The sequence below is a fragment of the Microtus oregoni genome, unplaced genomic scaffold (assembly GCF_018167655.1).
Source record: "Microtus oregoni isolate MIOR12 unplaced genomic scaffold, Mior012 000005F_ref0000423, whole genome shotgun sequence".
Classification (NCBI taxonomy): Eukaryota; Metazoa; Chordata; class Mammalia; order Rodentia; family Cricetidae; genus Microtus; species Microtus oregoni.
In genome coordinates this window covers 23,041,357-23,112,313 of record NW_024543064.1, presented here as the reverse complement: position 1 = coordinate 23,112,313, position 70,957 = coordinate 23,041,357, and the positions used below count along the sequence as shown (strand labels likewise).

The 70,957-nt window shown below is 43.3% G+C and overlaps 2 protein-coding genes and 1 long non-coding RNA gene across 5 annotated transcripts; 1 reads left to right on the top strand and 2 right to left on the bottom strand.

Annotated features, from left to right (window-relative positions):
- Positions 1 to 7,634: 7,634 nt before the first annotated feature.
- LOC121448760 (60S ribosomal protein L22-like) lies at positions 7,635 to 8,003 on the bottom strand. Its single transcript, XM_041652970.1, has one exon. The coding sequence runs from the start codon at positions 8,001 to 8,003 to the stop codon at positions 7,635 to 7,637; it is 369 nt and encodes a 122-aa protein (XP_041508904.1).
- A 10,220-nt stretch (positions 8,004 to 18,223) lies between these two features.
- Positions 18,224 to 51,519, top strand: Ptp4a2 (protein tyrosine phosphatase 4A2). 3 transcript variants are annotated; one of them, XM_041651671.1, is made up of 7 exons: positions 18,224 to 18,586; positions 31,332 to 31,421; positions 35,400 to 36,096; positions 38,535 to 38,627; positions 45,640 to 45,770; positions 47,030 to 47,104; positions 49,217 to 51,519. In XM_041651671.1, exons 3-7 carry the CDS (start codon positions 36,001 to 36,003, stop codon positions 49,323 to 49,325), a joined length of 504 nt encoding a protein of 167 aa, XP_041507605.1. In that variant the 5' UTR covers positions 18,224 to 18,586; positions 31,332 to 31,421; positions 35,400 to 36,000; the 3' UTR covers positions 49,326 to 51,519. The 3 variants fall into 3 exon arrangements, with proteins under 3 accessions (XP_041507605.1, XP_041507604.1, XP_041507606.1); XM_041651670.1 differs by lacking the exon at positions 31,332 to 31,421; XM_041651672.1 differs by lacking the exons at positions 18,224 to 18,586; positions 31,332 to 31,421 and adding an exon at positions 18,703 to 18,775.
- Positions 51,520 to 56,936: 5,417 nt separating this feature from the next.
- Positions 56,937 to 60,802, bottom strand: LOC121447956. Its single transcript, XR_005974321.1, has 3 exons — positions 60,754 to 60,802; positions 60,101 to 60,165; positions 56,937 to 56,973 (listed from the first exon to the last, which is right to left on the bottom strand). It is a non-coding gene; the product is annotated as an uncharacterized LOC121447956 (long non-coding RNA).
- Positions 60,803 to 70,957: the final 10,155 nt, after the last annotated feature.

Sequence of the window (70,957 nt, the reverse complement as noted above, 5' to 3'; positions counted from 1 at the left end):
ACTGATATGATTAGGACCGTCCTTTTACAAGTAAAGACACTGAAGGGGTTGGAGAGATGGCTCATTGGTTCAGAGCACTACCTCTTCTTCTAAAGGTCCAGAGTTCAATTCACAGCAACCACATGGTGGCTCACAAACCGTCTGTAAGGAGATCTGGTGCCCTCTTCTGGCCCGCAGGCATGAAAGCAAGCAGAACACTGTATACATAATAAATCAATAAAAAATAAAAAAGACACTGAAGGACTAAAGTTCAGCGATATCCAAGGTTACTAAATTGAGCTTTGGATAGTCTGGGTCTGTGTGCTGGATGTGAGTGTTTTGTGTGATTGATTTTGTCTTTTGTTTTTGGGGGTTTTTGATTTGTTTTGTTTTGGTTTTGGTTTTTGAGACAGGGTTTCTGTGTAACAGTCTTGACTGTCCTGGAACTCCCTTTGTAGACCAGTCTGGCCTTGAACTCACAGAGATAGGCCCGTCTCTTCCTTGAATGCTAGAATAAAAGGCGTGTGCCACCACTACCCAGCTGGTTGTTTCTCAAGGCAGGGCCTTGCTAAGAATTCCAGGCTGGCTTCAAACTCACGACCCTCCTGCCTCGTCTCCCAGTCTCAAGATTATAAGCATGCCTAGCTCTTCCTCTCACCCTTAGTTTTGGTGAGTCCACACATCTAACTCGTAAGTGCTTGGCTTTTCTTGAGTCTCTCCAGTTAAGTTTGGGTTTCACATCTTTCTGTTTTCCTAGGAAGTGATAGAGACAGCATTAAGAGAGGCCTGTTGGCAGGCTGAGGTAGGTAGGACTGCTAGTTCAAAGCAAACCTGGGCTATGCAGTGAGACACCATCTCAAAATGAAAAGGGGGGGTGCAGGGGGATAGCTCAGCTTAGTAATAGAGGGCTTGCCAGCATCTTCCGGCCTCACGTTCAATCCGAGAGAGAGAGAGAGAGAGAGAGAGAGAGAGAGAGAGAGAGAGGGAGAAACCAACACCTGCTTTGGTGCTTTTTACTCTGGCTCATGCCATCTGCGCTCTCGACTTTCCCTAGGGACAGCCAGCAGTCTGTCACTGACCAACTATCCCCTCAGATCTGCCAGTACTTGGCCCAGGGCAGGTTTGAATGAAGACATATGGATTCCTGGAGGAATTGCAATTTTTTTAATTCTATTTTTTTGTTTTTTCGGATTTCTCTGTGTAGCTTTGGAGCCTGTCCTGGAACTTGCTCCGTAGATGGGGCTGGCCTCGAACTCACAGAGATCCACCTGCCTCTGCCTCCCGAGTGCTGGGATTAAAGCCATGTACCATCACTGCCCAGCCAAACATTTTTTAAATTTATTTATTTTTATTTAACGTACATTGGTATTTTGTGGGTGTCAGGTCCCCTGGAACTAGACTTATAGACAGCTGTGAGCTGCCAGGTAGGTGCAATGAATTGAATCTGGGTCCTCTGAAAGAGCAATGGGTGCTCTTAACCCGAGCCATCTCTCCTGCCCTCAGGAGTTGCGAATTTGAACCTAGGCCTACTGGGGTCCATCAGAGCTCCTTCCATCCTCTGCCTCCCTCCTAGGTCCTTGGCTGTGAGGTCTAGAAAGGAAACTGAGAAACACACTGAGCCAAGGAAGCAGGCAAAGGAGATCCGAAACCTTTCCCCTTCTCTCTCGTTCCATTTTCCAGAAGCCGGGAGGGAGAAATATGAAGACTGAACTGTGCCCTGCACCAGCCTCCGCCCCCAAGCTAAGGAATGCAAAAGGTGAGGGTAATGCAAAAAATGTCACCATGGTAACAGCAGTGCCAGGTGTGTTGGTGAATACTTAGTTTCTGGAGCGGAGGGGAGGGGAGGGCCTGCCCAGTGCCCGGCTGAGGAGCTGCAAGAAGCAGCATTTCATTTGTCCCCCCGTAATGGGACATTAGGGGAGATTTTTGCTTTTCATTGCCTCCATTTTCTTCTAAGTGGAAGGTGAGGAGAAAAACCATTTTCTTTCCTCTCCCACCTACTCAGAGAATCGCCAGGAGCCGCGAGCATTCCCCTCAGAGCCACCGCCGGTCATGAAACCCCATCATCGCTTCAATTGCTCTATTTTAAAGGTTTGCGAGAACCGCACCAAATCGATGTCGTGCCCCCCCCCCCCCCCCAATCTCTCTCTCTGTGATTTCTGTGGTCTCTCTTCTTTAGAACTACACTTCCTCAGATCAGGACAGCAAGTGTAGATGGATACCTGAGGTATTCTGTGGTGTAGGAGGGTTTTTGAGGGTACCAAGTTCCTGTCCCCTCCTGCCTTACCAATCACTTCCGTCTTTATTTTACCCAGGATCTGTTGGAGAGGATTTGGCTGGAAGATTCTAAACTCTCTTTAGCTCCCCGCCTTCATCACTGCTGAGCTGAGAATTTATAATTACAAAGATGAGAAGAATCTTAGAAGTCATCTGGCTCAGAGATTCTCCATTGTTTAGACTTTATCAAAACTGGAAGTTTGAAAACTGGAGAGGGAGAGGGAGATGTCTGAGAGCTTTTCGTCTGGAAAACCACAAATATCAAATGCACACACTATCTTGTGCGGCAACCATCGTTTTACATTCGTAGACCAAAAGACGGAGGATTGTTTCCTTCTCTCAGTGAGGTGGCCTTAAACAGAAGACATGTAGCACACAAATGGACACACTTTACACGGGGACATGGTGGCACACGCCTGTAGTCCCAGCACTTGGAAGGTGGAGGCAGGGGGATCAGGCACTCACAGTCATCCTCTGTGACACAGCAAGTTCAAGGCCAGCTTGGCTTCATTCTCGCTTTTCTCCTTGTTCCACGCGCTAGCTCCAGACAGAGAGCAGGCATTCGAAATCCACTGCTCTGCTTCGCTGCTTTTGTTTGTCTTTGAGACTGGGTTCTCTGTGTAGCCCTGGCTGTCCTGGAACTCACTCTGTAGACCAGGCTGCCCTCAAATTCACAGAGATCCGCCTGCGTCTGCCTCCAGAGTGCTGGGATTAAAGGCGTGTAACATCAATGCTGGTGGTTTGCTGCTCTCTCTCTTTCTCTATATATAGTAGCGCAACGCCTGCATTATGCACTACGGTACGATTCGCAAGTAGGGCTGGAGACTGAAACACACAGACAGACACGGATAATGCCAAGATTGCCTCTTTATTGTTTTCTAGGGCAGCTTATATGGGATCTCCTTCCATGCCCTAACGCTCAGCTGCAAGCTCACCAGAAACCAGTCCCCTGCCATCAGGAACTCCTGAGGGTCTCGTGCTCAGAGCAGCTGCAAAACAAGTTGTTTGCTCAGAGCAGCTGCAAGCATAGGAAAGTAAGTTGTGTACTCTGGCAGGCAGGGGGTCACAGTCCCTATCTATCTATCTATCTATCTATCTATCTTGGACCCCAAATCACATGGGGGGGTGCCTTTGATGAACGAAGCTGTGACCACTCCTTACCGTTCTTTTATGCCCTCTCACTTCCAGGCAGACTGCATGTCCCTTCCTTATTCTTCCGCAGTTACCATTCTTTTTTCCTCATTGTAGAGTGTTGCCATCACCCTGGTACAGCAATGTTAATTTCTTTTTTTTCTTCTTAAATTCATCCTTCTGCTGCATACAAGAAGCACACCTTAACCTTAAAGACAGACATTATATTTATTACGTATACAGTATTCTGCCCGCATATATCCCTATAGGTCAGAATAAGGCACCATAATTCATGATAGATGGTTGTGAGCCACTATGTGGTTGCTGGGAATTGAACTCAGGACCTCTGGAAGAACAGCCAGTGAGTTCTCTTTACCTCTGAGCCTGTAGTCCCAGCACTTGGAAAGCGGAGGCAGGGGGATCAGGCACTCACAGTCTCCAGCCCCGTTAATTTCTTTTTAAACATTTTAAAATTACACTTATTTATTCTCTCTCTCTCTCTCTCTCTCTCTCTCTCTCGTGTGTGTGTGTGTACATTTGTGTCATGGCATGTGTCTAGAGACCAGAGGACAGTTTACAGGGATTGGTTCTTTCTTCCCACCATATGGTCCTGGAAACTGAATTCCGGTTGTCAGGCTGAGCCCAATGTCACTTGGGCCTTCACTTCTTGACGACAGAACGCGTGTCTTTTCACTACTGTATGCTCAGAGCCATCGTGAACTTCATCTGCCGGATTAACAACATCATGAAACCATGGAACCATGGACCCTGAAAACAATGAACATTCTGGGTGTGGTGGTGCTTGTCTATAATCCCAGCATGTGAAGACTGAGGCAGGGGGATCCAAAGTTCAGGCTAGGACTGGAGAAGGAAACACAGTAGTTTAGAGCACTGGAGGCTCTTGCAGAGGGCCTGGATTTCAGTTCCCAGCACCCACATGACAACTCACAACTGTCTGTAACTCCAGTTCCAGAGGATCCAGGGCCTTCTTCTCACCTCTGAGGGGACCAGGCATGCATATGGTACATGTACCATACATGCAAGCAAAACATTCATATTCATAAAAATAAATAAATCTTAAAAAAAAGTTCAGGTCAGTCTGGTTACATGGGGTCCTGTCTCAAACAAAAAGCAACAAAGAAAGAAAATAATGAACATTTGTTAAATATGTAATATATCCCCTCAGCTTCTGAAAAACATATATTTTAATTGTATGTGTTTATGGGGGAGGTGTATGCATGAGAATGTGGGTGCCTGAGTAGGCCGATGTCAAATCCCCTCAGAGCTGGAGTCTCAGGCAGTTGTGAGCCATCTGACATGGTGCTAGAAAGTGCACTTGGTTCACAGTAGGAACTCATAAGCGCTGAGCCATCTCCCCTGCCCCTGCTTCTTTTTATTTTGACTTCATTTGTATGTGTGCAGGTGTTTTGCCAGATGTTATGGAATAATCTTTTGTATACTGTGAAGATGTGTCTTTGCCAAGGTGCCTTCTGATTGGTTTAATAAAAAAGCTGACTGGCCAATAACTAGGCAGTAAGAGGTTAGATGGGAGAGCCAAACTAAGAGGATGCTGGGAAGTAGAAAGGCAGAGTGACAGAGTTGCCAGCCAGCTGCAAAGGAAGCAGGAGAAGAACATGCCAAGCTGAAAAAAGGTACCACCACGTGGTAAAGCACAGATAAGAAATATGTGTTAATTTAAGTTGGAAGAGCTGGTTAGTAATAAACCTAAGTTATCGACTGAGCATTTATAATTAATTTTACGTCTCTGTCCATTTATTGTGGACCCAGAAGTCCTAATGAAAAACTTCACCTACAGCCAGCACATATGTGTGTATATGCATGCATGACCTGCGTGGGACGAGAAGAGAGCATCAAATCCCCTTGAATTTGAACTACAGACGGTTGTGAGCCACCATGTGGGTGCTGGGAATGGAACTGGGTCTTCTGGAAGAGTGGTGCTCTTCATTGCTGAGTCATCTCTTCAATTCCAGCCCAAGGTTCTTAATCTGTGGGTGATGAACTTATGGGGGCCTCATGACTGACTGTGGGAAGCCATGCAGAGATTGGCAACCGTAAAATGTTTCTGAATGTCCACTGACCAAAAATTAATTCGCCACCCCATGAACCCAAAGGTATCTTTGGATTCATCATATTCGTCTGTGTTGCATTGTCAATGTTCACTATATATATAAACAATGTTTGCTTGGTTCTGAACATACAGCATCTATGCAGTGTGCATACAATCAAGCCACGCAACACCAACATTTGCCTGAAACATTTTGGCTTAGATCTGAGATCAGTGTTATGAACTGCAGTGTTTTACTGTACATGCAAAGCTTTTGTTCTTACAAAAGCGTAATGGTTTAATTACAAAAAGCAAAGACTCAATATTTTCTCACTGTTTTTCCTCAGCTGTAAGTTAAGTATCAAATTAATACATCTTTGGATTGTACTGTGTTAGAATGTCTGGCATAGAAATTTGCTGACTTGAGTTTCATTTAAAAAAACAATCGTAGCCGGGCGGTGGTGGCGCCGGGAGGCAGAGGCAGGCGGATCTCTGTGAGTTCGAGGCCAGCCTGGTCTACAAGAGCTAGTTCCAGGACAGGAACCAAAAGCTAGGGAGAAACCCTGTCTCGAAAATCAAAACAACAACAACAACAAAAAACAATCGTTAGCTGGGAGGTGGTGGCACATACCTTTCATCCCAGCACTCGGGAGGCCGAGGCAGGCGGATCTCTGTGAGTTTGAGGCCAGCCTGGTCTTCAAGAGCTAGTTCCAGGAACAGCTTCAAAGCAACACAGAGAAACCCTGTCTCAAACAAACAAACAAATCATTAAGTGAGGCCTGGTGTGGTGGCACACAGGTATAGGCGGAGTCAGGAGTTCAAGGCCATCCTCAGCTGCCTGTACTAAGTGAGACTCTGATTTAATAATTTCCTTCTTCCAAAAAATAATGCATTTTATTACCATTTTTCTTTATTTTTATTTGGTGTGTATGGACCGTGCTGTCTGCTGTTCACGCATGGCCTGGCTCATATGTAGAGGTCAGAAGACAACCTGTGAGAGCCTTTCATTATGTGGTCCTCGGGGATTAAACTCGGGCCGTCAGGCTTAGTGGCAAGACCCTTATGCTGTGGAACAAACTTTCTGTACACCGTGGATATTCGTTACTCTCATGGGTTTAGTAAGGGCTGAATGGCCAATAGACAGAGGTTAGGCAGGACTTACGGACAAAAAGCGAGCATGGGGAAGAAGAAGAGGGCAAAGTTACTAGGAGAAGCAGAAAGAAGCAGTGCTGAAAAAAGGTACCACCACGTGGTAAGCCCAGATGAGAAATATGGGCTAATCTAAGTTGTAAGAGCTAGTTGGTAACAAGCTTAAGCTATTGGCTGAGCATTTATAATTAATATTAAGTCTCTGTGTGGTTATTTGGGAGTAGGATGTCCTGATGAAAAACTCTGCCTACGCCTTAATCTACTGAGCTACCTTGCCAGCCCTATGTGAACTTTTGGATTGGTACTAGGACAGGAAGTTCTAACAATTTTTGAAATGGCTCTAAACATGCTTCTGCCTTTCTTTTTCTTTTTTTCAAGACAGGGTTTCTCTATGGAACAGTCCTGGCTGTCCTGGAACTCACTTTGTAGACCAGGTTGTCTTTGAACTCACAGAGATCCACCTTCCCAAGTGCTGGGATTAAAGGCATGCGCCACCATGATCTGGCCAGGCTTCTGTCATTTTGCACTACATATTTTTTTTAATATTTATTTATTATGTATACAATATTCTATCTGTAGGTCAGAAGAGGGCACTAGACCTCATTCCAGATGGTTGCGAGCCACCATCTGGTTGCCGGGAATTGAACTCACTACGTATTTATCAAAGTGTCATTCTCACCATTGACAATTATAGATTCAAAATGTACCAGGAAAACATTGAAAATGGGGCTGGAGAGATGGCTCAGAGGTTAAGAGCATTGCCTGCTCTTCCAAAGGTCCTGAGTTCAATTCCCAGCAACCACATGGTGGCTCACAACCATCTGTAACGGGGTCTGGTGCCCTCTTCTGGCCTGCAGGCATACAACAGACAGAATATTGAATACATAATAAATAAATAAATAAATCTTAAAAAAAAAACATTGAAGATGACCTGTGTTTTGTCGTATCAAATATTAAGCTAAGATTTAGTTCTTTTTTTTTGTTCCTAAATTTTATTTATGAATTAATACAAAACATTCCAGACCAATGCGTCTTAATCCTCCTCCTCCTCCTCCTCCTCCTCTTCATCCTGGTTAATCTGGAAGTAACGCAGCTCATAGCTCTCTTTGCTGTTGGCGACAACACGCAACCAGTCTCGGAGATTGCTCTTCTTCAAATACGTTTTGGAGAAAGGCCCCTCGGAAGTGACAGTGATCTTTCTCTTGCTCCGTTCGATGGTCACAACCCCTCCGCCGAGATTCCCAGCTTTGCCATTCACCTTGATTCTCTCCCGGAGGAACTGCTCGAAATTAGCAGCGTCCATGATCCCATCTTCTACAGGGTGGGTGCAATCAAGGGTGAACTTCAAAACCTGCTTCTTTTTTTTGCCCCCCTTCGCCACAAGCTTTTTCATGGGCACCATGGCGGCAGAGGAGGCAGAAAGGCTAAGATTTAGTTCTTTATGTGAAAATAAGCAAGCTCCTCTGTCTCATAGGTATACAAATTTGCTCTAATCTTGAATAAATAGTAGAATTATATGTATACCAAATAATTTAAAAATAATATATATGCATATTTTTGGAGCTGAGGACCCAACCAGGGCCTTCTGCTTGCTAGGCAAGTGCTCTACCACTGAGTTAAGTCCTCAACCCTTAAAAATATTTTGCTTTTGAGTCAGTTGGTGGTGGTGCACACTTTTTATCTCGGCACTCGGGATGTTGGATCTCCGAGTTCGAGGCCAGCCTGGTCTACAAGAGCTAGTTCCAGGATAGGCTCCATAGCTACAGAGAAACCCTGTCTCAAAAAACCAAATCAAAACAAAAAACTGCTTTTGAATTTTTGGCCCAGGTATCATATAGCTCAGGCTAGCCTCAAACTCACTGTAGTGGTAATTCATTTGCATTTTAATAAATAAAGCTTGCCTGAAGTTCAGAGAGTAAAACAGCCACACTGATCAGTCTTACAGACCAGGCAGTGGAGGCTCACACCTTTAATCCCAACAGCCACACTAGTTTGCCATAGAAACCGGGTGGCAGTGGTATACACCTTTAATCCCAGCACTAGAGTGGATTATAAAATGGAAGGAAACAGCTCTCACACACAGACTCATTCTGAGATTCCTGGAGGCAACGTTGCCATTTTGGACTGAGATTGAGGTAAGAGCCAGTAGCTTGCTCTTTTGCTTTTTTGACCTTAAGGTTGAATGCCATTTTTTTTTTCTGAGAAAGAGTTTCTCTGTAGCTTTGGAGCCTGTCCTGGAACTAGCTCTTATAGACCAGGCTGGTCTCGAACTCACAGAGATCCGCCTGTCTCTGCCTCCCGAGTGCTGGGATTAAAGGTATGTGCCACCACCGCCCAGTTTAGAACCCCAATTTTTGTCACTAGGCTTTTATTAATCATGCTACAACCCACTTTGTAGTTCCTAATTCTGCCTCTACCTCCAGAGTGTTAGATCCAGGTGTGTTCCTCCACACCCATTTTCAGGTGGTGCTGGAGATCAAACTCAGGGCTTTGTGGACGTGGACATCACATAAGTCTCTATCAATGGTGTTAGACCCTCATCATGTGAAATAGCTTCCTTATGATTTACTTTCAGTAAGTATTTAATGGGAGTGTCTATTTTATGCTTATTTTGTTTTGTTTGTTTCTTGAGACAGGGTTTCCCCTGTGTCGACCAAATTGGCCTCAAACTCAGATTTGGTCTGCCTCTGTCTCCTAAGGATGGCGATTAAAGGCATGTGCCACCGTACCCTGCTGCTGTTCCATACACCTGTGTACCTAGCTATGGTTGTGTGGGAAATTCTAGGCAAAGGGGAGTCACCAGTGGAAACTTAAGAAACGCTGCTGGGTGCTATGTGTGCTTACGTGATTTTGACAAGGACTGGCTTCCAGGGCACTTGGAAGAAGATGAAAATGATTGTGGATGAAATATTTTATTCGAAAAGGATGTTTCTCTGGGTAGTTTCAAGATGTTTGTGCAAAAATGTGTAGCATTACTGCTAGTGATATCAAAAAATTGGCACTAACCCCAATACCAATCAATAGGGAACCTGTTCACAGCAGTTCAGTCATGTTCCGTAGACAGCCTCTACAAAGAACAAAGTAGACCTGGATGCACTGGTGTGGAAAACTGCTAGAGACATGCTGTTAAGGAAAACGGTTCTATTTCTGTTCTGTACACACAGAGAAAGGGGAAGGGGGCGGGGAAAATGTGCAGAAAATCCGGAAGGGTAATATAACCCGAACTGTTGATAGTGGCTCTTTCTCTGGAACAGAGCAGAGTTTCAGGGATCTTTCCCATTTTGAAGCATTCATCTTTCAGTCACGATGCTAGTAATTAAAAAAAAAAATGAAGCCCAGCAGTGGTGGTGCACGCCTTTAATCCCATCTCTTGGGAGGCAGAGGCAGGCAGATCTCTGTGAGTTCGAGGCCAGCCTGGTCTACATAGCAAGTTCCAGGACAGGGTTCAAAGCTACAGAGAAACCTTGTCTTGAGAGAGAGAGAGAGAGAGAGAGAGAGAGAAAGAGAGAGAGAGAGAATGGCTGAGGAGACCCAGATTTTCTCTCTAGTGGTGTTTGCATTGGAAGGAAAGCTAGCTTCCAGCTTTGGTTTTAAACCAAAGAAAGACTCCTACTAGTGTGCAGTTTCTATGCATGTAAGCTGAGGACAGGGTAAGGGACACATTGTGGGGGACAGAGGGAGGGGTGCACTGACAGTTTCTACAGCATCTTTGGAAACGCAACAGGAGATAAGTGATCTCTGATGTGGGTAGCAATGGGTGCTGGAGATTAAAGCCGAGCACTGTGGGGAAGGGATAGATCGTCTCAGTTTCGAAGGCTGACCTTGATTGCCTTGCTTAACCTGGCGCTTTGAGTTCTCAGGGTGTAAGAACAAGAACATGATCCGGATGGGGCGCACATATTAAAGATTTACACAAGCACCGATAATCTTGTTGCTCCAGGGAGGAGGTTTAGCCATTTAAAGTTGCAGTCCAGAGCACAGGGAGAGGCTCACTACGGCGGCCGACATGTGGGCCTGTGGAAAAGTATACACTGTGCTTGACTTCCCTGGGAAAATACTCGCGGAGTTCAAATCCTCCTGTCCCTATCATGTATTAGTTGATTAAAATGTAAGAATGGGGGGACCCCAAGACTGCTCAGTAATGATGGCACTTAGGGCCAAGCCTGGTGACCTGTGTTTGATGCCAGGGTCCTGCAGGTTGGAAGGAGAGAATGACTCCTGATGGTATCTGCTGACCTCCAATGCCCTCTGTAGCATTCCACCCAGCTCTCCTAACAAAATAAATAAATGTTCAGTTTTGAAAGGTAAGAATAAGATAATGGGCTGGAGACAATTAGTGGTTAAGAGTACCCACTGTTCTTCCAGAAGATCTGAGTTAAATTCCTAGCACCCATGATCAGGAGGCTCACAACAGCCTCTAACTCCAACTCCAGGGGCATCTGATCCAGGGGTTTTCTAGAACACCTACGCATTCAAAAATAAAAACAAATCTTTAAAAAAAGAATAGGAGGCTGGGCGGTGGTGGCGCACGCCTTTAATCCCAGCACTCGGGAAGCAGAGCAGAGGCACGCGAATCTCTGTGAGTTCGAGACCAGCCTGGTCTACAAGAGCTAGTTCCAGGACAGGCTCCGAAACCACAGAGAAACCCTGTCTGGAAAAACAAAAACAAAACAAAACAAAACAAGAATAGGAGGAGCTGGAGAGATGGCTAAGGGATAAGAACATTGACTGTGACCAGGCACACCTTTAATATCAGCACTGGGGAGGCAGAGGCAGGCGGATCTACACGAGTTCCAGGCCAGCCTGTTGTACAAGAGGTAGTTCCAGGGCAGGCTCCAAAGTTACAGAAAAACCCTGTTTTGAAAAACCAAAAAAAGAAAAAAGATAAAAAAGAACAATGACTGCTCTTCCAGAGGACCTGGGTTAAATTCCCAGCACCCACATGGCAGCTCACAACTGTCTGTAACTCCAGTTCCAGGGGATCTGATACCTAAGGCAAAACACAAATGCACATAATATAAAAAGTAAATAAAGAAAGAATAGGAATAGTAGTGCAAAATGATAACACTACCCATTCTCTGGGGTTACTAAAATTAAAATATCTAGCTGGGCAGTGATAGTGCCCACCTTTAATCCCAGCACTTGGGAGTCAGAGGCAGGAGGATCTCCAAGTTCGAGGCCATCCTGGTCTACAAGCGTTAGGACAGCTAAGGCTGTTACACAGAAAACCCTGTCTTGAAAAACAAAACAATCAGAAAGAAAGAAAAAAGCCAAACCAAGCTGGGCACAGTGGTGCTCTCCTTTAATACCCGTATCTGGGGGCAGAAGAAGGCAAACTACACCTTCTTCTGCCCCCAGATACGGGTATTAAAGGAGAGGTTCGAGTCCAGACTGGTTCACATAGCGAATTCCAGGACAGCCAGAGCTACATGGTGAGACCCTGTCTCAAAACAAACAAAAGCCCCCAAATTAATGCGTATGTAAAATGTTTAGACTTACAGGGTCTTGGCACTGAGGGAGTACTTAATAAGGGTTAGCGCGAACTACTATTTCCGAATCCCTTGTGGGTGTAGGGAGACTTGCTGAGCCTAACAGTTTTAGCTTCAGTTATTAATAAATCTTTGACATTTTCCTGTTGCCAAACAGGGAAAGCGAGTCGCGAAGCATAAGGGAATGCTGTGAGTTGAACCCGAGGGGGCAGATACCAGCGCGGGGTCTATGTTTGGTTCTCAGGACCTTCTTGGGTAGATAGACACTCTCTAAGCCTCAGTTGCTCCATCTGGAAGACAAAACGATGCCCGAGCCTCATTTCTCAAGTTTCCCCCTCTTCTGACAGTTCTTAAAGCCGTTTTTTCCTTCTATACCGGAAATCCAGTTTCACCTGACTCGAAGACGGGCACCTGGATTGCTGACTACTTAGGGAAAGAAGCTCGCCTTGTGACTGCCCATTGGGTGCAAAGTAGGCTCTAGCCGAAGCTTTCCTGTTCCAACTGGCACCAACACCACGAACTCTGTCTTCCAGAATCCACAGCTCCTTCCACTCCCCTCCAGGCTCCCCCAAACCCGAGCGCGCTGGGGAGGATGCTGCGAGCACGCTACCGGGTGTGCGTCTGACACCCCGGCCCCCGGGCTTCCTGTACCCGAGGACCTGCGGGCGCGGGTGGGGGAGAGCGGGTTCTGCTGAGGACTGGAACCAGCACCCTGTCCCCTCCACTTCACCCCAGTGAAAGAGAGCAGTAAAATTCCGGAAGAGAGATTAGAGGCAGGGGATGGGTGGGGCGGTGAATCAGTACATTCCTTCCTCCCCTGCCTCCTCCTCTAGGGTTATCACTCTTGGGAGGGTTGGGCCGCTTCTCACAGCTTTCCCTCTAGCTTCACTGGCAGGATCCGGACAAACTGAGCAATGCTAGGCGGGGATTTCCCATGTTCATCTGAACTTTGTAGAGCCTGGTTGACTTAATTTGCAGCTCATGACCCATTTGGTTTCGGGCCGAAGGGTTTTAGCTGGGACTTCTAACTTGGCCCTGTGTGCGCATTCATCAGGAGCCCCTAGCACGGTGTCAATTGCTCTTAAGAGCTTATAAACTTATATTTAGTATCAGAGGCAGGGAAATCTGGGCTCAGAAAGGCTAGGTAACTTCCGCCTGGTCACACAGTGGCTGAGCCTTGAACAGCTTCAGTTTTGTTGGTTGCCTGTATTTCCCACCACACCCAATTACTTCCTTTACTTGAGGTCATTGAAAGGCAAGGCTTGTTTGTAAAAGGGGCAGGGAAGTAAAAAGGATGGACCACTGCCACTGTGCCAGATACTTTAAAATATAGTGTCCTTAATTTCTAGGTTCCCACAGCTAGGATGAAAAAGATGTGACCACCATGTTCTGGTCTAGATGAGGAAGCTTTAGCAGTCAAGAATTTTGAGTTTCAAGAGCTAAAATCTCTGTATGTAGAGTTATAGTATGAAGTCTCTGCTCTTTTAGAAGCCATAGGGGTAAGACAGAGACTCACGCTGTTGCCCAGGCTGCCCTGAAACTCACTATTAGCCTAGGCTGGCTTCAAACTTGTGGCAATCTTTTAAAATATTTTTTAACCTTTTCTCTATGTTGCTGGAAGCTGAACTCAGGGCCTTGTGCATGCTAGGCAATTGCTCTACTACTAAGCTATATCCCCAACCCTGCTTTTTTTTTAAGGATTTTTTAAAATTTAAAATTTATTTATTTGTATTTTTTTGTACATTGATGTTTTGGCTGCATGTATGTCTGTGTGAGGGTGTCAGATTCCCTGGAACAGGAGTTATGTATGAACAGTTGTGAGCTGCCATGTGGGTGCTGGGAACTGAACCCGGGCCCTCTGGAAGAGCAGCCAGTGCTCTTTATCACTGAGCTATCTCTCTAGGCCACCTCCCGTTCCTGCTTAATTTTTTTAGTGATGGCATGTCACTTAATGAAAAAGTTAATCTTTTTATTTATGTGTGCTGGTGAGCATGGAGGCCAGAAGGCAACCCTGGGTGTCCTTTTGTAGGAGCCACCTACCTTGTCTTTTTTGTGGGGGAAGGAGTATACAAGACAGGGTTTCACTATGTAGCTCTGGCAGTCTTAGAACTCACTATGTAGAACAGACTGCCCTCAAACTCAGAGACCTCCCTCCCTGCTTCTGCCTCCCAAGTGCTGGCATTAAAGGTGTGCACCACTATGCCTGGCCATATTGTCTTTTATGAGGCAGGGTCTCTCATGGGCCTGGTACTCTCTAATAGGCTAGGCAGGCTAGTCAGTGAGCCCCAGGGATACAGCTGTCTCCACTTTCTCAGTGCTGGGGTTTCAAGTGCTTATCACCACTTGAATCACTTTTTTTTTTTTTTTTTTTTTTTTTTTTTTCCCTGTGAGTTCTGGGGCTTGAACACAGGTCCTCAAGCTTGAGACAAGTACTTTACTAAGACTTGCTTCTTAGCCCTACCCCTTCATTTTACAGAAGGGGAAACGGAGACTCTGAAACGTGAAATAAGGCTCTAAGAGGTCTTAGTTTGCCTGCTAGTGCTGCGATAAACACCATGATCAAAAGGAGGCTGGGAGCAAAGGGTTTATTTCACCTCACAGTTCACACACAGCCCATCTTGAAGGGAAGTCAGGGCAGGAACTCAAGCAGGCATGGAGGAGTGCTACTCACTGACTTGTTCTTCATAGTTTGCTCAGCTTCTATCTTATATATACCCTAGGACCTTCTGTCCAGGGATTAGCATCACCCACAGTGGGCCAGGCCCTCCCACATCAATCATTAATAAGAAAATATTACAGACTTGCCCATGGGCCATTCTAATGTGACATTTTCTCAACGGAAGTTTTCTCTTCCTGAATGACTGTGGCTTGTCCCAAGTTGTCACAAACAAACAAACACCTAACCAGGACCCGAGGTTACATAGCAACTTTGTGACCATGTAAGGATGCCAGGTGAAAGGGTATAGACCCACAGAATGGGAACCAGGTACCTGGGCTGTCTCCCAACCTCAGCACCTCAGTTTCTCTGCCATACCCTCCTTACTTCTTTGGTACTGTGTGTATGACAGGCCCACACACAGCTTCTGCCTCCAAAGAGATCATGAGCCAGGAATACCGCCAGCTTAACTTCACAGGGGTGCTGGGAGGATTAATAAGGTAATGGCACTTGGACCTGCTTCAGCAATGGCCCTGGATAAATTCAGAGTACTTATGTGTTAAACTCGCTGCCAAGGGTGGTGTTTAATAAGGCACCTGCAGCCTGGTTTCCAGTCTGTTTATGGCAAGGAGGCAGTAAAGCCGCGTTACAACCTTCTCTGGGAATACATCTAGATTGGAGAGACTAGCACACGCACACCTCCTTGCTGGCCTGTGGGTGAGGGTAAAGTTTTGATGACCCCGTGGTCTCTTAAGAGGCAGGTCTCCGAAGACTTGAACGCTTTCCAGCTTAATCCAAGGGACACCAATTATTGACGGAAGTCAGAAACTAACACGATCATTTGAAGAACCCCTGAGGCAGACAAACCTGGGCCAAGTCCTGCTTCTGTCATTTTGTTTCTCCAAGCCTCTGTACTCCTTTAAAATGAGTTAATAATACCTTCCTCATAGGGTTATTTAGAAACATAAATTTGGTAATTTATTTAAAAGCACCTTGCCCAGAGCATGGAGTAGAGTAAATGCTTTAAAAATGGCTATTAGTGTAGCTATTATTGTTATCCTCATGTTGTTACGTTACTTATTTTTATTTTAGGGCCAGGCTGACAGCCAGATGGAGGGAAGATTCGTTCACTTGGCTATCTACTAGTTTGCCCTAAGTAGACCCGCCAAGCAGAGGAGAATCATGGACACAGGCATTTCTAGTATGTTGTACTTGCTATGATAGAGTGTGCATAATAAGGTGTTTTGAGACCATAAAGGGAGCATCAGTAACCAGGAAATGCAGCAAATGTTCTGCAGGGGAGTTAGCTCTTCCTTTGCATGCTGTCCTTTGAGAAAACACTGCCTGACGGAGGCTGGTAGAATAATGCAGCTAACCTCTGAGCTTCCTTCCACACCGCCAACCAGGGGCCTTGATTCTAATCTGCAGTTTCTCGTGCTCCTCAAGGCCTTTTAACTCCTACGCAGCAAGGACGGCCAGTATTGCCCTAAAATACCCCAACCCGGGCCACCTGCTGGCGGTAAACAAGCTGAGTTCTGTGCTGTGGCTCCAAGAGGCGGTCTTTAAGATCTTCCCTTTTACCCCCCCCCCCCCCCCAAAAAAAAAATCTTTCCTTTCCTTTTAAATCTAAGTTGTGATGGAAGGCTCTGGTCTGCCTTGTGGGGAGGGCTACTGGACACCTACCACGACTTTGCCTCACAGTGCAAGGGCAGGGTTGCTGTGCTGGGGATAGACAGCCCAAGCAGCATTTATTTTTATTTATTTTTGTTTCGGAGACAGGGTTTCTCTGTAGCTTTGGAGCCTGTCCTGGAACTTGCTCTGTAGACCAGGCTGGTCTCGAACTCACATAGATAGACCCACCTGCCTCTGCCTCCCAAGTGAAAGTGTAGGCCACCACCGCTGGGCTTCAAGGGGCATTTTCATTTTCTTGTAAATAGGTGTCAATTCTGGCCTGGTTAGACTTCCCAGGATGGATAGTAAGCACTGACTTTTCTCCTCCCTCCCATCTCTCTGGGGGAAGTCTTCCCACTTCTCAAACCAGCCTCTAGGGCCTTTTGCTGCTCCATCTGGCAACAGCCCAAACTAGTCTCCCAACTCACGGGGAACTACATTTTCCTATCCAGAACTCAGGACACACGAACTGGCAAAGAATTTCTGGCCAGGTTCCAAATGCAAAAGGCAAAAATGTTTCCGATGGAGCATCTCTAAAATTATCTTCAACATGTTAAAAGGGGCATGGATTAGATCGGCAATCCTGACACCCAACCCAACTTTCCCTTTTTTTCTTGAGGGGCCAAGAGTCAATTTAGGGAGCTATAGAACCATTTCCACAGGTTTTTTCTTTTTTTCCCAGTTTTTTTTTTTTGTTTTGTTTTGTTTTGTTTTTCGAGACAGGGTTTCTCTGTGGCTTTGGAGCCTGTCCTGGAACTAGCGCTGTAGACCAGGCTGGCCTCGAACTCACAGAGATCCGCCTGCCTCTGCCTCCCGAGTGCTGGGATTAAAGGCGTGCGCCACCACCGCCCGGCTTTCCCACAGTTTTTTAAATCACGCTTATTCTTCATAATTTATATTGGTACTGAAGAGCATCTGTGAAGATGGGATTATTTCCGTTTAATACTTGAGAATACTTAGGAAAAAACTTGTTCCTTAAGACTGTATTTCCGGCCGGGCGTTGGTGGCGCACGCCTTTAATCCCAGCACTTGGGAGGCAGAGGCAGGCGGATCTTTGTGAGTTCGAGACCAGCCTGGTCTACAAGAGCTAGTTCCAGGACAGGCTCCAAAACCACAGAGAAACCCTTTCTCGAAAAACCAAAAAAAAAAAAAAAAAAAAAAAAAAAAAAAAAAAAAAGACTGTATTTCCGTCTGCCAAGGAAGAGGTCTGTGTTTTGCTAGCGGGGGAGTGGGCTGGAGAGGCGGACAGAAAGAGCCTTTGCGAAGTACACGCCATTCGAGGCCTCCAGGAAGGGCAGCCAAGTACTGAGCTACTCGGTTCCGCACTTCTGAGCAGGAAATCCCCATGCTCAGGCCTCAGTCGCCGCCCAGTCCCAGTCCCAGCGGGATCTGGCCCGAGGACGCGCCGCCCGGGAACAGGAATCCGCCTGCAACCTTGCGGGTCACTGGGCGGCCAGAGGCTCTAACTTACACCAAGGTGTGGATGAGGCGGTCGCGGCGTAGGCGGACGCTTCCCTCGGCCACGTTTGTCACCCCGCTCCCCCCACCCCGCGCCGGTCACATGGACGCCTCTTCCGTCGCCCCCAGTGTCAAGCGGAGCAAACCACGAAGAGGCGGAGCGCGGCAGGCGCCCAGGGCAGTGGGTCAGCGCCCCGTAGGCAGGGAGTAGGTTGGGCAGGGCCAACCGCCGCGAGCCGCCGGTAGCCAATCACCGGTCCAGGGGCGTGGCCATGGCCGCGCGCACCGCGCCCCGCAGCGCCCCCTGAGGGGCGGCGGCGGGAGCTGGTCCGGCTGCGCGCGCAGCGGTGGTGGCGGCGGCGCGATCGGCCAGGCTGTAACCGTCGTCCGTCCGGGAGCGGCTGGAGCGGCAGCGGCGGCCGGGAACGGCGCGAGGCGACGCCAGCAGGCAGCGGCGGTAGCGGGGGCAGCGGCGGCAGCGGGGGACGCAGCGGCAGCAGCGGCAGCAGCAGCAGCAAGACGGACTCGTGGACACGCGCCGCCGCCGCCGCCGCCGGGCCGGGCCGGGTGTCGCGCGCCGAGGCTGGGGGGGAGTCGTCGCCGCCGCCGCCGCTCCCGCCGCCGCCGCCGCCGCCGAGGTGACTGAGGAGAGAGGCGCCTCCTCGCTCCTGCCTCCGCCGGCCTTCAATGCCCAGTCCCCAGCTCGCCAGCGTGAGTGCGCCCCTCCCGGGCGGCCCCGCGCGGCGCCCGGGCCTCGGGCAGGGGAGGGCGGGAGGCGCCGCTGCCATTAGAGCAGGCCCGAGACACGTCCCCGGAAGGAGGGCCGGGCCGGGCAAGGGGCGGGGAGCGCGGCTCGAGGTGGGGGAGCGAGCGAGCGAACGTGAAAGAATGCGGGAGAAGGTGCGTGTGCGGGCAGCATGTGTCCTTGTGGGGGCGAAGGTGTGGCGAGAGCGAGCGGGGGTGAGGAGGGAGCGTGGCGGGCGAGGAGGTGTGCAGGGGTGCGCCTGCGTTTGTCCGGCGCGTGAGCACAGGCATCCTGGAGGCCTCTTGGTCTTTGTGTTGCTAGTGAACCTCCGTGTCCAGGGTCTAACTCGCTCAGAAGCGTGGGATCCGTGAGTTGCGGTCAAGTAAGAGAAAAGGGTTTGAGTCTCCCATGACGCTGATCTTTGGCGCTTTTTTCCCTCCTTTCGTAAAAATGTATGTAAATTTCTGAATTTCTAGAGATGTGTTTGCCATCTCCCCACCCCCAATTTCCCAGCGCTCACTAATCGAGCTTGACTCCTGCCCAGGATCCCGAGTTTTTGCCGGTAGCGTATTGGGAAGCGTAAACTTTTTTTTTGGTAGGTAAATGCTTAGTGTCCAGGTCAAAGATATTTAGTGAGGTAAACTGCATTGCCTTTGAGGCTGTGACTCTCTCTTACCCTTCTGCAGGAAAGCGCCTAAGAAACAGTCGTAGTATACAATGTCGATAAGTGCCATAGTCGAGTTTCTGTCTCTGGATTTGCCACGAAATATAAAGTGACTAATGTAGTGTCATTGTAGGCATTCAGCAAATGCGTCGCTACAGCTGGATTAGTTTATGTATTTACTTGTTTCCGCGCTCTGTGTTCCCGAGCAGTTTCAGACAGGAAGTGAGAGAAGTTAAGCCTTGTTAGGGTGCAAACGGAAACTAAGGCTATAGAAGAACACATTATCAGGGCTTTGTTTTCTGATCCGGACATTTTTAGTTTCGGATTGAATGATCCGACTTTATTGTTATTGGATTTTTCTCTGTTTGCGCTTGAAGAAGGAATTATTTCGTTTCATTTGTTTTATTTTACTACTTTTAGATATTCCAAATAGGATCCTTCTTGTAGTTCAGTATGGTCTCAAAGTCTTTGTAACACAGTTTGGCTTTGAACTCTGATCTTGGTCTTCCAAATATTAAGATTATAGGTGTATAAGTAGACTGAATTGGGGATTGGAGATGAAGAATTGTTGAATTTTATACCTTAATGATGTAATCATAGATAGTAATTGGAAATATGTAAGCAAAGTTGAAGTGAAGTTGGTGCTCTGTAATCTCCCCTACTTTGGGGTCAGAGGTCAGAGGATGGCCGAATCAAGGGCAGTTTGTGAAACTTTGAGAGCTTATCTGAAAATAGTAAAAGGGAGTCTGGGGAAATAGCTCAGTGGTAGAGCACTTTCCTTGATAGAGAAATCCTAGGTTTAATTCCCAGTGTTACTACTACCAAAAAATATTGGGAATAAGGAAAGTTTAAAAAAGGTGGTTCTTTTTGATAATGAGTATAGACTTACAGACAAAAATCAGTATATTACTTGAAGTTAGAAATTTTACGTGTTTGTAATATCTGCTAAAATATTTTTAAGAGTGAAAAATTTAGTTCTGTAGCCTGATCTGAAACTTACTCTGCAGCTCATGCTTGGCCTGGCATTTGTGGTAGTGCTCTTGAAGCTTCCCCTGTGCTGGGATGGCAGGCATGACCCATCAAGCTTAGGGAGAAATTAATGGTTTTCTTAGTGTCCCTTTTCTTATACTGAGCTTGAGAAGTGGTTTTGTCATTCCCTGGAAGATGGGGGTGATTAGTAGTAATAAGTGCCATTGTGCTACAGGTGTTTTTAATACTCATTCCCTGCTCATAGCCACAATAAAGTTGGAGGATATCCTCATTGGATACCTTTGCACATTTGTGAGATGCTTGTTTGCCGGTCGCTAGGGATTTGGTGACGTGCCCCCTGGACTGTATAGTGATGGCATGAAATATATGAGGAGCAGTTACTTTGTTCAGTAACTCAAGAACTGGATTAAAAATTAAGATCATCTAAAGCCCCTGATTTTTTTCCAGGACACCAAACCATTCTCTCAGCATCGTGTCTGACTTTGAAATCTCGTTAAGAGTCATTCAGCAGCTTGCACACACAGGAGCTGTGGAAGCTAATGGAGAAGACTAAGTGTCTTTGAGGCAAGAGAATCATTGTAGGAGATGCTGACTTGAGGCTTTTGGGGGCCTAAGCTAGGCTTTCATGTGGGAGGAGATTCTGCCTTGAAGCTGTCTTGGGGCCCCAGGGTGTGTGCTTTTGAGACAGTTTTTATGAGGCACCTGGGGTATGTCTGGAAGGAAAGTCTGATTAAAGAAATGTAGCAGACTTTCTGTTTGTTGATTTTGTGTGTTGTATGGGGTGTGTTTATTGGAGCTGAGGAGTCCACTGAAGTTGCCACTTTGAAAGTTTGTCTCTTGGGATGTGCAAATAATTAAGAGATTGCAAATCAGTTGTAAGAGAATAAATACACTTGAAAGTACTCTGTTAATTATAAGTTGGACTCCAGATGCAGAGTATTACTAAGACAACAGCTTGTTACATTTAGCATCTACAAAAACTGGCCTTTCAGAACACCTTCACCAGTGAAAAATAGTTCAGAACTGCTGAACTAGGTACTTTCTGACTCAGAACAGAAGTCAGACCACTCCCTCTATGAGTCAGTCAAGTAATATTTAATTTGATTGAACCAAGTTTATAGGCAGAAACCATTTACAACATCACTGAACTTTGGTGGCATTAGGGAAGGAAGAGTAAATGAATTATTTTGCTGTTTGTTTCTTTGTTTTTTTTTGTTTTTGTTTTTCAAAACAGGGTTTATTTAGGTAAGAGCTCTGGCTGTCTGTCCTGGAGTTCTCCCTCATAGACTAGGCTGACCTTGAACTCCTGGAGATCCGCCTGCTGGGATTAAAGGGCCTGCTACCTTTGCCCAGCCTGTCTGTTTTTTAAAGTCAAAGTTTCATATGTGTATTTATATACTTGCTGAAAATTGTGAGCAGAGTAAATTGTAATTCTTTTTCTTGAGTTAACCCCCCCTTACACCTAGGGCCTATACTCAACTGCACTTTCAACCCTCTAAGTGAACTTTTTCTGTCCTTCACAGATAGTTTTCCATTATGTAGTAATTGCAGACTATAGTTTTGACACAAAGTTGAAATTCAGTAGGGATTTACATTACAGTTCAACGGTTTATTGGAATTTGTGGTTGGAGATCAGTAAAGCCTCGGGAGAAAGCATTGATAGAATGCTCTGACACACAGCTTTCAGACTTTGTCTCTGGAGATGGAAATTTAGTTAGAGCCAAACCTAAGTAATGCATAGGTAAAAGTTGGGGATCATTAAATAAAATTTTGAGTAGAAATCAGGACTCCGTTTAATGTGGTAGAGCAAATAAACTGTAAGGAGGATAGTGGTAGAATGTGGTTTGGATGCTTGTAAAGTCCATTAACCTTCAGTGCTCTGGGTTCCAGCATTCCCGTCTTTAGAGGCCTTTTTATGTCTGATCACAAACCATCACCTTTATGTCCACCCAGGTGACGGTTCATCAGGTAAGGGTGCTTGTTGCCAACTGACAACCTGAGCTTCATCCTTAGAGCTCATATGATAGGAGAGACAAACTGCAGGCTATTCTTTGACCTCCACACATATGCCGTGGCCCTCACAAACACACAATGGGCAAAATAAATGTAAAAAAATCATAAGTCATCACATTCTAAATTTATTAATCTTTATAGTGCTAGTCTTTCATCTTTACTAGTGAGGAGATTGGTTTATAGAGTAAATGTTGGATACCTAGTTTTGGAATCTAAGCTAACAGAACAAGGTGGTGAGTAAAAAATTGTTTTCCTTTTGGAATTAAAGCTCTTACACTCCTGCTGAAGCAGTGGATGCTACTAATTTACTTTGGGAAATGGCCATTTGAATTTAATTTGTTGGATAAAGGAAGAGTTTTCCCCCCTTTTTCAACTTCAAAACTATTATACACAGAAGTGTCTGGTATCTTCCTGAACTGCTTTGGGCCTTGATGCCTTATCCAAAGGATTGTCTGGTGTAGAGCTGAAGTGGGTGTTGTACATAAAGTTCCTGCTCTTGGAGTTGTAGAGGTCTGGGCCATTGTTAAAATAGCCATTTGCCTGCACCTCCATGAAGAAAAACTGCTTACAGCTGTAGGCTCTCTGTCTTCTTCCCACAGTCCTCAGGAAGTGGCCAGAACTTGGTGAGAAAAATAACCTTTCTGTACATTCTACACCTTTTGATGGCATTTTCCCTCTACCTTATTCTCTCTCTCTCTCCTCTCCCACCACCTCTTTTACCCCCTCCTTCCTGCCTCCTCCTTTCATTTTCTTTCTGAGACAGGGTCTCTCTAACTGTCTGGCTGTCCTGGAATTCACTATGTAGTCCAGGCTGGTCTGGAACTCTTAGAGATCACCTGCCACTACCTCCTAGTGCTGGAATTGAAAGTGTTTACTATCACATCTGGGGACTCTTATACTATGTTTTCAATTATTGTAGATTTTTAAAGCATCAAAATCTTTCCAAGAAAAATTATTTTGAAAAGTTGACCAGTTACACCTTAGTTTTTGTTATTTGATTGCATGTTCTTGTTTGTATGCACCAGTTTTTATGCTTAGGTTCAGCCTAGAAACTTAATTTTTATTTATGTAATTTATTTTTGTTTTTTCAAGACAGGGTTTCTCTGTGTAGCCCTGACTGTCCTGGAACTCATTCTGTAGACGAGGCTGGCCTCAAACTCACAGAGATCTGCCTGAGTGCTAGGATTAAAGGCATGCACAGGAACTTAATTTTTAATTTTTTTTTTAAAGAAACATTTTTAATCTAGAGGCTGAGGATGTAAGGGAGCTTCGAGGTCACTCTGGGCTACTATGAGGCTATGTCTCAAAATGTTCTTTTTTTAACTCTAAATCTATCAGGTATTTAAAGATGAGGCTTTACTGTGCTCCTTTCTTTGCTAGTTGAGCCTGGTCTGAAAGAACACACTTTGACCATTAGAGCAATATCTTTTAGAGAAATGATGTTTAATTCCTTTCACAGTACTTTTGGATTGAAATTTCATTCCTCTCAGAATATTAATTATTTTGGCATAAAATTCACCTATGATATATTTGTTTTAGCAGTTCTGATAAATTATATTTTTATTTCTGCAGTGGTAAAAATGTTAACTTTAAGTAATGTATCATTTGCCAGCTCAAAATCAGATCTGCTTTCTTTTAGTTGTCTTACAGCTTTAGGTAAAATTTGAACATCTTCCTCTATTGTTTTACAGGAGGTACTGTATCCTCACTTATTTGTGTGTTTAACCTATATGAATGTTTGGTGTTTATGGTTGTTAGTAGCAGGATGAGTTGATGTGTTTTCTACCTTGCATTACAGTGAAAAGCTTATCATAAGGGAACAGAGTGGCTGGTTAGTACAGAAGGATATGAGTCATCAGCAGGGTTTGTCAGCAAATTGAGAAGGATGTGATAGAGGAACAATAGATTCTAGTGACATGATTCTCCACATGTGTGGTTACAAACAAGTTTTCATCTGATTGTTAGTTTAAATTATGTAAATATGATAAGTACTTCAAACATGAGTCACATATGTACATATACATGTGGTGTGTGTTCTGTGATCGATGGGAAGCTAACACAGAGCCTTTGGTATGCTAGTTAAGGTATATCCTCATTCCTGACTGTTTTGACAGAATCTTGCTATGTGACCCCGGACCCAAACTGTCAGTACTGCTGTGACAGTTTCTGAGACCTGGATGGAATTCATCATGTTCCACCATACCCAGCTAAGCTATGTTTTGTTTTGCATTTCTAGTGAGATGAGATCTTTAGTTAAATTCTGTTTCTGGGAGAAGAAAAAAAATCAGTGATCAAGTGTGGTTAATGAGTATAGAATTTGTGGGGGGTGGTGTTTTGAGACAGGTTTTCTCAGTAAATAGCTTTGGGGCCTGTCCTGGAACTAGCTCTTGTAGACCAGGCTGGCCCCAAACTCACAGAGATCCGCCTGCCTCTGCCTCCTGAGTGCTGGGATTAAAGACATGCGCCGCCACCACCTGGCTGAGGATATTTTTATTGTGAAGTTTTGTCTCTGTGTGTGTGTGTTTGTGTGTGTACGCGCATCTGTGTGTCTGTCTGACACACTCTGACAGTATTTGCTCAGTTCTTTTTTTTCTAAGTATCTTTTTTTAAAAAATATTTATTTATTATGTATACAATATTCTGTCTGTGTGTATGCCTGAAGACCAGAAGAGGGCACCAGACCTCATTACAGATGGTTGTGAGCCACCATGTGGTTGCTGGGAATTGAACTCAGGACCTTTGGAAGAGCAGGCAATGCTCTTAACCACTGAGCCATCTCTCCAGCCCATTTGCTCAGTTCTTATGATCACTATTCCACTTTGGAATTTTTGAGGATCTTAAGTGCAGCTTGAACTGACCTGAAATTCTCTTGTATGGTCAAGGTCGCCTCCTGTGTTAATCTGGTTAACCAAAGGCTAATCTTTTCTCAGGTCACAGCATGTCTTTCACTGTGCTTACTTTTTCACTGTTCATACTTTTCTTTAGGAGTCTTTGCTTTCTATTAGGTGTGTGTCTCTGTACATGTGTGTGTACATTTGCGTGTGAAAGAGGACAATTTAATGGGAGTTGTTTCTCTCCTTGGACCCAGTGGACTCCCACTTTTATGCTTGACAGTAGGTACCTTTACAGGCTGAGCCAATTTGCTGGTTCTCTTGAAGTCTTGATCTTCTTGATCCCTTTTCATTTTTTTCCTAACCTTTGTAATGTTAACATGAAAACTTCATGTTGATCTTGCAGGAAGGGGCTTGATCCTGAGTAGGGTGTGTGTGGTGTACACAGCCATACAGATGCCTGGTCACAGATTTTGGTATCATTCAGAACTGGTGGGGTCTTACAAATGGAGGAAGTATTTAGAAGAAGAGGACAAGAAAGATTTGATTTTATGTTCTTAAATTAGAGCCCATGTTAAACTAAGTGGCAATAAAGATTCTTGGCAAGACATCGGTGATTTCACCAGTTTTACTTCACACTCATACATAACATACACCATTTATTTTCATTGTGAGTTTTTTAAAATTGGAAATATTTCTATGTTTAGTGAAAATAAACATGCCATTATTGGACAACTAGTGATTAGATAACATATTAAAGAGACCTACAGACACATATGACTATGAAATGGGATTCATAAAAACAAGCATAGAGGAAGTGAGGTGTAACTTAACCAGTTTTCACCGAAATGTAGACAAAAATGCCCTAACAGCAGAATGTTCTGTGGGGCTCAAAACAAAGGACTTTATGCTGACAAATGGGTTTTTGGAATGTCTTATTTGGTATCCTGAACATAGAGAATCTCTTCCCCCTTTCTGGGGTGGATACTGGACAAACTGTGGTTTTTGTCAATGTATTTGTCAAACTGAGAATGGAAAGTTCTGATTACCTATGCATAGCTGGGAAGTTCTGCAAGACTGTATTATAGATGCTTAAAAGGGCCATTGGGTTTTTGCTTTGCATGCTGCTCCTGTGTGGTGGGTTATTTTGAAAGGTGATTCATATAACCTTTTCCAAATGTCTGTTTTGCAACCTCAGGGAACTTGCAGCTGCTCAGTAATTTCAACTGTCCTGATGGCAGCGTAGGAAACATTTCGAAGTGGTGTTGACAGGCAGAAGCCAGGTGTCTTGGGATTTTGCTTCTGAATTTGCTTTATTAAAAACTATTAACAGTTGAAAGTCAGGATTTGGGTGGGTTTGTTGGTTTGGTTTAGAATTTTGATTCTGGAGATTGAGCACACTAGGCAAGTGCTTCTACTACATAATAATACCCTAAGCTCTCAAGTGTATCTGTTAATGAAATAATTCAGTAAACAGGTTTTGAATTAATGTGTATGGTGAAGTTGAAAGCTGAATTAAAATGATTAAGATTTAAATTGTTTCCTAGGGAAACTAAAAGAAATAAAGATAGAAAGAACAAGAAAAACAAATTTTATGTTTATTTTGTGGCAGAGGAACTAATTGGAGGTAGTTCTTACTGTGTGAGAAGGTTACCACAGTTGTTTAGAAAATGAATGAGCATAACTTTACAATAAAAGGGGCTTGGGTGTCCTGAAATGCAAATAACTAGTCTTTAAACATAAAGCCCATAGAAAGGATGGCCTTGATACTTTCCTTTGCAAATGACAGTATGGATGAGTAGAATCAATATAACAGGAGTTTAGTTTATTTTGGGGTTTTGTTTTGTTTTGTTTTGAGACAGGGTTTCTCTGTGTAGCCCTGGCTGTCCTGGAACTCACTCTGGAGACTAGACTGGCCTTGAACTCGTTCATTCACCTGCCCCTGCATCCTGAGTGCATCATCACCATCTGGCCCAGCTGTTTTAATTTTTAAAAGATTAGCTGAAAACAATTAGATGAGCACCCAAATGTTAGGACTGGATTATACCATTAGTTTTTTTCATATTATTAACCAGTATAATTTTTAAAAAGAAAAACATAGAAATTAACCCTAATACTGTGAATTTGCATTGCATGTATTTTTTTTTTGTTTTTTGTGCGTTTCAAAAAAAAGATGATTGTTATTTTAAATTGTGTGTGTGCATGCACATGAGTGCAGGTGGCAGAGGCCACAGTTGTTGGTTTCTCTGAAGTTGGAGTCACAGGTGGCTGTGAACTTCCCTGCGTGGGTACTGGAAACTGTAGTTGGGCCTTTTGCAAGAACAGTAAAAACTCTTAAACCTCAGCCAACTCTCCAGCCCATTTTGTGTTTTGAAAGCCTCATTCTGTAGTTCAGGTTGGCTGGGAACTCACTGTAACCCAGGTTGACTTTCTAGTTTATGGTGGTTCTATTGCTTTTGCCTCCTGAGTGCTGGTATTACAGGCATGTGCCACCAGGCCCAGATGAATTTTATTTATGGAAGGAAAAATGACATTTTAGGACAAGATATTTATCTGGAGAAATGCTAATTTTTAGAGGAAAAATACATCATGCTGTTGAAAAGTACATTTTCAAATGTGGCTTGAAAAATGCTACAGTGCTTGTCTTAAAACTTTGTAGAGGAATATATCACTAAAAAAGGGATTTTTCTAATCACCAGAGTACAAATTTGGAAACCATTCCTCTTCATTTGGGTGGAAACAGGGCCCACTGGATGTGAGTGAGCAGCTGTCAGTGTGTTCTCAGAAGCAGGTGGTTGTTGGTTAATTGCTTTCCTTTCCATTTTGAGTGGCAGGCCATGTGTCTTTGCTGGTTCTGAAATGTGAAGACATTTCCTACCATCAAGGTCATAGCTTCTTTTTATAGAATGGATTATTGATTTCTGTACTGGAACTTCATTCTCAAGTTCCCTTCTTAAAGGAGGAAGTGCAGGAGTGGGAATAAGCAAGGAGTGCCTCTAAAACTCTGAGAGCTGTTCTCTTTAACCAGTTAAAGATGCTACCCTGCTATTTTTATCTTATTTACAGATATTTTGGTTCCTGCTTTGTAAAAAACACAGCAGATACTTTATTGTCTGGGATCAGAGTCAGTGGAAGGAGGGAAATAATATGAATCTTGTAAGTTTCAAGAAGCTGTGCCCCTAGTTTTTGTTTGACAGATTGTAGCTTTAGAGGTGACCCGTGCTGGAGAAAGCAGTTGTCTCAGCAGTGTTCAAGTTGGAGTAAGTCAGGAAAATGAGCAATTTTAGTTTGAGACTAGTTAACCAAATGAGAAGTGTTCAATTGGTAAACGTGAGTTCTCTTCAGAAGTTTTCTCAAATAATCAAAACAGTACAGCCGGGCGGTGGCGGCGCACGCCTTTAATCCCAGCACTCGGGAGGCAGAGGCAGGCAGATCTCTGTGAGTTAGAGACCACCAGCCTGGTCTACAAGAGCTAGTTCCAGGACAGGCTCCAAAACCACAGAGAAACCCTGACTCGAAAAACCAAAAAAAAAAAAAAAAAAAAAAAAAAACCAGTACAGTATATTTTTTCAACAGTCTCCCTATTTTTGATGGTCAAGATGATTTCGGTCTCTAGTCTGAGTAGGTGCCCATGAGTTTTACAGTTACTCAGGACTTTGAATTTTACCTTCAGTATTTAGTGTGTGGACACAGCTTTCTAGGTTCTGCTTCAGAATGTATCTGAAGACTGACTTAAGTTATCCTCTGGGTTGTTACTGTGTTCTAAGATGCCTTATTTCCTAGATTGTAGCAACAGGCCCCCCTCATCCATCTTTGTGCTTCTACCCATATCCTTTTCCAATCTGTTTTTATAAAGCGCTGGAATGATCTCTTACTTAAAACAAATTGTCATTTTTGAAAGAAACTGTTAATTGGCTTCATTTGAGGGTCATTGTTTTCTGAATGAAAGCCAAAACCTTATGGAGCCTATAAGGTTCTCACTTCTGACTCTGCATTTCTTTGTCCTCTTTTCCAGTAGCACTGGCCCTCCTGTTTTTCCTGGAACACCCAAGGCATGTCATTTATGATTGTAACTACAGCTTATCTGCTTGTCTAAAATGCTCTTGAGTATTTTTTTGGATCACACCCTCTAGGCTTGGTTAAAATGTCACTCTTCTAGCAAGTTCTTTTTAAAAAATTGGAATCCCTCTTTCTTCTGGAACTACAGATTGTTTTGCTTTGCATTTTTCTCTAAGGAGTGGTATTATATTTATCTTTTTCCCCACTAAAATACAAAATTTATTACAATAGAGGAATTTTTTGTTTTTGTTACTTGCTTTTTACCTTAAGAGTATATGACATAGTATAAATCCAGTAAATATTTAAATTAATATAATCTTATCTAGACACAAATTTTAGGTCATCGGGATAAATTCAGATTAGGTCATTTGTGTTTATTTTAATGGGAGATACTTTTGTTCATGAAGGTTGGATTTCTTTTAGGGAAAGTGTAAGGTTTTGGCGGAGCATACAGTGTACATTTCGCTTTAAATTGCCTGACCATAGAGACTAGTCAGACTCATTTGCATGACTTCCTGTTAAAAAAATAACAGTATGTAAACTTGTGTTTTAGACTTTGGGGTTCAGGTTCTATTTCCTTCTGTCCAGATTTCTTTTATTGTGCATTTATATTCTAATGTGCTGTTTTAATTTGGTGAATACTGGCATAGGTCATCACATTAGAGGCTTCTATGACTTGAAGCTGAAAGAGGTGGAAAGCTTGATGGGAGTTGATTGAAGTTATTAAGATCGGATCAAATTAAATAGGGCTGATCTCTCATGCATTTGAAATGTTGTATTCAGAGTTGAACAGGACTGTAGTTGCTAAGGCATGACTTGAAATTTGCTGAGTCTTTAACCAGTATGAAAACTTCTCAGAACTGTAGTAGTTACAGACTTGCCTGGGACAGAGGGAAGTATTTTCTAACCCTGTGATTATTATAGCATTGTTTGGAACATAAATTTAAGTCATTAGAGATTCTTTATCACCCTAGAATTTTTTTTTAAAGATACGTAGTATTACGTGGAAAAGCTAAATTCATCCAAAAGGTGTATGTTAAGATAAGCAAATTATGCTTCTGTCCTTCAGCTACTCCCCACCCTTTCTCTGCCTCCAGGAAACCTTACCCCCTTGTCTTTTTAACCTTTCAAATAGTCCATGGGTATGGAAGTGCACACCTGCATTTCTAAAAGCATACCATTTACCATTTACTCTGCCCTGCATCTTTAAATTAGTGTCTTTCATCTATCTTTACATATTTGTTTATTGTATAGATATAGTTTACTACCTTTGCCTAGTTCTCCATTTTAAGAATATACCCTGCTGCTGGGCAGTGGAGGCACATCCCTTTAATCCCAGCACTTGGGAGGAAGAGGCGGTGGAATCCTGAGTTCAAGTCCAGCCTGGTCTACAGAGTGAGTTCCAGGACAGCCAGGGCTGCACAGAGAAACCTTATTTTGAAAAAGAAAAACCATACATACATATACTCTAGTTAAAGGATGGGTACTGGGTTATTTCATACAGGTTGGCTGTAGATTCTCATTTAGGTACAAGCAGTAGAATACTGACCCCAGGATTTATCTCTTTGTTTTATACCCTCAGAGTTTTAAGTAGTTTTCATACTGTCTCAGCTAGTTAGGACTCTGCTTGCTTGCCTATTCTTCTAAACCCCTACATCTTTCCCCTCTACTCTCTATCCCTCCTTTCTAGCCCTCCGCTTAGATCAAAGAGATTAAAGGGATTTCTTTTCAATTCTTCTGTGACAGTATATTCTTTTGCTGAAATTTAAATATTACATAAAAATGGAATTGTATCAAATATAACTTTCTTTTTAGCCGTGTATATGACTATGGAGGTATATACCAGTGTGAGAGTGCTATTGGAGGCCAGCTTTATTGTGAACTGCCTGACATGGGTGCTGGGAACAGTGCTGGATTCTGCACTGTTTGAGTATTCTAGCTGTGGTAGATTATGGTGGAGATTTTGTTTTAAAAACAGGTTGTTTGCTTTGCATTGAGTGTCAACTGCAGTTAACATTAGTTCATCTGAAATGATAGGTGCAAAGCTTGTACTGTTTGGTGTGTAATGGAACTCCTGGGAGAATGGGTGGGACAGAAACTTGCTTTTATTATGTGTCTGTGAATTTTGATAGAACATACTGTTTCTTTTGGCAGAAATTCTGTTGTTGGAGCTCTTCAGTATTAAGAATTGAAAATCTAATAAAAAGCTATCATTGTCCCTGGAAATGGCTCTTCCAAAATGAAGTAAGAGGAAGAAGATGGGATAAAGCTTGTTTTGTTTGCTCAGCAGGCAAACACCAGAGACTAGGTAGAGAATTTGATGCTAGGACTGTTAGCTTTTAAGTCTGACTGCCGTTACAATGCAAGCCTTTTAGTGCCTCAGCTCAGCTGGTACACATTTGCTGTGATAACACTGAACCAAAAGATTCAAATGTAGGTTAGAATTTCCTTGTGTTTTGCTGCACAGTGTATGCAAACCATTGTTTTTGAGTAGTTTCTTGTAATCTTTTCCTCACAAAAGGCAGCAGTTACAGATACTTGAAGAAAAGTTAGACTTGAATGCAGAAAGAATGGGTCTTGAAGAATATGTGAGTGCATCCAAAATGGAAGGAAAAAAATAAGTCAGGAGATCTAGGCTCTTGTCTTGATTTGTTCCTAATTAATAGTGTTGGTCTTAAAACATTTAACCTATTTGAACAAGATCTTTGAATTTTTAAAAGGTCAGACTAGTTTATGTCTGCATTTCTCCCAGCTTTGCTCTAAAACTCCTTGGCTGCACAAGAGGAGTGTTCTGTAAAATGTCTTGTGTAAGCCTGTAATTGAGATTGCAACTAGAATTGAGAATTATAAGACTAGTCATAGACAGTTTTGCTTTTCTTTTCTTTCCTTTTTTTTTTTTTTTTTGTTTTTTTTTTTTTGAGACAGGGTCTCTCTATGTAGCCCTGGTTGTCCTGGAACTTTGCTATGTAGACCTGGCTGGACTTACAGAGATCTGTAGTTAGTCTTGTCAAAAATTTCTGTGTGCCAAGAGTGACCTTGAATTTGCTCCCCCCCTTCTTATCCTGAGATAGAGTTTTACTGTATAGTCATAGATGTTCTATAACTCACTCTGTACACCAGGCTGACTTCCAACTCAAGAGATCCTTCTGCCTCTGCCTCCTAAGTGCTGGAAATTAAAGGCGTGAACCACCACTGCACAGCTCTCTTTCCTTTTTTAAGACAGGGTCTCAAATCTGTAGCCCTGACTGGCTAGGAATTTGCTGTATAGAGCAGGCTGACATTCGGTTGCCTCTGCCTCCTGTGTGCTGGTTTAAAGATACGCAGCACAAGGCTGGACAATATTTTAGGAATGTTTTAGTTTTGTATCCATGGTAATATCACAAATAATGCCATTTATAAAATGAGAATGTAAGAAAGATGTGAGAATAGAAAATGTTTGTCAGCCCAGGTTCTCTGTATTTCACTTTCTTCACTAAGTGACTTGCACCTATATATCTTTCATATTCTTTTCTGTCTGGACATAATACAGCCTTTATTTTTATTTTCTGTGCTGGGGATAGAACCTGAGGCCTTGTGCATGCTGGATAAGCCCTCTGTCACTGAAATGTACCCAGCACAAATATATTTATTGTTACAAATTTAATATATTTTTTGAGACAAAGTCTAAAAATGTAGCCCTGGCTGGCCTGGAACTTGGTGATCCTTCTGCTTCTCAAGTACTGGAATTTACAGACCTGTGCCACTATGCCCAGCTTTTAAAATTATTATTACACTAAGTTTTGCAGTGCTGGGATATCAAACCCAGGGTTTTATGCCTGTTGGGCAGTCATGCTACCTCTGGACTATACTTTCAGCCTTAAAACATCAAATAAACATTTAGTTATTGGTGATTTATAGATGAGGCAAGAAAAAGAACTTCTTAGACCATGTCCCTGTTTCCAGAGGAACCTACCATCTGACTGAGCCTGTTTGTAATGAAAATCTTAAACTATTTCAAAGCAGCAGGCCTAAAATAAAATTAGGATTCTGCTACTGCTCTGACTTACCTTGTGTTTTAGTAATATTTGGAGAGAAGAATGCTGTGGGATCACTGACCTTCAGATAGCTTATATTTTTTTGTTTTTTAAAATGTATGTGGGTGTTTTGCTTGTATGTGTAGCTGCTCCTAACATGAATGCAAGAGCCTTCAGAGGCTAGAAGAGTGTGTCAGGTTGTCTGGAACTGGAGCCACAGACAGTTGTCAGCTGCAGCGTGGATGCTGGAAACCAAACCTGGGTCCTCTGAAAAACCAAGAAGTACTCTTAACTACGGATTTCACATTCCTTTTTTCCTTTTAAAATTGTTTTTTTTTTTTAAGGCCTGGAGAGATAATGGCTCAATGCTTGTTCCAGAGAGCCCAGATCCCCAGTACCCACTAGGTGTCTCACAACTATCTATAACTCCAGTTCTAGGCCCTCTTCTGGCCTCCATAAACATTACATGTACATGATGTAAAGATATGCAGGCAAAACACAGAAAAAAATAATAAGTCCTAAAGGTTTTTTTTTTTTGTTTGTTTTATTTGTTTATTTTTTTAAGTTTTTCTAGATGGTTTTTCTGTGGAGCCTTGGCTGTCCTGGAACTAGCTATGTAAACCAGGCTAGCCTTGAACTCATAGAGATTGGTTTGCCTCTGCCTTCTGAGTGCTGAGATTAAAGGTGTGCTCCACCACACCCAGCTCCATAATTATTTTTTGAAAGATTTATTAATACTTCTAATCTTATTTGTGTATGTGTGCTGGGTATGCACATATGAATGAATGTAGGTGCCCTTGGAGGCCAGAGGTTTTGGATCTCTCTGGAGCTGGAATCACAGGGTATTGGGAACTGCTCAGTGTGATACTGAAATTTGAAGTTGGGTTCTTTTTTTGCAGTATACTCTCTCAGCCAGTGAACCATCTCTCCAGCCCTAGAAAGGGTCTTGCTGTGTAGCCCTGGCTGTCCTGTAATAACTCATTTTGTAGACCAGGCAGGCCTCATAACAGAAATTCATCTTTCTTTACTTCCCAAGTGCTGGGATTAAAGGCATGTTTCTCCAACTCCATTTTTTTTTAAAAAAAAAATTTCCTACATTATTTTTGATACAGGGTCTCACTATGTAGCTATGTAATCAAGGAGGGCCTAAAAATTCACATTCCAGTCTCAACCTCCTGAGAGCTGAGATTACAGGTGCACTGTACCATGCCTGCTGATTCTGTAATCTTGAGGCGGTGATGTGAAAAATAGTAGTAAGGGTAAAGTGGGCTGGAAATAAGAGGTTGAGTTTGTACATGAGTGGTCAGCAGACAATGGTGGTAGATCACAAAAACCTCAGGGCTAATAGAAGACTTTAGATTGAGACCCAATTAATTCAGGTGACTTGAGACAAGTCCTTTTACTTCTTTTCACATAAATAAACAAACAAACAAACAAACAAGCAAGCAAGCTGCAGGGGTGGGGGAGCCCAGACTTGCCCTCTTCTTTTTTTCCCCCCCGTTTATTTGTTTGTTTGTTTATTCAGGCATGCCTTCTTGAACTTGCTGTGCAGCCAAGAATGATCTTCCTGTTTCTACCTTTCAGGTGCTAGATTACTGGACACATGCCACTGTACTCAGTTTATGAGGTGCTGGTGATCATACTAGGCTTGTGGATGCTAGGCAAGCACTCTACCAGCTAAGTTACAGCTCCAGCCCTAAAATAAAATATTTGACATGCTTAATGGATTAGTATTATAATTGCTGAGGAGGGCGATGTGTACAATTTAATAAGATCAGATCTTTGAAGTAGGATTTTGTTAAATGACCTCAGCCTATTTACAGATAGATACCATATTTTAAACAAAGAATACATGTGAAAGGTATATCAAAAGCAGGAAAATATAGTATTTTTGTGATCTGAACAGCTAAAAGTTGTTCAATGAAAGTTTTTAAGTAATTTAGGATTTGAATGAATTTTTAAGATCTAGACATTGAAAAATGAGTTAGAAATAAGTTATTCTCCCATTATCTGTATTGAATCAGTTTTGAAAAAAGACGTAAGACTGGTGTTTAAGACTCTGTGTGTGCACCCTTCTAATCTTTTCAGGTAGCGGTCATTGGTCTCCTTTGACCTATCTTGGGCTCTTAGAGAATGCATTCTTATTTAAGACTTCATGTTTACTTTGTTCTTAGTCTCACTTCCTTTTCCGTATGCTTCTCTTCTCCAGGTTTTTCGTTGGAATATACGTTGCACATTTATGGCGATTCTGAGTGTGAGGGCAGACTTCTGCCAGGCTCAGCACAGCATTTTCGCTGACAAGTGAGCTTGGGGGATATATGTGCCATAATTAACATTGCCTTGAAGACTCTGGACACCGAGACTGGCCTCAGAAGTAGTAGGCTTTTTTTTCTTTTTAATTGCAAGCATATTTCTTTTAATGACTCCAGTAAAATTAAGCATCAAGTAAACAAAAGTGGAAAAGAACCTACACTTTTAACTTGTCTCACTAGTGCCTAAATGTAGTTTAAAGGCTGCTTAAATTTTGTATGTAGTTGGATTTTTTGGAGGCTGAAGGTATCCATCTGCAGACATTGAGGCCCAAGTTGAATTTGGATTGAAGTGGATTCTGAATACTTCTGCCTGTGTTGAAGAGAGAAACTTTATAAGGAGTAAACAAGTTGAATAGAGAAAATAGTGATCAATAATAGGCATTTTAGTGGTCTTTTTAATGTTTTCTGCTGAGGAACATTTCAAGATTTATTGAAGCCCCCCAACCCATTTTCCCTGTTACACTCACACACGCACGCTCACACTTTTTATTTGCCATAATGAACCGTCCAGCCCCTGTGGAGATCTCTTACGAGAACATGCGTTTTCTGATAACTCACAACCCCACCAACGCTACTCTGAACAAGTTCACAGAGGTAAGATTGTAGCGTAGTCTACTTTTGGGATTGATTTATAGTTAAAATCCTATTAAAATTAACATTAAATTGTGTGATCTAACTATAAATGGTTTATCCTATCATAGTTTATATTGGGTTGAATTGTTACTATAGAGTTTTTTGAAAGAATACTTAGGAAATTTGGGGATACTATGATTAGTACTTTAAATCTTATGTTCTTTCTCCATTTATTGGCAGTACTTTCTGTCATTTTCAGTAATAAAACACATTTGTTGAGCACAGTATATACTCAACATTGTAGTAAGCACTGAGCGCTGTTTCTGTCTAGGTACAAAAATTTGATATGACACAGGCACTCTTGTTCCCTTCCTCTTACAGATAGTACCACTCATTTTCAAAGCCATTTATTTAGTTTGCCCAGTGGCTCATTGTATTTGGTAGAACTGACACTGAAGTCAGTCATACACTCAGGTTAAGGGTTGGATGAGATGGGTAAAGGAGCCAGCTGTCAGGTAGGACAACCTGAGTTTTATCCTCGGGACTATGACAACCCATTCCCCCAAGTTGTTCTCTGACCTCCACACACATGCTACAACAAATTACATTAAATTAAATTTAATGTACATTAAATTAAAATGTAATAATTAAAGAAATAAACTTATGTTATACTTCAAATCTCAGTGAAAAGATACTCCAAACTACTTAGTAACAGTAGTTAGCACAATATAGGAACCCAGAAACTTGGGGAAGGAAGTGGTCATGGGTAGTAGGACAGATTCTCATTCCCCTCCCCCCACCTTTTATAATGAAGAAACTCTACTCTTTAGCAAATATTTGAATGTAAAATTTTTAATCTTTTATAGATTATATTGTCAAATGCGAATTCTGTTGATGTGTAGGTAGAGCAGCTGGGACTCTCATTTTGTTGAGGGAAAAGCTGATATCAAATAGATTTTTTTTTGAGACAGGATTTCTCTGTAATAGCCCTGGCTGTCCTGAAACTCACTCTGTAGACCAGGCTGGCCTTGAACTCACAGAGATCCACTTGCCTCTGCCTCCGAAGTACTGGGGTTAAAGTTATGTGCTATCACTGCCCAGCTGAAATTAATTTTTAAAATTCCTAGCTGGGAGCTGGTGAGATGGTTCAGTGTGTAAAAGTACTTAACCACCAAACCTAATGGCCATCAACCCATATGGAAGGAGAGAACTGAAATTTGAAAATTGTCTTAGAATCTCCATGTCTGCATTGCGGTATGTTCATAAGCATAGGCACAAAAATGAATAAATGTAAATAAATTTTTTTAAAGACAGGGTCTCACTATATGGCCCTGTCTGTTCTTGAACTCTAGAGATCTGCCTGACATTGCCTCTGGAGAGCCATTCCTGGCTGTATTTTCTGTTTAAAAGAGCAAGGCATTTGTCTATAATTTAAAATCACTTTTTCTTCCTAATTTCAAAATTAAACTTTTGTGCTTTAGAAAATCAATAAATGCTTATTACACAAATACCAAAACATACAGAAAAGCAAAATAAGAGCCAGGCTTGGTGTTGAATACCCTTAATCCAGCAATCAGAAGACAGAGGCAGGCCTGTATCTTGAGTTTGAGGCCAGACTGGTCTACAAAGGCAACTAGGGTTATTACACAGAAAAACCTTGTCTTGAAAAGCAGTCAAGAACAAAATCCAGGTAAACAAAAGCAAAATAATATAAATCAAAAACCAAATTGACTAGGCGTGGCAGAGCAAACCTTTAATCCCAGCACTGGGAAGCAGAGGTGCGCAGACCTTTGAGTTCAAGGTTAGTCTGGTCTGCAGAATAAGTTTCAGGACAGCTAGGACAGTTACACAAAGAAACCCTGTCTCAAAAAAATAAAAACAAACCCTGTCTCGAAAAACCAAAAAAAAAAAAAAAAAATAATAATGAATTGCTAAATAACTTGGCTTCTAGATTTCCCCCCCTACATGTTATGTATGCTTATAAGTACACATATGTAAGATCATACCACATATTTAAAACTTTCCCTAGTCTCTTCAGTATTACTTTTATAGCTGTCATAATATTTGTATGGGTGTACCATCCCTCAGCCATTTCCTTTCTTGGGGAACATTAATAAACATTTCTAGTGTTTAGCATTCTGTTCTACTTATGATGAAGATGCTGTGTAAGCTGTTCTGTCTTAGTTACCTCTTTACAATGAAATCCCAAGAATAGAATTTCTAGGTCAGTGTGTGTATGAACTGTAAAGTTTTTGTGCTGTGCTACTACTGCCCTTTTAGAAAGATGAATCTTCCCACAAGGAGTGTGTCTGTTACGTGTTGCTGCAGTGAGATCAGTTTTGAACTTTGCCTAAGAATGACACCACATAGTTTCTGTTTATAATAGTACATTTCTAAAAAATCAGGTTTCAGAGCTTCCAAAAAGTTCCCTGATTTCCCCCCCCCCCTTTTTTTTAAAGGAACTTAAGAAGTATGGAGTGACAACTTTGGTTCGAGTTTGTGATGCTACATATGACAAAGCTCCAGTTGAAAAAGAAGGAATCCACGTTCTAGTGAGTATATAACATGTAATGATTGTTGTGTCTTATACCTGTTTAAGGTATTGACAGAACAAAGAACAAAGTTAAATTAAGGAAAAAAAAATTTAGGACCAGGGAATTGAGGAGGATGTATCTGACCTGTTTAAAGTGGATCCTTTAATTCGGCTCTCTGGAACTCACAAGAATTCTTTGGGTTTGTGAAAACAGAAGTTTTAGACACATACATTATATAATGACTGTGACATATTTTTGTACAATGAAAAAAGTATCTTTAAGACTATGGAAGGCAGCATGAGAGAGAAATTTGATCTGAAATTTGTTTGGTGAGGTTGTTTTTTTTTAAACTGGCAAAACCTCTCAGCTATCAAAACAGTATCAGAGATCTTTGAGAAGGATAAGATTTTACTTTAGTTACTGATTAAAAAATGACAGAGGACTTACTTAGTTGGCACCCAGAGCTACTCTTTAGGGTCCTCCATAGTCGCTGAAGGTTGCATTTGCCTTTTGCTGTTTAGTGCAGGGCCTGCCAGGCTCCAGAAGATCCTGTGGTCTAAGAAATCTGTAGGAAGACAAGCCTACCTTGACCTGAGCAGCTAGGCTGTTGATTCCAGCGATTCTGTCCACGTCTGGAGATCTTTAGTTTAGATGAAAGGCAGTTTTGCCCAATGGCAATGGTCAGCACCTGGCAGTCGAAGCCAACTGCGGACAGATTTGTCTTCTGTCTTCTTTGGAGGAAGTAGTGTGCTGCTACTAGGAGCCAACCTGTCTCTTTTTGTTATGAAAAGTTTTTTATTAATTAAATATTTAAATATCACATTCCCCAGATCTCTTAGCAGTTGAGGGCTGTATATTAGGTATAACTACCATATAGAATCTGCTAGAAGAGCTGGGTCTGAGCTTGACTGTACTGGCTCTTAACAGGTAAGATTACACTCGTAAAAAGGCAGAAAGAAGAAACTCCGTGCAATAGAAGGTTAATGGCAGAACTGACAATAGTAGAGAACAGCTTAATATATTTTAAATGAGGGTTGTATTAAATATAAAATATTCTTGTAAGAGACTTAAAAGTACATACCAGTTTAAAACATGAGACTTAACTGTTTTTGTAGTCTGAAATGAGGTGTAATGAACAATTATAACATTAAGCATAGGTGTATTTAAGTTACATGTATGATCACATATAGAGAGTGAACAGGAATTGGGCGAAGTGGATGCTCTTGCTGGTCATGGCACCAAAATGTAATGGAAAAATTAAAAATGCTGCAGGATCCCCGGCGGCAGTAGGCAGCAGAAATGCTGTAGGTCCCCAAACGGTGGTAGCGGGCCATGTGGCGTAGACAGCTGGGCAGGGGGCCCTGGGAGCAGCCAGCCCCAGGCAGAGAGACGGCTGCCTGTCCCCAAGCAGTAGCTGGTCCCAGGCAGAGAGACATGTGGAGGGCGGGCAAGAGACAGAGACATGGATAGGCACGACATGCAGAGTGAGGTTGAATTCAGGGGGTTATGGAGGGGAAGGAAAAGGGGAGAAGGGGGGGTATGGAGGGAGGTGAGAGGGAGGGAGGGAGGGGAGAAGAGGAGAGAGAGACAGAGAAGGGAGGGGAAGCCGAGAAATGGGGAGCGAGGCAGGAACTCAGGCCAAAAGCTGAAGATCAGCCTGCCTCAGCCGATGGGGGATGGAGTAGGCGTGACTTGTCTCTTAAAGAGACACAACAATCATTACATTATGTCTTTGTTTGTTCCTACAAATATATGCTGACATTCTCAAACACTGATATTTATGAACCTTGTTACTCAGGTGCCAAGTTAATAGGCAGTTTTGATAGCAATCTTTGAATTTCTTTGGATTAGTACATGAGCAGCATTATTCATAGTGTCTTTGGAGTCTACAACTGCAATGTATTTTTAACAAATGTAAAGCAAAATTGAGTATACATTTATTTCTAAAACATGGAATTTGGGGACTGGGGAATATCTCAGAGGATGAAGTGCTTTTGTCAAAGCATGTGAACTTGAGATTGACCCTCAGAATCTAAACTAAAAGACCATGTCTCAGAAATTTTAGGAAAAAAAAAAAGGGGTGGGTATGGCAGCTCCTGTCTTTATTTAATTCCAGCATTTAGGAGGCAGAAGCAGGAGGCTCTCTCTGATTTCAAAATCATCTTAGTTCACATAGTTTCAGGCCAGCCAAAGCTACCACAGGGAGACCCTGTCTCAAGACTCCCCACGTGCTCACACACACAGTAAAAACTGTCATTCTTGTATTTTGGAGATTAATGCAGTATTTAGCTTTTGTTTCTAGGCTACTGATTTGAATATAACAAAGTAATTTCCATCAGAAATACTTCATATGGTAATATCCTCTTCCATTTTGTAAGTACTAGATTAGTGACTTAATATTTTGTGGATAATTTGTAGAGAACAAAAAGACAGGCAAAAATCATCTAAAGATTGGGAGAAGGCATCTTAGTATAGAATAACGCTTCAGTAGGTTTCTTTAGGAGCTCTAGTAGGGTTAGAGTTAGTTCAGTTTGAATACAAAGCAAGTTTGCCAACTGCTATTTTTTTTACAGACAATAAGAGACTCGATTAGTTTTTTTTTTTTTAAAAGAAAAAAAAGCTCTGCCATTTCCCCTGAAAAATTGGCTCACAAGAGTTAACTCTTAGGCATGAAATGACTTTACAGTCTTCAGTGCTGTGAGGTCTTATGTGCCTTTGTGAGAGCAGTGTAGGAGGAAGAGAGCTGAGGCTTTGTAAGTAACTGGGGAAAAAAGCAATAAGGAGAGGTAGATAGTTCTGTGTGATCCCAGGTACTGCCCTGGGCAGTGGCTTGGAAGGCAGTTGATACAGATAGGTAGTCAGTCATTTCATGTCTGTGATCCATTCTTTTCTGACTTTTGCTTTGGTAAAAACATTAAAACTACTGCCACATTGTGTTTTTAAAAAGTTGTTTCACTGCGGGGCTGGAGAAATGATTCAGTGGTTAAGGTCACTGACTGCTCTTCCAGAGGACCTGGGGTCAGTTTCCAGCAGCCACATGATGATGGCTCATAACTGTTTGTAACTCCTTTTGCAGGGATTCTGACACCCTCACACAGACCATACACGCAGGCAAACACCAATGCACATAAAGTACAAATAAATAATTTTAAAACAATTTGAATGGCATTGAAACAATTGGCTTGTATTTCTATTCTAAAAGACTCCAGTCCCTGGGCTGGAACTGCTGTCACTAAGAATACATGTGTACAGTGCAGCCCTGTGATTTTTTTTTTTGTTTTGTTTTTTTGTTTTTTCGAGACAGGGTTTCTCTGTGGCTTTGAGCCCTGTGATTTTTATCTTTTGAGGCAGCCTCATGTTATAGGTAGGCCTCAGACTCACTGTGAAGTTGATTCTCCTTCTTTTACCTCCCAGTGCTGGGGTTTACGGGTATGTGCTGATGCATTTGATTTATGTACTTTTGGGGCATGAACCCAGTACTTCATAGATGCTAGGCAAACGCTCTGCCAACTGAGCTATGTCCCCAGCCTAGTTCTGTTTGTTGTTATTGTTTTTTTTTTAATATTTATTTATTTATTATGTATACAATATTCTGTCTGTGTGTGTGCCTGAAGGCCAGAAGAGGGTGCCAGACCTCTTTACAGATGGTTGTGAGCCACCATGTGGTTGCTGGGAATTGAACTCAGGACCTTTGGAAGAGCAGGCAATGCTCTTAACCACTGAGCCATCTCTCCAGCCCCTTGTTATTGTTTTTTTAATTTTAATTGTGTGCATATTGTGTGTTCATGTTCTGATCTGCTAAAGCTACAAGTGATTGTGAGCCATCTGATAAGGGATCTGATATTGAACCTGGGTCTTTGGAAGAACAGTAAGTGCTCTTAAACACTGAGCCATCTTGCTACCTTGTTTTAAACTTCTATGAATAAGATTTTCTTTCATTATTGTGTTCATGTGTAGAACCATCTAGCTCTCCCTCCCCCAGCCCTGTGTATTTTAAGGAAAGATTTTAGAATATTGAACTGTGGTGCATCTCTGACCCAGCACTTGGGAACCTACGCAGGAAAATTACAAGTTCAGGACTAGATTGGTTACAATGAAGGAAGGTCAAGGCCAACCAGAGCTTCATAATAAAACCCTGTTTCAAAAAACAGAAGATTCAGATTCTGAAATTAAGCTGAATGTGAGTTAATTTTTCCCTCTTCTGTGTTCTTTAGTGGGTACATGAGAAATCACCTTGTTTTGATAATGAGCAGCATGAGAAGACTTTGGATTGACCATATTCTTCACATCAGTAATGTTGGCAAACACCTTTATAAAACAGAATGAACTACCAACCCTAAATTAGTTTGTAGAAGATAATGTTAGGTCTGGGATTTATTCCAATCCTTTAAGTTTGGCTTTCTGTTTTGTTTTAAATAGATTTGCCCAGATAAAATTAAAGGTCTAACTTAAACTTGAAGAAAATAGGGAAGTTACCTTTTCCTACACAGGTTTATTTATATTTTCCCAGGAAAAAGGTTTTGGAAAGAGTCCTCTGGAAGGGTAGTCTATTAAGCACAATTCCTTAAGTGCTCTTGCCAGGTACATTGAGATAAGCTAGCTAGTGGTGATGTCAGTATCGTTAGTGTATAGGTTCTGATGTCTCTAAATTATAATAATGCTTTTTTAAAAAGGACTGTTGTTAAGTCAGTCTGTTAATCTCAGCACTTGGGAGGCAGAGGCAGGCGGATATCTGAGTTCGAGGCCAGCCTGGTCTACAAGAGCTAGTTCCAGGACAGGCTCCAAAGCTACAGCAAAACCCTGTACAGGAAAAAAAAAACAAACAAACAAAAAATGACTGCTGTTGTGTTGGCTATGCCTGGAATCCCAGCACTTGGGAACTGAGGCAGGAGGTGGGGGAAGCCAATTTGAATTACATTGAACAAGTAAAAGAGCTAATGGTGGTATACTTGGGAGGAAGAGGCAGGTGAATATATGTGCAATCAAAACCAACCTGGGTCTACATAAGTTCCAGACCAGCCAAAGCTGTATACTGAGATGACCCTGTCTAAAAATGTAAAAACCCAAACAAAAAACCACAGAAAGAAACTGCTTTTCAGTAAGGGCTGCATGTTCTGCGCATTGTTCCTTATCCAGGTGTGCTGTAAAGGAAGTGTTGGAGGAAGTCAGCTCTCTGCTAGGGTGCTTGTTTACAGTTGAAGTGTAGTGGCAACTGTTAGTAATACTGTGGTGGCCCTTTATAGAGGACATCAGTGACAATTCAAACATGATTTGCTGTTGTGACTAGTGGACTACTCAGAATGTTCCTATAGTGCCAATAATGGTTGCTGAATCGGTTTAGTGCTTGTTGATTTTCTAGGATTCTTAGTTTCAGTACAGTAGTCTCAAGAGCTTTAAAACAATTCCCCATTTCATTTTTGTCCTTTAGGTGGGAGGAAAGAGTGCACAAAATGTGATGACTCCTGTCCATTTCTATTGGAGTTATTAGGAACTCGTTTGGTTTTTTGAGACAGGGTTTCTCTGTGTAGCTTTGGAGCCTGTTTTCCTGTTTGGAACCAGTTCTGTAGACCAGGCTAGCTTCAGACTCACCGAGATCTGCCTATCAAGTGCTGGGATTAAAGGTGTGCGCCACCACCACTTGGCTAGGAGCTCTTGCCTAGTATCAAGGAAGATTTGACAAGCAGGTGTGCTGTTAGGGAAGTGCACAGACTGCAGGACAGTTCAGATCGATGCTGGACGGAGGAGCTGGATGTGCTCATGTTGGCACACACCTTTAGTCCCAGCAATGGGGGACAGAGGGCTCTGAGAAGTTCAAGGCCTGGCAGGGCTATCTAGAGACCCTGTCTCTTCACTAAAAAAGTGGGGGAGGGTATTTCAGCACATGTCTATAATCCTAGAATTTGGGAGGTGGAAGGATTCTCAAGTTCAAGACCAGCTTAGACTACAGGGGACCATAAAGAGAATGTTTAAGAAAACAGTCCCAGGAGCCTATCATTGACATTGTCCTTACTAACTGACATATGTATAATTTGGGTAGTTTAATCTCTCCCCACCTAAAACTAATTTTATTTACACAAATATAGTAGTATCTCAGAAAGAAATGATAAAGGTGATTTCAGGAAACCTTTTTCTAAGGAAAGATATTTTAGCCAAGGGGAATAATTCTCAGAAGCACTTGTGAATAAATCAGTGGGATTCCATCTAGCACACATGACCAGGTGTACCTACATCACGTTAGCAATGTTTGGTCTCAGCTTTAGTAGTTTTTTTCTATCATGTCTACCTGCTACTCTGACCATACAACATCTGAATTTGTGACAGAGATTTTGGTTAAGACAGTGCTTGGTGGGGATGGGGATGTGGGGAGGTTGGAGAGATGACTCAGAAGTTAAAATCATTGACTCCTCTTCAATTCCCAGCAACCACATGGTGGCTTACCGCCATCCATAATGAGATCTGGAGCCCTCTTCTGTTGTGCAGACAGACATGTAGACAGAGTACTGTATATATAATAAATAAAATAAATCTTAAAAAAAAGAAAGATAGTGCTCGGTGTTGTGGTAAGAATGCTTGCCCTAGTATCAATAAGCCCCTAGGTTCAGTTTGCAGTATATTATGTGTATATTTGTTTGTCTTTAGGTGTGTATGACATTGATTATATTTCATTTGAGGAGACTTACTTGGCAGATTCAAATTTTGGTCTTGGATAGTTTTTCAGCAGTGATCAAAATTGTGTTAGGAATAGGTGTACAGAGCTGGGTTGTGGTGGTACATCCCAGCACTTGGGAGGCAGAGGCAGGCAGATATCTGTCTATGAGTTCGAGGCCATCCTGAGCTACAAAGCAAGTTCCAAGACAGCTAAGGCCACACAAAGAAACCCTGTCTCAGAAACAAACAAACAAAAGAATAGGTTTAAGTGATATAGTTAATTCAGTTAAGCCTGCCTGCCTGCCTGCCCTGACTACTAATTTCAGTTCATTTGTATTAGGGTGTTAGTCCCAATTTAATATACGAAGTCATTTCTTTTCAGGATTGGCCATTTGATGATGGAGCTCCACCCCCTAATCAAATAGTAGATGATTGGCTAAATCTGTTAAAAACCAAATTTCGTGAAGAGCCAGGTTGCTGTGTTGCAGTGCATTGTGTGGCAGGATTGGGAAGGTAAAAACTATTTTTTTTTTTTCTGAAGTCGTTGTATCTAAGTAAACCAATTGAAAATTTCACCTTGGTAGAATTTGCATTTAGTAACTAAATGATGCTAAATTACTGGAAAGAAATTGAGCAAATGCTAGTGTAATAAGCTCTCTTAAGAGCCAGTTGTGGGCCGGGCGATGGTGGCGCATGCCTTTAATCCCAGCACTCGGGAGGCAGAGACAGGCGGATCTCTGTGAGTTCGAGACCAGCCTGGTCTACAGAGCTAGTTCCAGGACAGGCTCCAAAGCCACAGAGAAACCCTGTCTCGAACAAAACAAAACAAACAAACAAAAAAGAGCCAGTTGTGTTGGGTCTGGATCTGATTCTAATGTTATATTGCCTGTAATGAGGATCCCTACCCCATGTCAACAAAATAGACATATTTAGGTCATTAAGTGGGCAACAAATTAAAATTAAAATAATTTTAGAGGTTAAACTATATGTACATAGTTGAGTTTGGATTGAGATGAAAGGGAATTTGACAGTTTACTTTAAACTCTTGAACAGTGATGTATGGACAATCTGAATTGACTGATTTTAGAACCTTTCTTTTTCTTTTTTGGCTAAGTATTGTTTGAGATAGTGTTTCAACACTTTGATCAACAGAAGGTTAAATGCCAATTTATGGTGTGCCCTGTGACTCAGAATATTACTGTGAGGTGCCATTGCCTCAAGGTGATGGTGACTTGGGCCATTAGCGCTACTTACTGCTTGTCTCAAGTATTCAGAGATGGTGTCCTATTGGGCTTTCCAAGACACTTTTCTTTGGGTGGGGGTAGGGTGTAGGGAAGCTGAGTATAGTGGTGCTGGGAGGGAAAGACAAGTAAGTATAAGTGAATGTGAGCCCAGCCTGGTCTACGTCGTGAGACCTTGTCTCAGAATAAAAGAAAACATTAGATTACTGAGCTAAAGAGGAAAATCTTTAGTTATTTTTTTTTTCTTTATCTTCTCTCTCTCCCTCTCCCTCTCCTATTTTTAAATTTTTTTGGAGACAAGGTCTCTCCATTTTATAATCCTGTCTGTTCAGAGCTCACTCTGTAGACCAGGCTATCCTTGAACTCACAGAGATCTTCCAAATGCTGGGATTATTTAAGGCGTGTGCCATCACACCCAGCACAAAGCTCAAATTGGTAATGTATAAGCATTCAGTTAAAAAAACAAAAACAAAAATCCCTTTACATTCTAAAGACTTGTGGATACTTATGATGATGACCTCCTCTCTGCAGGGCTCCTGTGCTAGTGGCACTTGCATTGATTGAATGTGGAATGAAGTATGAAGATGCTGTTCAGTTTATAAGACAGTGAGTATGAAGTTGTATGTTCAGAAATCCCAAGTGGGAGCTATGCATGAGGAAGAGGTTATAGAAAACAGTCATTTGGAATATGTAAGAAGTGGCTGGTTTGGGCTTAAAATACTATTTGAAAATAGAGGAAAAGATAAAGGCAAGTGACAAAGACTACTAGGAGTTTATAAGATTGTTCTTCTAATTTAGATGTCAAATTTGGGCATAATAGTATATGGTTGGATGTCTAGGAATCTTGACAGTGAGTAGATTGGTCAGTGTATTCCATAATAGCACCCAGTGAAATTTCATATGACCAGCAGGCAAAAGGAGTACATGGAAAAACAGATTAGTCACTTGGTACTTTTTTAAAAAACTTTATCTTTTCAATTTTATTTGCATTGGTGTGACGAAGTTTCTGTTCCACTTGGTCCTGCAGCCATTCAGTCCCAAAGAAACACACAGAGGCTTTTAACAACTATAAACTATTTGGCCTATTAGCTTAGGCTTATTATTAACTAGCTCTTACAACTTAAATTAACCCATAATTCTTGTCTTTTATTGGTGAGGCATTCTCATCTTGCTTCCTCTGTGTCTAGCTGGTGACTGCAGACTGAGCCTTTCCTCTTCCCAGAATTCTCCTAATCTGGTTGCCCTGCCTATACTTCTTGTCTGACTACTGACCAGTCAGTGTTTTTTTAAAAACCAGTATGAATGACAGATCTTCACAACACATTGGTGTTTTGCCTGCATGTATGTGTGAGGATATCAGATACCCTGGAACTGGAGTTACAGGTAGTTTGAGCTGCCATGTGGATCTTGGGAATTGAAACCAGGTCCTCTGGAAGAGCTGAGTGAGCCATCTCTCCAGCCCCCCCTTGTACTTTTTTTTTGTTTTTGTTTTGTTTTGTTTTTGGAGATAGGGGTTTCTCTGTAGCTTTGCAGCCTGTCCTAGAACTAGCTCTTGTAGACCAGGCTGGCCTCGAACTCACAGAGATCCTCCTGCCTCTGCCTCCTGAGTGCTGGGATTAAAGGCGTGCGCCACCACCACCCCCCAGCCACTTAGTACTTTTTAACGACCTGTTGTCATACAAAATTAAAATGCTAGTAACCTGGCATTCCTGACATTGGTCTGAAATAGATCATGCTGTTCCTTTCTTTAACAAAGGAAACAGAAGACTGACAGGAAACATGAAATGTATGGTTCTTAGCTCTGGGACAGTGGTGTCCACTGTCTGCCACCTCAGTCTGTCCTGAACCTGAAGCTTTGTCTTAGTATAATCTAGTTTTAGTTTTTAAGAGTGCACTAAATACTTGTTTCTCATTCTGATCTGAAGAATCTGTTCATCTGGGCTGGCGAGATGGCTCAGTGGTTAAGAGCTCTGCCTGCTCTTCCATAGGTCCTGAGTTCAATTCCCAGAAACTACATGGTGGCTCACAACCATCTGTAATGAGATCTGGTGCCCTCTTCTAGTGTGCAGGTGTACATAGAAGGAATGTTGTATACATAATAAATAAATCTTTTTTAAAAAAGATATATTTTTAAAAAAAGAATCTGTTCATCTAATTGGATAAACCAATAAGCCTTGCTAATCTTTGTTTAAATAAACTACTGTTACAGGTAAAGAATGGCATCCTACTCAGCCAGGTGGTGGTAATACATGCCTGTAATCTAACCAAACTTAGTGGCAGAGGCAGGTGGGTCTCCGAATTGAGGCCAGCCTGGTCTACAGAGTGAGTTCCAGGACAGGGCTACACAGAGAAACCCTGTCAAGCGGGGGGAGGTGGGAGATGGGGAGGGAGAGAGGTAGGTAGTGGCAGACACCTTTAATCCCAATACTTAGGAGGCAGAGGCAGACTGATCTTCATGAGTTTGAGTTCAGCCTGGTTATAAAGCAAGTTCCAGGACAGCCAGGGTTATACAGGAAAACCTTATCTCACACACATACCCCCCTCCCCCCCAAAAAAAGCCCTTCATGTTCTCACTTTTTAAAATGATGTGGTATGGGGAATATGCAGGTTTTCATCTGGGGAGAGCTAGCTAGAAGGCATTATACTATAAATAGTACATTTCAGTAAGCCATGCAGCTCTGGCTACATGATAATAGTGTATTGTTCTTGTATTTTCAGAAAAAGAAGGGGAGCATTCAATTCCAAACAGCTGCTTTACTTGGAGAAATATCGACCTAAGATGCGATTACGCTTCAGAGATACCAATGGGCATTGCTGTGTTCAGTAGAAGTAGAGGAAGGCTTACTGGATCGTGGCATTAGAGGGAACTCTTGGTACCTGGAAATGTGAATCTGGAATCTTACCTGTGTCATCAAAGTAGTGATGGATTCAGTACTCCTCAACGCCTAATGATTGAGAAGAAAGCAAACGATAAATCCCTCTATAACACGAATAAAATGTTTAAGAAAAGAAAAAAGAAAGGAAAGGGGATTAATTTAGTGAAAGATGATTTTGCTCCTAGTTTTGGAGTTTTGATTTCTGCCAGGATTGAATTATTTCAGAATCTCCTGTGTTTTTTAAACTTTTTTCAAAATAGATGTCTGAGGAAAACCAGCAGAATATTAACTAGTAGGGAGCCAGTTGTTGGGGAGCACACACTTCCATTATGCTTGGCACATAGGTCTCCTTGTGGGATTTGGGGAGGTGGATTTTCCCTGTCTTCTCTCTTCCTTCCTGCCCCCTACCCCTTCTTCCACCTCCTGATACATGTAGATGGAATAGAAAGAAGCCTTGTTGCTGTAGATGTGTGTCTGGCAGCCTTAAGCCCACCTGGGCACTTTTAGGAAAATTAAAAAACAAAAAAACAACACCCCCCCCCCCAAAAAAAAAGCAAAGAAAAAGCAGTACAAATATTTTATACCATCTAAGAGTTTTTGGTGGGGAGGTCATCTTAGTTTCTTTTTCTCACGACCCTGACCTGACATTAGGTATGAAAGTTAGCCAGGAGCCTTTTTTTGGTAAATGGTGTAGAAATGACATCTTAAAGAAGAGTCTGTCTCCTGGAACTTAGCTGAGAGTAGAGTCCTTTTTTCCAACAGTGGAAGGAGTGGGCATCCCAGAAACTTTATTGAAGAGTCAACTCTAGGTCATCAATAGCATGTCCAGGAGAGTTAGGATGCTTCTAACCGTAGAGCCGTAGGCTGTGGATTTGCTCTCCGACAGTGTCATGAGAAAGCAATAGTAAAACTTTAGAGCTGATTTCAGAAAAGAGGAGCTACAGAACATTTACAGTATTTTGGTCTTGAGGAATGTCTGGTGGTGGTTTTCCAAATTATTCTCTGTAGGTATAGTTAGTGTAACCACCTATTACCTTGTTACTGATAGATTTCTGAGATTAAAGGGAAAAAAAATCACTGTCAAAGCCAGTAATGCCTAGAGAGTGTGTGTCCACAGGCTGTAGCAGGCAGTGGGACTGCGCTATGGCATCAGGGGGTAGCGTTTTTCGTGTTCTCTGTTAAGTGGGCTGACACAGAAAAGCTGCTTTTCCCTGTTTGCAGAAGACAGTTGGCCAGGCTTCAGTGACAACGCAAGTGGAGGGGCATCTCCAGGGACTCTGGACCTCTTCCCCTAAACGTTCCTTACTTGACAGTGCCCTGCTGCCCAAGCCCTGAGTGCAGGCCTAGCATCATCATCATCTTGTCCCAGTGGGAATTTATTATGCAGAGCCATAAACTTCCCGTTTTGTTAGTATCGGCTAGGCCAGTAGGATGAACGGCATCTCATTTGGTCCCTCAGATGCTGGCAGCTTTGTGCGCTGCCTCTTTACTGTTGCTGGAATTGTTCTGCTTTTAACTCAATTTAGATCTGTGGAATCCTTCCTGCCTTCCAGAAAATGAAAAATAATGCTTTTTTTTTGACATTGTTTCTAGAATTTCAAGTAGAAAATGATGATACAATCCAAAATTTTCTTATTTCAGAAAATGACAATAGATTGCTTTAACATAGACTCAAGATCAGAATATGTTGCCCTCTACGTTTAGATTGACTGTTGACTCCAGGGGTTTTGATCAAAACCAGCAAAGCTTTTTCCACTAGACATGCTCAGAACTTTGCTGTGTGCATTTGTGCACGAGCATGTGTGCTCCTATGAGGGTGTGTGCATGTAGGTGTCCATCAGTATCAGTTCCTGCCTGGGACAGAATTATATTCATGGTTCTGTGTGAGGAGAAGGGTGTATAAAACATCACAAAACAGCCCTCATTTTGCTTTAAATAAGACTAATGTTAATTGTTCTCAGAACTGGACTTTTTTTTTTTCCTCAAAATTAAAACTTTTTTATTTTTCTTTTGGATTTAATGAAGTATTGCTAGCGAAATCCAGTTTGGCATGGTGAGAAATGTCAGACTTTTGAAAGGTGTGCAGCCTGATTTAAAACCAAACCCTGAACCCTTTTAAAGAACAATAAAACATATTTTACATGCTCTTTGTGCATTTTTTCCCCCACCTCCAAAGTGACTTTGTTTGCTCTCCTGTCTCTGGTATTCCCAAGGCCCGAGTTGTGTCCTGATCATGTGCTTCCAGAGGTGAAGTGAGAGGTGTTCGGTAGGATGTTCCTGACTGCAGTTCGGATACAACTAGTACAGTTCTGGTTCAACTCTTGGGTGCAACATAGTAATTCCAGCATCTTCGTTTAAAGAATTTGTTTACACCATAGGTTTGGATAAGGCATTACAATTTTTCTTAAAACTCTTAAAAGTGGAGAATTAGCTGCTTTATGTATCATATAATTTCTCTTTAATCACTGATAAACTAGATAAGTGCCGAGGTACAAAGAAAAGATGAATGCTACTTTAGAGGACCTCAGTTGTAAGGAAACAAAGTTATAGTGGGTAGAAGCTGGGTGTGGGGTTATCTGTAATCTAAGCACTCTGGCTAGGGGCATGAAGGATCCATCAGGGCATTCAAGGCTACCCTGGGCTACATGACAAGAGCCTGTCTTGGCTGTGGATGGCTTTGTGCTATGTCAGCTACAAGCTGTTTGTCCCACATTTTAGTGTTAACCTTGTCCTCTGTATTAGCCCCCTTGGATTCTGTGGCTGGTTGTGATAATTGCTCTTAGCTCTACAGGAAATTGTTACACCTTGTCATTCTGCCTGTACTATGTGTGGTTAAGCCAAGTACTCCACCATCTCTGAAATTGTGCAGCTAAATATGCTGATGAGTCTAAAGTCTTGTGGCCTCGTGCCATTGTCTCACAGACCTGCCACATCTGTCTGATTTACTCTTTATTCTTGGAGGGTCCCAATATCTTTAATGCCTTTTTCCCACCCTCTTTTTAGCCTATTGGTTTTTAAACCTAGAAACAAAGGGCCAGAAAGACTGCTCAGCAGGAAAAAGGCTGAGTTCATCCCTGGAGCCGCTTAAAGAGCTGGATATTTATAATCCAGCCCTTCTGTGGAGAGATGGAAGGCAGAGGCAGAACAGTCTAAAGTCCCAGGTTAGCACTGATAGTGCTGCATAGTCTCAACCGTGATGCTTTGAAACAACTACAAGCAAACATTGCCTTGGCTAGTGTGCCAACACTGAACCAAAGCTCTAAAAACCTTCACAGCTCTCCGACACACGTCTCACCCATCTATGGTGGACACTTAAATTGTTAATACCAACACATTGGACCCCTGCTTAAAGGGTCTGTTCTATAAACACTATTTTTAGGATTTAAAAAGTGTGCATATATGTGTGCCTGCTTCAGTTTGTGTGTACCACATGTATTCTGGGGTCCAAGGAAGCTGAAAATCTGATCTCCTGGAACTGGTGCTTCCAGAATCCGTGTCCTATGCTGGGCGGTGGTGGCGCATGCCTTTAATCCCAGCACTCTGGAGGCAGAGGCAGGCGGATCTCTGTGAGTTCGAGGCCAGCCTGGTCTACAAGAGCTAGTTCCAGGACAGGAACCAAAAAGCTACGGAGAAACCCTGTCTCGAAAATCTTAAAAAAAAAAAAAAAAAAAAAAAAAAAACAACCAACCAGAATCCGTGTCCTCTGCAGAACCAGCAAAGCACTTAACCACCAAGTATCTGCCCAGCCCTCTCACTCAGGTTTTGTTTTTGTTTTTTAAGCTTAAGGGAAGCATTTTCATCTATTTGACTTCATCCCTTATTTGAATAAAGGGTTCAGATTTAAATTCCTTTCTCTGATGCCCTTTTCATTTTCTTTCTAGATCATTCCCACCAACCTATAAACATGCTATTTTTTGCATACAAAAAAATCAGCTGGACCTGGTTGCTCATTCCTTTAATTTCAGCTTCTGGTGACAGGCGGATCCCTGTGAGTTCAAGACCTCCTTGGTCAGTTCCAGGATAATCAGGGATATGTAGAGAGACCCTATCATTGGAGAAAAAAAAAACTGCCAGGAGGTGTTGGTTCATGTCTTCTGGAGGCAGAGGCAGGTGAGTTTGAGGCCAGTCTGGTCTACAGAGCTAGTCCCTGGACAGCCAAGCCTACACAAATCCTGTCTTGAAAAACTGAAAAAGAGAAACATCTTTTTGAGGAACTCAAGCAGGATGGCCCAGCAAGTTACAGGCAAGTGCTTCCAAGCCTGACAGTTTTGATTCTTGGAGCCCGTGCTATGCTACCTGTGTACAGCTGTATACATGTAAAAAGATAGAAACCTGGTTGATTCCATGCCTACCTTCTCCTCCACCCTTGCCCTCCATCCCTTTTACTGGGAATTAGATTTAAGATTTTTAGCATGCTAGGCAAACACTACCATCAAGCTTCCTTAACTGCAGTAAAACCAAACTTGTATTCTCTTGAATCTGTCCAGCAAAGATTTTCTTTTGTGATTTTTTTTTTAAATTTGTTTTGAGACAGGGTCTTTTTAGTCTAAGCTGGTCTAAAATTTATTTAGACTAAGCTAGTCTCATCTTGGGGTTTTTTTTTCATCCTGCCCCTTTTTATTTAGACGAGGTTAGTCTCATCTTGGGGTTTTATCATCCTGCCCCTTTTAAGTGCTGGCAGTTAGGAATTCATTATACTTGCTGGTGCCCAGTGAAGATTTTTACCTCCCTGGATTTGTCCTCTTTTTTTTTTTTTTTTTTTTTTTTTTGGCTGGTGAGGGGTGTTGTGGTTGAGACAGGATTTCTCTAACATTTCTGGCTGTCCTGGAGCTTGCTCTGTAGACCATGTTGTCCTCCAACTCTCAGAGATCTGCCTGCCTCTGCCTTTTGAGTGCTGGGATTAATGGCATGTATCACCACCGCCTGGTGGAATTGCCAGAAGCTCTGTTGTACCTAGTTCAATGATAGATTCTCCAAGCTTTGGGCATGTCTACATGATGGAATTAGTGACATTTTGACCTAATGGTCCCTCAAAGTTGCACACACCGTAAGTCCCTGGGCCCTATGAATATGAACCTGAGGGTGAGGTGAGTTGGTGAATGTGATTGTGTCGTCAAAATAGGCACCTCCTAGGTGACCTGGCTGATCAGGACAATTGCTGGCTTTGAAGATGAAGGCCACAAGCCAGCATTACTGGCAGTACCTAGGGCCCAAAGAAAGCAAGGGAAGATCCAAGGAGGAGCTGTAGCACCTGGGCTTTGTTTCCACTGGGATCTACAGAACTATAGCATGAGAACTTCCACTCTTTGTTTTGTAGAAAGGTTTCACTCTGGTCAGACTGGCCTGGAGTGTCCACCCTGGTGATAGTGCTCAGTGACAGGTGTGTGCCATCATACTTCACTGTAAACCATCTTTTTTATCCCTGTCCAAACTGGAGTCTCACTATGTAGCTAGCTCTGGTTGTCCTGGAGCTCACTTGGTAGACAAGGCTGACATTGAATGCCTTCTGCCTTGTAAGTACTGGGATTAAAGGTGTGACTTTGAAACTTAATTTAAGAATTTTGCCGGGCGGTGGTGGCACACGCCTTTAATCCCAGCACTCGGGAGGCAGAGGCAGGCGGATCTCTGGGAACTCGAGGCCAGCCTGGTCTACAAGAGCTAGTTCCGGGACCGGCACCAAAGCTACAGAGAAACCCTGTCTCAAAAAATCAAAAAAAAAATTGCATTTGTGTGTATGTGTGTGCGCGCGCGCGTGCACGCACACACGTATGTGCATGTGTACTCTACAGCATTTGTGTGGAAGTCAGAGGACAACTTGCAAGAGTTGGTTCTCCCACCATGTGAGTCCTAGGAATTGAATTGGGGTTGTCAGGGCATGATGCCAACCACTTTTACCTTCTGAGCCATCTTGCCAGCTCTTTATTTTTATTTTATTTTATTTTTTTGTTTTGGGCCATATAACCCAGGTTTACCTAGAACTCCCAGTGGCTTTTCTTCTTCTACATGTTACTGGGGTTTCCTAATAACTAAGGGGCTCATTGTGGTGGCATACACCTATAATTTCAGCCTTTGGAAGGTGGAGGCCTTGAGTTTGGTCCAACCTGGGTTACATAGCTCCTGTCATGTTTCGAGATTAAACAGCTTGTTGAGTGCTGACACTGAACCCCCTCTGAGAGGGAGAATGATGCCCCACCACCTGTTTACTCCCGTTGTAGGCACTGAAAATATGGAGGGGAGCATGACAAACTGATCAGTTCTGGATAAGTTTTCAGGTTGTGATGAGTGCTGGGAAAACAGGAGGAAAAGCAGAGAGCATAGTAAGCGGTGACTACAGTGAGGTTAGGTGGATGGCCAGGGACTGCAGAAAGAGCCTGTGTTTCAGTGACTACAGTGAAGTTAGGTGGATGGCTAGGGACTGCAGAAAGAGCCCGTGTTTCAGGCAGTTTGTGTGGGCACAGCAGTGCAGACCCAATGAGTATATTTGCGTAGGTGGTTTGTGATGTGATTTATGGCAGACATCTCAGTAAATGGGCAGTGTATTTCTTGAGGGGATAGGCTTAGTCATGTGTTATATTAAAAATATTCATGTCTAGATATCATTGATATCATTTGGAGTTTTTTTTTTTTGTTTTGGGTTTTTTTTTTTCTTTTGATTTTTTGAGACAGGGTCTTATATCACCCAGGCTGGCCTTGAATGGGCTGTGAATGGTGGAGAATGGCGTTGAATTCCTAATCTTACGGCCTCCACCTCCTGAGTGTTGGTGTCAGAAGTCTGTACTACTAGTTTTGTTTTTGAGACAAGATTATGGCTAGTTTAGGCTGGAATTTCCAATCCTCCTGTCTCAGCGTCCAAGGGGCTGGGATCACGGGATCAGAATGACATCCAGCACACTCACCAGCTGCATAGGAGCTTCTTCCTGCAGAGTGTTGCTGGTTGCAGAGCAGAGCCACTGAAGGTCAGCAGTCCCAACAGTTACAAGGTCAGATCTCTGTACAGAAAAGGTTATGTAAGAATCTCCTTGAGTTAGAGGCTATATTTGTAAGGTGTGACTGATCTGTACTGTGCATATGGTATGTGTCAGCCAACTAAATAAGAATGAACTGGAGAGGCTAGAAGCTGAGGGATCCTAATGGCTAGTGACCGGCTGCCGTGGTCCAAGACAAGTTTCGAGCTTTAACGAGGGAGCAAGAGAGGCCAAGGGTAGAAAAATTCACTTCTCACCAACAATGTAGATCTGTGTGAAAGGCAAGCAGTATATTCTCAGTTAACAGTCCAAGGAGTTAACTGGTGGCCATAGAAAGGTGTAGTTAACCTTTCCCACGCCCACCTGTCTCCACTCTCCACAGATGACATAGACAGAAAGCAATTAGAATACTTCAGGCTTGCAGCTCTGCCATCTGCCCTGCGAGAGGCCACTGGCAGGTGTAGCACACTGGCACTGGTGTCTCCTTGTTTTAAAGGTAGGGAGTTAGAAATAGGGAAAAGCAAGGGACTAACACTACCAGTATCTGTCTAGTTCTACTGTTCTTAGGGTTTGTCATACCTGTTGGAATTAGTCTTCATAGGCCTCACCGCCGGTCCCATTTATAAGCGAGAGACTACAAAGTAAAGAAAGAGTGAGCAGGCCCTGGCAGGGTCAGGATACTAATCCTGGAACTGACTAAACTGGGCCCTTTGCTGCCCAGCTGGACCGCTTTGTAGACTGGGAAGCAATCTGCTGGGGATTTCTTGGGCATAGAACATTGCAAAGGATCTCTTGTTAACTGAGCTGCATCCTTATATTCAGTGCGGGGGCTGGAGAGGATTGGCATGCTTGTGCATATGCATGTGTTAGCAATTCTGACTTGTCAGTGGCTTCAACTTGTGCAAACTGTGTGTAATGGGCCTTGCCAGTAACAAACCAGGACATTTGAGCCGAGTGGTTTATAGTTTATAATTGGCTTCTTATTTCTGTTGGCTGCCTTTCCTGCACATAGAGTATTACCCCAGGATTGGTATTTGATTTAGGAAATTTTCAAATTGATTTTATCTTCAGTGCATTAATGCGTGGCCTCAATTCCTGCAGAGGCATCAGATAAAACCAGCCTGGATGTGTTTTAGGAATCGTAACTGGATCTGAGCTGCCAGTGGCCCAGCTTTCAGTCAGCATAGATAAATCACTTTTCTGAAAAAAACATTTCCTACCTAAGTCCATCGACTTCTTAGGGTATCTCAAGTTCAGGCCCCATGCAATTGGAAAATGCCTTCCATATAACGCTAAAACTCATAAATGGGAATTTGTTAACATGGGTTGATCGAATCACTCTCTTCTTCTGGAACCCAACACATAAATATTCAAGGAATTATTATGGAAATCAGCCTGATTTTCAAGGGTGCCCAATTGTGATGCTTTGTCCAAATCTGGAGTGTGGGGTGTGACCTCAGTAACGAAAACACTGTTAGCACAGTTGAGTGCATGGAAAACTGGAGGGTGTTCTTTCTGCAATTTCATGAGGATTAGCATAGGTAAATGTTTTTAGTTCTTTTTTTCATCTCTAGAAGTGCAGATTAGATTGCAGCTGTGTGGAAATGCCTATTAATCATCTTCTAATGCTTTTATGTAAATGCTTGTATTTGACTTTCATTTAGAGTTGCTATTAACACCTAGAACTCTAAGATGGATAATAGGTAAAACTTTAATGAATACATAAATATTTGAGTCATGTTTAGGTTAATTTATAGCTTCTTTGTTCCTTCCTTGTGTCCTCCTGACATCGAAAACTCACGGGGTAAGACAGGAAGTAGGTGAAGAGAGAGCTTTGAGCTTGGCATCTGTTCTTGTTAAGATGTATTTGTTTTTATGTGTATGCATGTTTTACCTGCGGTGTATATGTGCACCGTGTGCACCTGCTGCCTGAGACGCTAGAGGAGGACATCGGGTCCACCAGCATAGGAGTTACAGATGACTCTGGCCCCCATCTGGGTGCTGGGAATGAAGCCCTAAGCTTCTGGACAGCGGGTGCTCTTGGCCTCTGAGCCATCCCTCTATCCCCCCACCCTTTTTGGCGGAGACAGAATTTTACTGTTGCCCTGGCTGGCCTACAACTTATATGTAGATCAGGCTGGACTTAAACCTACTACAAAATCCACTTGCCTTTGCCTCCATTCCTCCATTCTTTGCAAATAATTAGGCTATGTCAAATATATGTGTAGCAAGAAGACGTTTTGTTCCGTGTTCTAAGAATATAGATCCTTTTTATATTATTATTTTTTTTTTATTTTTTTATTTTTTTATTTTTTATTTTTTTTAGTTTTTCCGAGACAGAGTTTCTCTGTAGCTTTGGAGCCTGTCCTGGCACTAGCTCTTGTAGACCAGGCTAGCCTCGAACTCACAGAGATCCACCTGCCTCTGCCTCCCGAGTGCTGGGATTAAAGGCGTGCGCCACCACCGCCCGGCCCTTTTTATATTATTATATTGGTCTTGGGGATTTTTTTTGTATTTGTTTTTGTTTTGAGTCAGAGTCTTGGCTTTACAAGCCTGACTGCCTTCAAATTCACTGTGTAGACCAGCCATACTGCTGGTCTTTAACATTTAATCCTGCCCTGCCTCCCAAGTGTCCAGATACAGGTATGTGTCATCACATGTGGGGTTTCAAATACAAAATAAAATTATTTATTTATGTATGTGTCTGTGCATGTATGAATAAGCCCTAGGGGGGCAGAGGTAGGTGTTGGAGCCAATTTGTGCTGGGAACCGGACCCAGGTCCTCTACAAGAGACGCCAGTGCTCTTCCCAGATGAGCCCTGGACGATCTCCAGTCCATACCTGGCTTTTTTATGTCTTCTAAATGACATTTTTTTTCCATCTTATAAATCTTTAAAGGTTTTTGGGTTTTCAGGACTGGAGAGATGGCTCAGTGGTTAAGACATTGACTGCTCTTACAGAGGGCTGGGGTTCATTCCCAGAAACCACGTGGCAGCTAACAACTCTCTATAACGCCAAGATCTGACACCCTGACAGAGACATACACGCAGGCAAAGCACCAAAGCAAATAAAATCATTTTAAAAAAAGTTTTTGGTTTTTCGTTTTCTTTCGGCCTATTTTTTTTTCTTTCTCTCTTTTTTTTTTTCTGGCAAGGTCTCAAAAACCTAAAACATACACTATAGTTCAGACTGATCTTAAATTTACCACAGTCCTCCTGCCTCAGCCTCCCTGATGCTAGAGTTGTAGGAATGAGACACTATACTGAGCTTAAAGATATTTTCAGGGTGAAAATTCAAATGAGTTTATTGTAGAAAATTTGAGTATTGTATTAAAAACTCTGTCCTAGCTGGGCGTGGTGGCTCAAGCTTTTAGTCACAGCTCTCGAGAAGCAGAAACAGGCAGATCTCTGAGTTCAAGGGCCAACCTGGTCTACACCAACCAGGACTGCATACTAAGACCCCGTCTCAAAAACAAACAAGCAAACAAAAACAGAAAAATTGTCCTGCCACCCAGTAACCACCATTACTAGTGAGAAGGGTTCCTTTATCCCTCATGAATAATTGTGATTGTATAATTATGTGCCCTGTTTTTTTCACTTAAGTATTTAATGCGTATGCTGTTATCTGAAGGTCCTCGCTGTGCTCAGAGTTTTAGTCCAGTATGTTTTGAGCAGGCGGTGATAGTTTCCAGGAAAGCTCAGACTGAGTGGTGACTTGCCTGCTGTCATATGTCTAGAAAGTGGCAGAGCCGTAATTCTTACCTGTCTAGTTCAGAAACATTGATTGAGCGGGGTGGTACAAGTCTGCAGTCTCATCACTCAGGAAGCTGAGGCAGAAAGACGGTGAGTTCCAGGCCAGCCTGAGCTACATAGTGAAACCTGGTCTCAAACAAACAAAAACCAAAACAGAAATATTGACTGTGCCACCCGATGTACCCACTTTCCTCTCACTCAGTGAGAACCATGGTGCATTAAAACCAGATTGTTTCTTGAACACACAACTTTCTCTGTAACCTAAAAGACGGAGGCTACTCATTCTCCCATGACCCATGCACTAAAGGGCAGTGGGAACTGATGGGTCAGTTCACCATGTTTATGTTCAGACTTTTTTTTTCCCCCATCTTGAATAAAACAGTTTTGACTGTGCCCTACAGGTTGTCATTCCCACCCCACGGTCTCTGGTCCCTGCTGCTCTCCCCATCACACAGCAAACAGAGTTCCTTGATCCCACCTCAAACAATTGATTTAGCCTGTGAATTCAGTCACTTGTAGCCTCTCACTACTGAAAGCCTTAACACCTGATGGTGGATGTGAAACCACTGTGCCTCTTAGGGAGTCAGGAAGCTTGCCAACGTCTAAGGGAAAGCAGTTTTGTGGATAAATACACAGATCCACACATGTGCATGTATACTCACACAAGAACACTGTTTACAGCAATAGCACGTGAAGTATTCATCATGGAATTGATGGAATTGACTCCACAGAATCCTCGTGTTCTAACCAGTATGTGGTTGTGACTGGCAAAGCCAAGACGAATGTTGACTTTTCTCTTCTCTTGAAGGCCCAGAAGTAAAACAGTGAAGACAATATTAAAATCTCATTCATTGGGGCTGGAAAGATGGCTCAGTGGTTAAGAGTCCTGGCGACTGTTCCAGAGGTCCTTAGTTCAATTCCCAGCACCCACACAGTGACTCCCTGATCCCTGGGAGCCGCGTAGTCAAAGAAGAGAACTGAACGCCCCAAGTTGTCCTCTGACTGTCACACATGGCATGCATGGCGATGTGATGGTAGACATGGTGCTGGAGGAGTAGCTGAGACTCCTCCATCATGTGGGCAACAGGAAGCCAACTGAGACACTGGGCAGTTTCCTGAGCATAGACAACCTTAAAGCCCGCCCCCACAGTGACACACTTCCTTCAACAAAGCCACACCTTCTAATAATGTTACTCCTTATGAGCTTATGGGGACCAATTACATTCAAACTACCACCCCCTCACACACACAATAAATGTTAAAAAAAAATAGAACACAGTTGTATGGCTGGGTGTGGTGGTACATACTTTTAATCCCAATACTTGGGAGAAAGAGGCAGGTGGATCTCTTTGAGTTCTAGGCCAGCCTGGTCTACAGAGTGAGTTTCAGGACAGCCAAGGCTACACAATGGAGAAATCCTTTCTTAAGTAAAGAAAGAACATAGAGTAGTAAAATAATTAGAAACATGAATTTCAAAAACTTACAAATTTTTTAGTTTCTACATTTTTTTTTGTTTTGGTTTTTAAAGACAGAGTTTCTTTGTAACTTTGGAGCCTGTCCCGGAACTAGCTCTTGTAGACCAGGCTAGCCTCGAACTCACAGAGATCCACCTGCCTCTGCCTCCCAAGTGCTGGAATTAAAGGTGTGTGCCACCACCGCCTGGCTCTACAACATTTTTTTTATGACGGTATCAACCGTGTTAACCCTGACTGGCCTGAAACTCACTCTGTAGATCAGGCTGGCCTTGAACTCAAGAGATCTGCTTTTGCCTCCTGGATGTTGGAATTAAAGGTGTGTACCACCATATCCAGACATACAACTTAATTTTTTTTTAAATATTTTTTTTATTTATTTGTTATGTATATAATGAGGCACCAGACCTCATTATAGAGCTACCATGTGGTTGCCGGGAATTGAACTCAGGACCTTTGGAAGAGCAGGAAATGCTCTTAACTACTGAGCCATCTCTCCAGCCCCCATACAACTTAATTTTTAATATTGGCTTTATCTAACCAGGTTGAACTTTTTCTGAAATTGGGTGAACAGTGGTGGACGCTGGTTCCATGATCCCCTTATTTCATTATCTCTGCAGCTCTCTGGCCACACCCCATCATTCCCCCCACTCCCCCCCCAGCTGTAGCAGCATGCCTATCCTTTGGCTAGTCTTCTGTTCACCCCTCAACCCACCATGACCTGACTTTTGTACGTCCATGACAGAATGTGTTAGAACCGAAAGGCCCTTTCCTCCACTAATCCCCAGCATCCAGGGTTTCCTAGGACTCATTTTAGAAGTCTGTATTTCTCCTCCTATGCACTCTGCTCCCGTGACAGTATCCTAACCCCTGCAGCTAGGTGTATTGATGGCCCCACAGCCCTCTAATGTCCCGGACCCATTTGTCCAACAATTGGACAAATTGCTGCCTCATCTGTTCAAAACACATTACAGTAGGTTCATGGTTCCTCTCTGAGTCAGCTGACCAGACACCTCGCAGTCATCCTGGCCTCCTCTCTGCTTCATCGCTCTCACTTTCTGAGCCCAGACTGACAGACACATCCATTCATGTATCCTCTGAACTTTTCAGAATATCTATATAGCAGTTGCACAGTGTATTGGGTAGGCGCATTAGAGCTTGAAGGCAAACCTGCACACAAAATTTTTATCTCTGTCATTTAGCCAGCTTTGTAAGCTTGGGGAACTTGCTCAACCATTCTGTTTCAGTTTTCCTAAATACAGGGTAGGGATTACAGAATCCCCCTTATAGGCAATCTCAAGGAATATCGAATGGGCCCAAACACTGAACACAGCTTGCCACAGAGCAACCCTCCAACTGCAGCCGTTGGTGTTGCTGCACTGCTCTTTATGCATCACCCACAAGCAGCGGTGCATTGGTTTCCTACGGCTGCTGTTGCAATCAGAGGACAAACTTATCCCTGACAGTTCTGGAGGCTAGAAGCCAGAAATCAAGCTGTCAGCAGGGCTGCGCTCCCACTGAAAAACCTCCCGCGAATCTCCCCTGACCTCTCCCTAGCTTCTGGTTGTTTACCGAAACTCTTGGCTCCTTCAGCGTAATTCCAGTTTCCGACTTTGTCATAATAAGTGTTCTCGCTGTGTGCTTCTGTCCTCACATGCCTGGTGGAAAAAGGCCACAGTGGCATTGGCTTAGGTTCTGCCCTCCCGCAGAGTGACCTCGGGAATTACGTCGGTAGCAACCTCGTTTCTAAGTAAGGTCATATTCGAGGGCACTGAAGCTTAGGACTTCAGCATAGGCGTTCTGAGGGGTCACAACCCACTGTAGTTGAAATGTTTACGCCCTTCCAGACTTCCTGTGTTGAAATCTTAGCGCCCCTCTAGCTCACATTAACAAGGGGGGAGGGAGGCTTTGGTACTAAGGCACTGAGATTAGTGCCTTTATTAAGGAGTTCTCTAGACACTGTGAGGACACAGGACAGTGGCAATGGAATAGGGAAATGAAATAGTCTGATACTGCACCTGCCTATCTGACACCGCACATGCCTGGTCTGACACTGCACCTGCCTGGTCTGACAGTGCACATGCCTATCTGACACTGCACCTGCCTATCTGACACCGCACCTGTCTGGTCTGACACTGTACCTGCCTATCTGACACTGCACCTGCCTATCTGACACTGCACCTGCCTATCTGACACTGCACCTGCCTATCTGACACTGCACCTGCCTGGTCTGACACTGCACCTGACTGGTCTGACACTGCACCTGCCTATCTGACACTGCACCTGCCTATCTGACACTGCACCTGCCTATCTGACACTGCACCTGTCTGGTCTGACACTGTACCTGCCTATCTGACACCGCACCTGTCTGGTCTGACACTGCACCTGCCCATCTGACACTGCACCTGCCTATCTGACACTGTATGTTCCAGTGCCTTGATCATGGACTTTTGCAGTCTCTAAAACTGTGCAGTGAACTTCTGTCGTCTATCAGCAACCTAGTTTATGGTATCTCATTGTGTACTCAAATGGTCTGAGATACAATCTAACCCAGAACAAGCAGGGTTAGAGCCCAGAGGGCTCTATATAATATATAATATAGGAATCATGTCTGATTGTTGACCTTATGCCAATGTTCCACTCTTGTAATATTGAAATATCTTTTTTCAAAAGTCTTTCAAATTAAAGATGATTTAATCACTCAACAACAAAAGACAATTCAATCTGAAAAGGGACAAAATATGTGAGTAGACATTTATTTAGTGTAGCCATGGCTGGCCTCAGACTCGTTGTGTGAACTAGGTTGGCCTTGAACCCATAAAGATCCATTGCGCCTGTCACTTGAGTGCAGGTATTAAAGGGACAGATCACTCATTACCTGCCCTTGAATTGATGTTTCACCAAAGAAGCCATATAAAAGCACATGAAAGGCTACACAATGCCATTAGGGAAAAGCAAATCAGAGCACAGTAAGGTACCACTCTTAGTGATAAAGGGCTTAGCACCCATGAGGTCCTAGGTTCTAAGGCCAGCACTGCAAATAAAGAATTGTGTCTTTTCACAGTAAGATGACCACTTCATTGCTACTAGTTTGTTTATAACAAAAAACAGTAGTACTGATAAGGATGGAGATGAAGATTGGGACACTTCGAGGGGAAGGTAGGATGGTGTTGCTTGGGTGACATTTTGGGAGTTTTTGTTTTTAAGACAGGGTCTTTTCTGTTATATTCTGTTATATGTTCCAGGACAGGCTCCAAAGCTACACAGAGAAACCCTGTCCTGAAAAACAAAAAGCAAAACAAACAAGAAAACCGTGTGGATAAAGGTTTTACTGTGTGACTCTCAGGGTCACACAACAGTTCCAGGATGAAGTTTTTCCTTCCTTTCTTTCTTTTTCCCCTTTCCCTTTTTCTTTTTTCTTATTTTTTTTGGGGGGGAAGTGGCAGGAAATGGGTGAGATCAGAAGGTGTGATGTGAAAGACACAAAGAACAAATAAAAAGAAAGTAAAAAAAAAAATAAGGGCAATAAAAGGAATGCATCAGTAGATGCTGGAATGCAGATGAGCCTCGGAAACGCGCTGAGTTAAGAGAGCCCAGCCTCAGGTCAGGTGTCGTTCCAGTTACGTGAACTGCTCAGGAGAGAAATCAGGTAGAGCAGGGGTTTGCTGAAGCTGAAGGCAGTGGGGATGAGGAGAGACTGTTCAAGGAATGTAGGATTTCCTTTCGGGCTGATGAAACGTTCTGGAACTAGATAGTAGCTATGGTTATATAACATGATGGCTACGCTAAGCACTGCCTTAAAAGGTTAAAATGATGCCAGGTGGAGGTGGCATTAATCCCAGCAATTAGGAGACAAACAGGCAGATCTCTGTGAGTTTGAGGCCTGCCTGGTCTACAGTTCCAGGACAGCCAGGGCTACACAGAGAAACCATGTCTTGAAAAACTACACACAACACACACACACACACACACACACACACACACACACACACGTTAAAATGAGCTGGGCGGTGGTGGTGCATACCTTTAATCCCAGCACTCAGGAGGCAGAGGCAGGTGAATCTCTGTGAGTTCGAGACCAGTCTGGTCTACAAGAGCTTGTTCCAGGGCAGGCCCCAAAGCTACAGAGAAACCCTGTCTCAAAAAACCAAAAATCAAAACAATAAACAAACAAAGCAAAGGTTAAAATGGCGCTTTATCTCACGTCTATGTCACAATACAAGTATTTCCTTTAGAAAGGTTTCCTGAGATGACAGCAAAGCATGCGGACATTTGGGGTGTGTTGCTGAGTTCATGTTGAGAAGGGATCACCCCCTTCCCTTGCCTTTCTACACTTGGTCCTCACTAGACTCTAGCAGTGTGGCTAAAGACAGAACAAAATAACCTCGCCACTTGGATGTCACCTGCTTCTCCCGAGGGGAGTCTGTGGGCTTCTGAGTTGATATGAACACAAAACGCTCGGAGACCTGGAGAGTATCCGACCACTGGATGGCACCTTCAGGGTCCACCGATACCCAGGGGCACCTTCTATCCTGCGGAGAGGCTTTCATTCCCATAGAACCTGGGAGTCTTTGTGCGACAGCGTGAATGAATGCTGCCGTGACCTCTTGGGTCTGAGTTCCTGCCACGCTGCCTGTGAGCCTGCCCGATGATGCCTCTGGCACCGCTCAGTTTCTTTGCCTGTGAAACCAGGTCAGGGACGTTGTCTGCCCAAGATTGTTTGGGGGTTAGGTGAGGGGATGTGTCATAAATTTAGGATTACAAGCCTATGAATTTAAGAGAGAAATAAAAGGAAAATAATTACTAATAAAGTGGTTTCTTGGTCCTTTGTGTCCAGGTGTATGTGCGCACCTGGAGGTCAGAGGTCAGCCTTCCGCATCATCCGTGTGGAGGTCAGAGGTCAGCCTTCGGCATCATCCGTGGCTTTTTGTTTGTTTTTGTTTGTTTTTGAGACAGGGTCTTTCACTGGTCTGGGACTCAGCAAAGAGCTGTCCTCCTGTCTCTGCTTCCCCAGTACTACAATTCCAAGCATGTGCCACCATGCCTGACTTTTCTGTGGCTGCTGGTGATCTAACAAGGTCCTCTTGCTTCTGTGGCAAGCACTTCACCCATTGAGCTTTCTCCCCCACCCCTATTTTTTTTTTTTTTGAGACAGGATCTTGCTATGTGGCCCAGGATGGCCTTGAGCTTGAGACCCTCTGGTCTCAGCCTCCAAAGTGATTATTAAAAAAGTCCCCCACCAAGTCCAGCAGTAAAGCAAGTGTTCTTAGCTACTGAGTTATCTCTCTTGCTCTGAGGATTTATATACATGGAAACAAATAGGATCCCCCTTTTTTCCCCTGATTTTTTTCAACTTTGCATAATTTCTTAAAATTACTGATGTGGTCAGTAAGGTGGCTCAGTGGGTAAAAATTCTCACTGTGCAAGCCTGACCACCTGAGTCTGAGTGTTGGAACCCACTTGTCCACTGTGGCACGTGTGCACCCACCCATACATAAGGTTTAAAAAAAGAAAAAGAGGGGACAGATGACTCAGCAGTCAAGAGCATTGGCCTCTATTCTAGAGGACCAGCGTTTGGTTCCTAACACTCTCACGGTGGCCTACAACTGTCTGTAACTCTAGTTCTGTAGGATCCCACATTCTCTTCTGGCCTCTATGGGCCCTGCATGCATGTGCACAGACATACATGCAGGCAACACATTCATACAAGTGCTGGAGAGATGGTTGAGGGCCAGTTAAGGGCAGTTGTTCTCCCAGAGGACCCAGGCTCAATTCCCAGCATCAGCATGGTGGCTCACAGCCCTCCGTAGCACTATCTGGTGCCCTCTTCTGACCTCTCCAGGCACCAGGCTTACACACGGTGCACATACATACACACATGAAGGCAAAACACTTAAACGTAGAAAAGAAATTTAAATCCATATATATATATATATAAAATAAAAACAATAATAAAATACATTAATTAAGAAGTAAAAATAAAGTCATCTGTGTGGCTACGTGTATCAATACTTATCCGCCTTGAGGGTTATTCCTTTGCGTGGGACTTAGTTTGTTCACCCGCTTGTCTACTGATACATCCTTGAGTTGCTTTTAGTCCGGGATTATTAACAACAGACACAGGCCATCATGCCCACATCTTTACGCAGACACATACTTCCTTTTTCTTGTCCAGGAACCTGGGAGCTGGACCATGCATTACTCTTTACACTGTAATAAATGGCAGACATCTGCCGTTTGCTTAAGCCAGTCCCCCGCAGGACTGAGACTCGGTTCCCTCTGCCCTGACGTGCCCCTAGCTGCTCGCCCGTTCTGCAGATAGAGCTGGCGCCCTTATCTTCCCGAGCACGTTGCCTGCAAGAAGCAGTGTTGTCTCACAGAAGCACACTGACCTCTTGCTTTCCAAAGTGGAAAATCATGACATCTTTGCAAGTGTGCTCTTGCCGCCTCTGGCCCTGCATGCTAATGTTGGAGGGCTTGTCTGCCTTGACTGTCTGAGAAAAATATGGCCGAGGCCGGACAAGGTCAGGGACTGACTTGGGGAAGGAACACTTAAGATCAGCAGTTCTCAACCTGTGGGTCGAGACCTCTTGGGGTCGAACGGCCCTTTTCACAGGGGTCACATATCAGATACCCTACATATCAGACATTTATATTATGATTAATAGCAGTCGCAAAATTACAGTTATAAATTAGCAACAGAAATAATTTTATTGTTGGGGGTCATGAAGAACTGTATTAAAGGGTCACGGCCTTAGGAAGGTTGAGAACCACTGCTCCAGATGAGGAGCGTGAGGAACGGAGAGCTATGGGGACTTCTGTGGGCATGTGCAGAGATAGAGGCCTGAGCATTCAGCAGCTCCAGGCAGTACCAGGCACGGGCAGCAGCTGGTTTAGAATTCAAATGCAAGGCTAGGTGTACAGTACTGAGAGGAATTGTTCTCTAAGTCATTTCTCCAGTCACCTGATGTCCCCAGAGGTCACCCCAGCTCCTCTCACAACAGCTTCTTGAATATTCTTTCAGAGATTTGCATATATAAATACATGCGTGGCCCAACAGTGGTAGGCCCATGCCTTTAATCCTAGCACCAGGGAGTCAGAGGCAGGCAGATCTCTGTGAGTTAGGGGCCGGCCTGGTCTACAGAGCTAGTTCCAGAGCAGCCAGGTAAACACACAGAGAAACCCTGTCTGGAAAAACCAAAATAAATAAAAATAAACAATTATGTGTGTGTATTTTGAAGTGGGCTTTTTTCTTTCGTGACAGTCTCACTATGTAGCCCCGGCTGGCCTGGAACTTGTTATATGGACCAGGCTGGCCTAGAACTCACAGCATAGGTATTAGCAGACTAACCATGTTGCTTAATACTTGTGTTCTTACGATATATCATTTATTTATGTTTTATATGCTTCTGTGTGGGCATGTGTGCCACTGTGTGCTTGTGGAGGGCAGAGAATGACTTGTGGAAGGCCATTCTCTCCTACCTCGTAATACTGGAAATTGAATTTAGATCCCGCTGCTTGCTTGGTGGCCATCTCTCCAGCTTCTACTTCATGTGTTTTATAGCACAGGGAAGACCCTCTTCGTTTATGTTCTGTATCTTTATACTCTTCTGTTTTACTATCTGAGTCGAGGCAGCATCTGAACACTGGTGTTGGTAGGAGCAGGGCCTCCAGGGGTAAAATGAGTGGACAGTAAATAATAGCGAGGTGGCAGGGGACACATGACAAGCTCACCTGTGATATATTGTCCACAACAGTGGATGAAAAGACAGGTCACATTTCTGTGGCCTGATAGGATAGGCCTCTGGTGCCCTAGGTGTGGTTCTTAGACTCTAGGGAGTTGAAGTAGGGCCAGGCAGCTGGCCCTCACCTCCCTGCCCAGAAAGTCTTGCTCACTGTAGCCTGAGGTGGTGGGAGCTCATGATTCTAAGACACGCGATCCTCTGAGAGTTTTAAAAAGCTTGCTTTGCAGGAAAGCAAGCAAGTAAACAAACAACAACACCACCCAGCTTCCTCTCAGGGAATAGCCAAGTGGGTCATTAATTCAGATGGGGAAATGATTTTATTCCCGGGTTTTCACCGCTGGGGGGATTTAACTTTTCACGAGCAAGTGAATGCCTGTTCCAAGCTGCTGCGGAGGGTAGGCAGCCCCACCCTACCAGCCGGTCCTTTTCCTTTCTGCCTTTTCTCTCTCTCTGGGAGTCCTGCCAATTGTCACCTTTGAAGAGACCAGATTCTTCCTCCATCCCAAACTGCAGGGAGGGCCACCCCAGTGGAGGACGTGGAGCTTGTCCCGTCAGAGGCAGTGTGGTGGGCTAGGGGAGATTTGGGGGTCCCCTGTCGGAGGCAGTGTGGTGGGCTAGGGAAGATTTGGGGGTCCCCTGTCAGAGGCAGTGTGGTGGGCTAGGGGAGATTTGGGGGTCCCCTGTTGGAGGCAGTGTGGTGGGCTAGGGGAGATTTGGGGGTCCCCTGTCAGAGGCAGTGTGGTGGGCTAGGGGAGATTTGGGGGTCCCCTGTCAGAGCAGTGTGGTGGGCTAGGGGAGATTTGGGGGTCCTGTGTCAGGCTACTTGATCCTCGTGATAAATTTGGAAGCCATCTTATAGTAAAGATCCATTTCTATTTATGGTTAAATCTGTTTCTCAAGGATTGGGCTATGCCCCACCTGTAATCGTAACTACAAATGGTTCTGTGCTGCCTGTTCCAGAAAACACAACTGTGTTGTTGATTCAGGGGGTTGTTTGCTTGGTTTTTGAAGACAGGGTTTCTCAGTAGCTATGGAGCCTGTCCTGGAACTCCCTGGGTTTGGGGTGAAAAGGCAGCAAAGGTTAATTCTTCCAAGGGTCACGACTGACTCACCGGCCCTCTTGCTTCCAGTAGGCTAGTTTTAGTTTTCATAATTTTTTAAAAGAAAATTTAGACTGCTTACATGCTTCACGATGATTAGAGAATTCTTTTTAAATTTAAATTTTGTTTGTGTGTGTACGCACAGGTGTGCATGTACGTGTGTGCGTGTGTGGTTTTCTCTTTTCATTTTTACATGCTTTGGGCTTAGATCATCAGGCTTTCATGGCAAGCACCCCACACCACCCCTGTACCCTTTCAGAGCTAAGTATCTGGGGTTAGGGTGTCGCTCCAGGAATAGGGTGTGCTTAAGCATTCACAAGGGGCACGGTGGTGGCTGTCCCATGTGTAAGCGGATTGAAACCTAGCTTGCAGACAGCCATCGTATTCTGTTGCAAGCCCAGCCGTGTTCCAGAGAGGCTGGAGTGAAGAGAATTCAGATCTGAGCCTGCTCACCTGAGATGACTGTGGCAGGAGGGACAGGGGTGGCCTCTGGGGCTTGAGGTGGCTTGCTCCCACGCCTGTATGTACCTAATGCAGTGTACCTGCAGC

What these genes read in the sequence shown, in the direction of transcription:
- LOC121448760 (XM_041652970.1), bottom strand. Translation starts at nt 8,003, where the DNA reads ATGGTGCCCATGAAAAAGCTTGTGGCGAAGGGGGGCAAAAAAAAGAAG.
- Ptp4a2 (XM_041651670.1), top strand. Translation starts at nt 36,001, where the DNA reads ATGAACCGTCCAGCCCCTGTGGAGATCTCTTACGAGAACATGCGTTTT. An exon ending in TGTGTGGCAGGATTGGGAAG is followed by an intron (nt 45,771 to 47,029) that starts GTAAAAACTATT and finishes TCCTCTCTGCAG; the next exon opens with GGCTCCTGTGCTAGTGGCAC. An exon ending in GCTGTTCAGTTTATAAGACA is followed by an intron (nt 47,105 to 49,216) that starts GTGAGTATGAAG and finishes TTGTATTTTCAG; the next exon opens with AAAAAGAAGGGGAGCATTCA.